Raw genomic sequence first — 72,089 nt, 5'->3', positions numbered from 1 at the left:
GGTCACCTGTTCAGAATACTCACGGAACGTCGAGGATGCTCCCACGAGCAAATTTTCCGAAAACTGCCTGAAAACTACGATTGCGCGCGCGGACGCGAAAACGCAAGTAGAGGCTCTGGAAATCACCTTGCTCTGATACCAATTGTTGAATATGATGAAAAAATAAACAAAAGGAAGACAACAACTCAGAGTAGGAAGAAGATGGAGAAGGAGAAGACACAGAGCTTGCGTACGAGATCTCTGTAGTCTATCTCTGTGTATTGGAATAATAGTGTTTGTACAAACTCAGAGCTACAAAGCTTATATGAAACCCTAAGAGATAAGGTGTTCTTTCACACCAGATGTCTAGGGGGAAAAACCCATTGGGAGAAAAGTGCCCCTGGTGAAGCGCGTATACACACTAACACTACTACATGTCTACACACACTAAGAAGAAGCGCAATGGAAACCGCAATTGCTGACACCAAAATGGGTTTGGAAACCTAAGCAAAAAATTGAAGTCAGGTCAGAGTTGAAGTCTAGTCATAGAAAGGTCTTCGAGCAAAGCCAGACACAACCCGATACAAATGGGTACCAAAGGTTCGACCATCTTCAACCACACAATCTAGAATCGTGCCCATCGACTCTGACATAATGGTTCTCACCAGTATGTACAACACCATCAAAGAACGCGCTCAACTGCTACATGATTTACTCTTCAAGAGAGTTAATACTAGATTGGTAACCAAACAAGACATAAAAATGTCCTTTCAGGGTTTTGAAAAAAACGTCCAAAACCATAGTAGATCCATGCATTTTGGAAAATCCTTTCATGAGATTATAGTTCAAGGACTACTACATCTAGAAAAAATGAGAAACTTGTAAAATTTTTCATCTCTTGGTCACAACAAGCTTCTAAAGTTGATGAACCAGTCCATTTTCCCCAAAACAGCCATTTCTTACGATTGATTGCATATAAATGAGACTAAGGATTTTTGTAGGTCATGAGATAAAATTCCCCGTTAACTTCAATGGGTTGGTGATCAAATCATCTAGTTTCTTTTACCTGATATTTTTCTTTTTGGTAAAAAAAAAGGGCACAAAAAAGTTGCGTTTTTGCCATTTTGCTGACCTATCCTCAAAGTTTCTATAGTCACGCTCATTACATATACTATATACATGTATTCTTAGTTTCCTTTTGGCCTGTAGATTCAAAAGGAGCCATGGAGCATGTCAAAAGAATAATAGACCTCTTACCAAGTGGAACCTTGCAGAGAATGATGAAGCGCTAAATACAACAAACATGAAAATACTGGGTTTAGCATTATGACCTATAGAATCCCATGAAAACTACTCAATATCTATCCAAAGTTGAAGTTTATGATTAGATATGGTTCCTACCCACAAAATGCACACAATTGGCCTAAGAAAATAGCAATATTTAGAACTCTATACTCGTTTCACTAGAATGTCTTGTATTCTTCTGCAATTGAAAAACTCAACCATTGTTGATACTATTCTATATAGCATATTAGGTGCCCCAAAACTCAAGGAAGTTTATTTTATGTTACACATGCCACTTACACAATCAAAATTGCATTTGGATATCAAGAAAGCCACCAAAAAAAATCATAAAGGTGCTAAATTTGGCCAAAAATAGGAAATTTAGGCAATTCTTGTAATTTGGTAATAACTTTCAACTTTAACAATTTAACATTCCTAGAAGCATCAAAAAATGTTCAAGACTACTAAGGCTAATCCTCTAGCAATCTAAACCTCACAAAAATGTATTTTAGAGTGGTATAGTTGTAAAACTTTGAAAAAAAAATTCCAAAAACAGGACCCGTGTTTTCACACAGTATAGGTTCAAAAACGTTGTGCAAGAGTAAGGTTAATGGTGAGATCAATATCCCAAAAAAATGTCAAGTTTTTTCCAGATCATAAGGCAACTTTGTGGATATATAGAACCTATAAATTCTGCCTCAAACTCTTCAAATAATTCAAGAAAAATGTTCATTTAATAGGACTAAAAATTGTGTTAGGACATAAAAGTGTCCCATAACCAACCTAGTGTTAAATTAACACACCGACTGGTTTTCCAATGACAACCCTTGAGTACACTACTCAAGATCCATTTCTTGCACTACATAATATTATACATGCATTGACATCAGTAGCATGATAGGGCCAATCTCGGCCATGCATAGGCACGATTTTATCACCCATGCACTGCACGACTAGGGCTGTACTCTATCATCTCGGAGGACTCAAGCAAGGATGGGGGGAGGAATTCTGAATGCGGACCCAAGCATATGAATTTGATAGAGAAAAGGGCAATGTTTGAAGTAATTGTGTGTTAAAGTGTGATTTTTTTTTTGGAAAATTTAGATGAGAATGCCCTAATGACTAAGTGAAAGGGGAGTAAGTGATATGATGACCCCTACGTGTGTGTATATATTGTAAATACATGTAAAAAAAGACAATAATATTACAGCTTTTACTCTTTTTGCATGTTTTATGGCCAAAAAGTGATAAAAAAAGGGAGCAATCCACAAAAAACATGGCCAAATAATAATGTTTGAATTGTTTTGTATTTTTGAGCGAGGAATGAAATTTTTCTAAGTGGTTTGAATAATTTCATTCAATTATTGTTAATAAAAGCTAATTAAAGTTCTAAATAAATAAATAAATAAGCAATAATGTCAAAAGTGGAATTCAAACTCAAATGATAAATCTTGAAGCTAAATGGAACAACCAAAAAAAAATTGGGACAACTCCGATCAAAATGTTTGACGGCCACTCCGACTCACTAACCACTTCTGACAACTTCTAGCAGAAAGGTCCTCAGGTGTTAGTTTTCAATTCTTTTTTATCTAAGGGTACAATGTAAGGGCTACTTGGTTCAATGGGTAGGTATAAGATGGGGCAATTACACAAGTCCAGGTATGTATAGTCCTGTAGGTCATTTTTACTCTCATTTGCATTCTAGTCCTTTGAGAGAGAGCTCCAGCTAGTGGTTTTCGGTGATCTTCTGTGAGTCTTTATGCACCATCTATTGCTCCTTACTCACTCAGCCACTATAAGAATACAAAGGTGGGCTCCAAAGTGCAAAAGTGACAAAAAAAGACATGTAGAGGTTTGGAGGTGCATCATAGTCCATCTCATTAAGTTAGTGACATTTTGCATTTCAATGCAAAATATTGATCAAATTGAGTTCAAAGTCAAGAAGGGAACTCTATACACTGAACCTAACTCCTAAAAACCTTCAAGGGGCCCACAACCACAAGCTAGTGGCCCCAAATCAAGCTCTACTCAGGAGGAGACAAGCAACTTCATTGGGGTCAACACCAAGTGCAAGATACAGAACCAGGGCCACAACCTAATAAATGACAAAAATATGCAAATTTTATCTTAGGCAAAAATTTTGTATCTTTTTTAACTCCTTATTGACAAAATTGACATTAAATTGTGGAATCACATACGATTTTAAGTGCTGGTGTGTAGGGAATCACAACTTGGTGACAAATCAAGAGCAAAAGCAAAAGTATTGTGGTTGAAATCAAGGCCACATTTCTAGGTTTGAAGCATCTGCTCAATTGAGTGAATAAGTCCATATATGAACCTAAGATCTGGTAGAGTTTTAAGAAACTCAATTGATTTAGGAGAGAATAGGAGCCGAGCGTCCATAGAAGAGAGTGTAAACAGAGGGAGACCATTAGAAACTATTGCGGAAGAAGTACCAGACACTTACTCCGATTCAAGCACAGACATGTCTTTCTTTTTGACTCAATCAAGAACAGGGATCTCACTCAAATTCAAGCATATCTTGACTTCCTTCAAGACCAAAAAATACAAAGCGCAGATTTACTTGGACCCAAATGAGGAGTTTGCAGTGAGGATAAACGACCATCCCATCAGTTTTGAAGAGGAGGTGAGAGCAAATAAAGAGGATGACCTATATGTAGATAAAAATGGAGTACATTATCACAAGATACAAGATCCTGATTCAATGGATAAATGGGGATTAGAGGTTGACACTCAACCAGATAAGACTGTAAAAGAGGGACCTCTAGTGTTAGAATTAGAAGGGTATGAGTTAATAGATGCTAAACCATTAAAACACATCCCCATTGATAACCCAAGACTTGGAGTTTATTGTTGGGAAGAAAAAAATACTAAGGATTTGGTATGGACTACCCATGCCAAATTACGGGAACTAACTCCCTTGAAAATTGTGAACATCTTCAAGATCGGGGTAAAAGGGTTAGCAAAACTTCCCACTCATCTCTTTAGAGATTGTTACAACAATAACTTTGTTATGATGGCCCCGAAAGAGATTGAACAAACCAAGTACCAGGGAAACTCAATCCGTGAAGTAATTATGAGGATTGCATAGGAAATTGATCGGGATTAGGATCCAAATGCTAGATCTTATTATATCATGGTCAAGCAACGAGGAATCACGGCAAGGGATAGTCACCTCAATGGTATCAATAGAGAAAGAAAGGATGAAACCACCTATGTGACAGGGGAGGAATGAGTGACACAAGGACAAGAAGGGATCCACATGAGTCACACTTACCAAACAATTGGTTTGAGGGATTAATGGGAGAGACACCGGTTAGAAGCGAAAGAGTGGGTGTAGAGCACAATCGTAGAGTCGGACCAGAAGATTTCCAAAAGTGGGTCAAAAAATACAATGGATTGGGGGATCCATATGACCATTTGTCCAACTTCAAATAGGTTTTGAGAGTTGAGCACATAACCCACTTCCATACGCAGTTTGAGGGGTTTGGGATGACCTTGGAAGGCAAAGCTTTGACTTGGTTTCAAAACATACCACATAGATCGATAATCGACTTGCCAACTTTGGCAATGAGATTTTTTTCTACTTGTTCCAAAATGGGGATAAAGCACAATACAATGTCACAAATCTATAGTTTCACGCACAAACAGGGAGAGACTATAAGGGATAGCGTAAGTTGAATGAGGCAATATATAGATAGATGTTCGGAGTTGGAAATTACAACCGAGGAAAGACTCATCTCATTATTTTTTGAAAGGACTGTTAAACAAGGAACTGCATGCTATCTTGTACAACAAAAAACATATGACTTGGGAAGTATGTAGTCTAGACGCGATCGACCTGTGTGATAATTGCGAGATTTATGAGGAAAGTAAAGCTAAAGACATACAAAGCGAACAAACAACAACCACTGTGCCAGCACAAGTTGGACCACTTGGCGGATTCTACCAGTTCTATAGAGGACATGCTGAAGCGCATGAACGATATGATGATCAACATGCAAAGGATGACGTTGAGAGTCCCAATGCAGGGACCAAATCAAGGACAACCACAAAGGCAATTATAATGGTGCACCATTGAAGGGAAATGGACAAATCACAAGACAAACAAGTGCTACTACAAGTCTAAATACGATGGGAATGTTCAGTACGCGCCAATGAGGAACCAGGACAACATATGTATCGCTACCTGCCAAATGTGGTACCCATGCAAAGATTGCCAATGAATATAGAGAGACCACAACTAGTATTAGGCCAACAACCACCACTCCCATGGAATAATGGTGTAATGATCAAGTATATGCTCCCTGAGGGACAGATGGATGAGCAAGCTCTAGTACTCGTTACTCCATACCTTGAAACAAGCTCCATAACAATGGGGATAGAAGAAGAGTGGTATGACCAACCTGCTCTAGTCCCTATAGAGCCGATGTTTCAAGCACCTACTGAAACAACACCTATTAACTTTATTGCAAATCAGGGGGTGAGACCATCAATGGTCAAGCCAATGCCCAAACCAAAAATTTAAAATTGTCATAATTGTGGAGCGGATGATCATTTGAAGAATGACTATCCCAAATCAAAAAAGAATGCACAACCTATAGAGTCTTATTGTGGGGCATGTGGACAAAAGGGAGGACACTTTTGTGAAGATTGTACTAGGAATCCAACCAACAAAGGAAGAACTGCTATAAACATAATTCAAATCATGTCAAGTAATCCATCAGAAGGGGAACTAGCAGTTCATGTTCAAGTGATGACTAGAGCCCAAGACAAGGAGAACAAGCAAAACAACGCAAGTGGATTTAACAAATCCAATAAATTCTCTAAAAATAACAGGAAAGAAAGACGTAAGAGGTACGAACTTGTTAGCGGGTCGCCACAACGGACGTCTACAGCATAGCTTTTTGGTACTAACATAATGTCTATACTCAGGGAAGTGACTCGGAAGGGGCGCGTAGACTCTATGACATCGTCAATCTCATGAAGTGAACCTTAACAAGCAAACACACCTGCTCTACAAGCAAATTAATCACTCAATGATCAGGGAAATTTCCTATGTCCTTTCTCACAGCCTTACGCCATCACACCATTTTGGCACTCGAACGGACTCGAAATGCAACGAAACTTTAGAAGGAGGTCTAGGAAACCTAGGGGCACTATCCTACCAACTCTGGTCACAATCCGACAAGGTACCAAAATCACGATCCATCATGAAAAAGGTCCTGAAAACTACAACAAATCAATCCAGAAAGGTCATCCTATGGTCTAGGAACACTCTCCTATGGTTAAAACGATTGTAAACAGTGATTTAAGCACTCAAATTTGTAATTACATCTCACAGACACGTAGTCACAAACCACAACAAAAGTGACAATGCCTACTCTTGAATTGGAGAGCAAAGAGAGAGGAACACAATGCAAGTTTTGGATTTGAAAACAGATTACCCAATCATTAGAAAAGTCGATTACAAGGTTGGAGCAGCTCGTAGCTTGAGCGTACGTTTCGTGATCTCTTTCAATAAGCCTCTTTTCACATTAAGGTTATTGACCTTCATACCTAGTGCATTCTAAATGGCCAGTGGTGGCTAGCTCCCATGGACTTTTACAAATGTCATGACAACATTACAACTCATGGAATTGACCTGCTACTCTACAATTAGGATTTACACAACGCATTCTAAATGGCCAGTGGTGGCTGGCTCCCATGGACTTTTACAAATGTCATGACAACATTACAACTCATGGAATTGACCTGCCACTCTACAATTAGGATTTACACAGAGTATCACTACACTAGCTTGGACAATAAATAGAGTAAAAGTGTGGTGTCCGGCTACATGTCCGGCTAGGTGGACGCTCGTTTGATCTGTCCTCAAACATTCCCCCCTTCCTAATTTGTATCATCCCTTGATACGACCCTGTGCAGTCTTATCATAGGGTTGTCTTGAGCTTTGTCTTCAAGGTTGGACTTCAACTTGGGGAGTGATTTGTCGTTGATGATGCTTCCCCCCTTCCTTGAGTGATTCACATCTGCCGTGTTGTTGATACGTGATTGGATCTTGATTGTTTAGGAAACTTATCTTCTTGTAGTGCCTTCTCCTCTTTGTTGCCAGTCTTCGCCGCCGTGAAGAGGTATTTTCATGTTTTTGAGTTTGTAGAACGGATTCCTTTGTGGCGTGGACTTTATGTTGGGTTTGTTTTCCATGTCCACTGCAATTTGACTTGTCTGCAATAGGTCACCAATGTTAAAGCACTGTGTGAGCTACTTTTGATTGTTGTGGATAGCTCGCTTGCTGAATTTTTCATTGCTTTTGTTGTAGGCCAGTCTTTGACTTGCCATTGTTTGATGGAGCATTGTTGTAGACCTTGGAGATAAAAGGTTTTCTTGATAAGCATATGGAGATATGCAACTTTTTCTCCAAGTCATTTTTGATTGATTTGGGTAGAAATTTCCTTATTGTTGATGTAGAATAAATATATACAAGAAGTCGATGTGATTCTAGATTAGGGTCTTAAAACCTGGATGACCAAAGGGAAAAACCCGGTGGGAAAAAAGTGCCTTTGGTATACTCTCTTATTGGAGTTGAGCATTTGGAATTGAAGTACCTATCATGCAAGGTGAGTGCTTGGGAGAAACAAAGGAAGAGTGCCTAATGCAAGTGCCAATTATGGGACACTCTATATGCATATGAAAGTTTGTCGAGCAAAAGCATGTAGCGTAAGAGATGGAAATGATGGGTGCTTCAAGGAACAAATGTAGCACATGTGACATCAAAGGACATCTCAATACCTTCCACGTTTCCAAGGAGGGTTTTTGATGTAGAAGCTTTTCCACTCATATCTCACTGTGCCGAGTTCATGAGTGTCTTTTGGACTTCCTCCTTCACTTACCACTATACTACAATGACTTTGACTCTTATGTTCACCTATACCAGCATGAACGACACAACGTAATTATACTCAACTCTTCTAGATTGAGCAGTATCTAGAATAACTAAGACACCTAGACCACAAAGAATATTACATGAAGATTTGGGACTAACGCCTCGCTCATTTAGTGGCTTAGCTGCCCAACTTTGACTTTTATGCCATGTATGTTTAATGGCGACTTAGACTTACCTGTTCAAGGCCAGAAACCCAATTCCATAAGTTTTGGAAACTTATACCTTTTCCATTGTGTTGGTCTTTGGATGCCACCATTTTGTCAAGTAGGTTGGCATATATTGGCTCCTCTTGACTTGCTTGTTGTATGTTCACACTGGTTTGTGAAACAAGTCCTTCAGCTCTTATAGGGATTGATGTAGTGTTTGCTTTATCTTGCATGAGAAGCAGTTGTCAAGATGTGTGTCTTCTTTGTGATTGAGTTTCCACAAGAAATTTCCAAACCCACCTTGTTTTTGGTCCTCGTGTGACCATCTTTGGCATTTTATTTTTTGCTTTGGCTTGATTGACTAGCCTTTGGTATCCAAATTTGATGATTTTCATTGTAGAAGCCTTGATTTGGGAGTTGATGATGAGGTATCCATCTAGAAATTGCAGTAGCCTTGGTTGCAATTGGCTTCTTTTGGATTTTGGTTGTCTTTGCTTGCTTTGTGGTAGAAGCTTGTGTCGCATGATTTTTCTTAGTTGTTCCAGACAAGGCTACAATTTTGATGATTTTCATTGTAGAAGCCTTGATTTTGGAGTTGATGATGAGGTATCCATCTAGAAATTGCAGTAGCCTTGGTTGCAATTGGCTTCTTTTGGATGTTGTTTGTCTTTGCTTGCTTTGTGGTAGAAGCTTGTGTCGCATGATTTTCTTTAGTTGTTCCAGACTGAGCTACAATTTTTGGTAACCATATTTGAGTGTTACCATTTTGAGGTGACACATGAATGGTCTACCCAATATCATGTCAAAGTTGTTGCTCTTGTCAAAATTCATTATGGCAAAGGTGTGCTCATACTCTATGCCACAGGAGGATACAATGATTTGTTCTAATAGTCCTATCGGTTTCTCCATGTATCCATCTGCTAATTGCAATTTCATTCGAGTTTTTGTAAGAGCAGGCCTTTCCCATTTTTTCCATATGTATTTGGTTGCAATGGCAATTCCTACCCCACTATCTAATATAGCAACCATTTTTACGCCTCTATACTCAAGTGGTAAGGTGGTGTTTCCTTCTTCTCCTTCACAACAGTCACCCACCTTATTTACTGGTACTAGCTTTGTCTGTCGCTTCTTTGGTGAGGTGTCATCCATGTTTTTGTCCACAAGTTGGTCATGTGAAGGGAGTTTCAACCCCATCTTTTCCAGCTTTTTCCCATTTGGCCCCATAGACGCGGTCTAATTTTTAGTAGCTCTGAGAGATAAAGTGTGCATTTTATAGGAGAAGACATCAATTTATGCAAGCTCTTGGTATCCATCTTTTTTGGCTTGGCTTTCCATTGAGAAGGTGCCATTTTAACCTCCGATTTTGTTTTGAGTTCTCCTATGAAAGATGGCAAAGTCTTTAGTGAGCGTGGTTTACGCTCTAAAACCAAAGCTTTCTTCCTAGCTATACCTGACTCAATTTGGAGTTGTTATCAAAAGTTAGAGAAATTTTGGTAAACTACACTTGAAACAACACTCAAACTAGTTTCAGGACCAGAACACAGGAACTTTGGCTTGTAACTTGGTCTCCAGAAGGTATTTTTAGCTCAAACTTGAGATTTGGGATGTTCTCAAGTATGTCTACAAGATCACCAAGTCAAATACCCCCACTATGCTTAGGTACATGGATCGCGATCCATGTTCAACCACATTTGGACTTGATCTCTTGGCAGCTTGTTCTTGACTATGTCCACAAGCTAAATCTCAAATCTTTTTGGATTTGGAGTTGGTTTGATAGGTCAAATAGCCAACATTAGGTCTGTACATTGGTTTTTAGTATGGCACATATTTTGCTCCCTTTTGACCCAAATTCACACTTTTTTTAAAAAACTAAACTTGGACATTTATTCCCTTATGTGTGCGCTATTGATCTGGAAAATTTCAGGTTAAGCTGTCGCTATGGGTACATGGATCGTGATCCATGTTTGGAGCCCAAATTGACTTCTCTTGGTACCATCAAAATCAACATGATCATGAGGTCCTATGATGGTATCAATTTTTTTGAAAATGGACCTCTGGATTGAAAATTAGGTCAATTCTGGCACTTGCTTAGAGTACTTGACAGTTCTAGGATTTTGTTATGGTTTTTGGTATCCAAATTCAGTTTTGAAAAGAGCACTAGAGTCCCTATGATGTGCTCCAGGTATGGTGCAAGTTTGGTATCAAAGGAACGTGGATCACGATCCATGTACCTATGTGTCAAATGATAATGAAACTTCGCACACAGCTTGCCCTTGGTCCACTAATCCCTGCTATATGGTTTTTATGTGATTTGGATCACTTTAGGTCAAGCAAAAGTCAATTCACAGGTCTATTTTACGTTTTTCACCTTGAACAGTTTTTGGTACTTTTGATGACTTTTTGAACTTTTTTGACAAAAATTATTTGGGGACTTTTGTTCACAATGGTGTCTGCTACAAGCTGGAAAAGCTATGTTCAAAAATTTCTCAAGGGTACATGGATCGCGATCCATATTCCACCACTTTTGGACTTGAATTTTTGGTGTGCTGATAGCTTATGATGTTTGTAGATTGCTCACAATTTTTTTTTTTGAGTTTGGATCAATTTTGCCCTATTAAATCCGACTTCTACAGTCTATTGTGGCAGTTAAGAAATGTTATGTTTTTGGCTCTTTTACCGACTTTTTACAACTTTTTTTACATATGGTTCTTTTGGAAAAGTTGTTTGGTTATGTCTCAACTACCTACTCCTCAAATCTCAACCAAAAAAATTCAATTTTAAAAAAGGAAATACATGGATCACGATCCATGTTTGACCTCATTTTGACATGAAACTTGGTCAAATTGTAGTCCATGTTATGGTGACACTATTCCCTAAATCTTCTTAAATTTGACCAACTTTTTCCTAGTCAAAAGTGAGTTTTTATGTCTGCCCTGCGATTTTTAACTAGTTTCTGTATTTGGCTAATTTGACCAACTTTTTTCAATTTTTTGACATGGTGCCTTTTGACAAAGTTGTTCCAAATTTTTTCACGGATGTACTTGTCAAATATTAGCCCCAAATGTCAATTAGATACATGGATCACTATCCATCTTTGGCAGCATTTTTTCATGAATTTTGTTCTACAAGTTCTCTATGCCCTGTAGAAGCCAAATCTCATCCCTTTTTGAATTTGGATTTGAGAAAGTTGAGAAATCTCAAATTTTGTGTCTGCAAATGCTTCTTTTGCTGTTTTTGCCCTAAAAGCCAATTTTCATGTGATTTTTGAGTTTTTCTTTCAAGCAAACTTGATCAGAGTAGTTTCCCAATGATGTACACTGTAATTGGTCTCTTTTCACCAAAAATGGTTTTTTGGGGTAGATGGATCGCGATCCATGTTCTTCCACAGAATCTGGCCAAACTTTCCAAATTGCTTCTAGAGAGTCTACTGATGCCCTTGATCCATAAATTTTTGAATTTAGATCACTTTTGAGGTCTCTACCATCAACTTTTCAGAATTTTAGCGTTATGGTCTTTTCGGCCAAAATATGGTTTTCACCCTTTTTTCCCTCAATCTTCTAGCCCAAATTTGATGGTGGTAGTTTTTACTTACTCTACTCCTAAAATGAAACATGAAACAAAAACAAACATAATGGTACAAAACAAAGTCAAACTGGAAAACGGTACAGCACGCTAAAAGCATAGAGTAAATCGAATAATGAAATGCTTTTGGCTATCTCACTCACAACTCTCTTTACCTCTTGAGAATAGATCTAGCAAGTCCTTGACTGCTAGATTCTATCAAGCACTAAACCTCATGTCTAGCTGCTTCACTGCGAAGGTGTAAATGGAATGAAAGACAAATATTCAGAAAAAGACGCTCTAAATACGCACTAGGTCACTTACCATCTAAGGATCATATCCCTGGTACATCGACGCCAATGTAAGTGGGTCGCCGCGGTGACAAACGTCTACAACATAGCTTTTTGGTACTAACATAATGTCAATACTCAGGGAAGTGACTCGGATAGGGCACAGAGACTATGAGATTGTCAATCTCATGAAGTGAACCTTAACAAGTAAACACACTAGCTCTACAAGCAAATCAATCACTCAATGATGATCAAGGAAATTGCCTATGTCCTTTCTCACAGCACTACATCATTACGCCATTTCGGCACTTGAACGAACTCGAAGTGCAACGAAACTTTAGGAGGAGGTCTAGAACACCTAGGGACACTATCCTACAAACTCTGGTCGCAATCTGACAAGGTACCAAAGTCAAAATCCATCATGAAAATGTGTACCCAACATTCAATAGCCTTGCTTCATTCTTACAATATGTAGGTAGAGGGGAGCAAGATCTTCTTGGATACTGCAAGCAATTGTCAACTATTAGAGTTTATAGTGCACAATGGTCTTTGCATCAGTGTCAACTTCTTTCCCATACCACTAGTGGATTGCACAAAAGGATCTTTCATGCGGAGGAGGAAGTGGAAACTCTTAAGCTACAGGTAGAAGAGAAGGATGCTAAGATTGCGAAGCTTGAAGATAAGATCCTGCATATTAAAAAGATGCCCTTAGGTGCAAGGGAACATAAGAGGAGCTTCAATGCCATAAAGACTTTAGCCCCCGAAGGTGGTGCTAGAAAAAGAAGGTTTACAACTACCAAGGTATATTTTGCTACGCTCCAATCTGTGTTTCTGTGGTAATGTTTTTGTCCATTCTTGTAGGAATTTTGTAATAATGTTTTTGTTCATTTCTTTAGGAATTTTATCCAAGAGCTGTGTGGTGGCCACGACCAAGAGAATCGCATCCATTTGTTAAGTTTGTGCCTCAAGAAATCGGATGTCGTAGCCCTTTTGCGAGCACCCAATGCAGAACATTTAAACAATGTTGTCACAAAGGAGGTGATGCAAAAATTTTCAAATCTTGTGAGCGATGTTGATGTACAAAAGGCTTGTGATAGAGTTGGAATTAGTACTAAGGGATACATTGCCTTATATGGTCTCCTTAAGGATGCTTTAAGGGAAAGAGGAATTACTGAGAATGTTTTTCCTATACCACTTAACACTAGAATGGTAAATAGGACACTTTTATGTCCTTGGACACTTTTGTGTCCTGTTAAGTGACCATTTTGCTTGAATTATTTGAAGAGTATGAAAAGGAATTTCTATGTGCTATATATCCACAAAGTTGCCTTATGAGCTGAAAAAAACTTAGCATTTTTATTTTAGTATCGATCTCACCATTAACCTTACTCTTGCACAACATTTTTGAACCGAAACTGTGTGAAAAAACGGGTCCTGTTTTTGGCTTTTTTTCAATTTTTGGCAACTATACCACTCTAAACTTCATGTTTGTAAGGTTTAGATGGCTAGAGGTTAGGCCTTCATAGTTCTCAACATGTTTTGATGTTTGTAGGGAGAGCTAAGTGTTAAAATTGAAAGTTATGACCAATTTACAAGAATTGCATAATCCTGTTTTTTGGCCAAAATTAGCACTTTTATGATTTTTTTGGTGGCTTTCTTGATATCCAAATTCAATTTTGATTGTGTAAGTGTAATGTATAACATAAAGCTAATCTTCCTTGAGTTTTGGGGGACCTGATATGCTATATAGCATAGTATATGATGATGGTTGAGTTTTTTTATTGCTGAAGAATACGATACATTTTAGAGTAGCAAGTATAACTTTCTCAATATTGCTAATTTCTTAGGCCAATTGTGTGTATTTTGTAGGTAGTGACCATATCTAATCATAGACTACAAACTTGGCCAGATATTGAGTAGATTCTATGGGTTTCTAGAGGCCATAATGCTTAAACCCAGTTTTTTCATGTTTGCTGTATTTAGCACTTTATCATTGCCCCCAAGGTTCCAATTGTAAGAGATCCATTATCCTTTTGACATGCTCCATGGCTCCTTTTGAATCTAGAGGCCCAAAGGGAACTAAGAAAACATGTATATAGTATGTGTATTGAGCATGACTATAGAATCTTTGATGATAGGTCCGCAGAATGGCAAAAATGCAACTTTTTTGTACCTATTTTTTTTGCCCAAAAACAAATTAGTGAAGTAAAAGCAACCATATGTTTTGGTCACCAACCCATTGAAGTTAACGGGGCATTTTATCTCATGTCCTACAAAAATCTCCACTCTTATTTATATACAATCAACCGTAAGAAATTGCTTTTTTGGGCAAAATGCACTGGTCCATCAACTTTGGAGGCTTGTAGTGACTAAGGGATGAGAAAAATTACAAGTTTCTCATTTTTTCCATATGTAGTAGTTATTGAACTATAAGCTCATGAAAGGATTTTTCAAATTGAGTGGGTCTACTATGGTTTTGGAATTTTTTCCCAAAACCCTAAAAGTACACTTTTATGTCCTGTTAGGTTACCATTCTAGTGTTAAGGTCAATCTTGCTAAGAAGGCCGCGAACAAAGACCTGTACTTTCGAATAGGAGGCTATTTGCACATAGAGGAGATAATGCCTTCATCCATCTTCACCAAAGCAGCCCAAAGGAGTTAAGAAACATATCAATGCAAGTGTAGGTGCAGACAAAATGGACAAGGGATTTCCTTACTCAATGTCAAATAATATTTTTGTTGATTTGAGAAGGCTCCAAATGGCAATGATACATTTTTATGGTGTATCACCTAATGGTGAGGCTACTACAGTAATGCAGTCTTTTTTTTTCAATTATGGTTTTCCTTATGTTATTTTGGACATTTTTCAGTGGTAGGCTCAAAGTTGGTGTTTGTGCTCAAGCTAGACGAGTGTTAGATTGTGAAGAAATGAAGATTAGAAAGGATAAGTATTACTCTCATGAGCGAGGCATTATTTCATGCAAAACATACAGCTATGAATGAGAATTGTGCACCATCTTTTAGTGTGCAGCCGAAGAAAGAAATTTGGTGCCTTGGTGCTATTGAGGTTCCCAAGGAGACCCATGGAGTGCTTGCTTGGATTTTTCAATGCATTCCGTGGATAATAGATGTCAGTAAGGCACAGCTAGCTAGGGAAAAACTCCAAGTAGATGGCATAGGGGAGTTTGAAGTTGAATGGCACTTGGGTGGCAATTTGAAAACAATCAAGTGCATTCTAGGGTGCAAACAAGGGACAGGAGCTCTGTATACTTTTCCATTTTGCATTAAGGGCTATGAGGGGAATGCACGCAAGATCACAATTGTCGACGAAATAGAGGAAGATGAAAATTCACAAATTACACATGTGTGGGAGTATTCGGTTCTATGATGTCCTATGCTGGAGGAGCCCAATTGTGCCTCAAAAGACAATGAATGGAACCCTATAATTAACTTTCCTCTAAAAAATGTGCATTTTTGCACACTTCGTGCTTTTATATGCATCTTTGATCGTTTATTAAAACTTCATATTGATTATGCCGTTATAATGAAGCCTCTGGAGAGGTTGTTTGACGCTATCTCAAAAGTGGAAGGGCTCTTAAATTCAATAGGTTGTCATGGGACCAACACCTCCATTGTTGCACAAAAGAAGAATGCAAGCGCTCAGGAAGTGGCCCAACCAGTGTCCATGAGTGGACTAAAGGTAGGGCATTTTGTGAAGAGGGTTCGGTCCAAGGAAAGGGGTGCTGCTACCAGAACATCAACACCTAAAGGTGGATGGGAGTTGTGGAAGGATCTTTGCAAGTATACAACGGACAATGATAACAATGCAAGTTTTGTGCTTAGTTGACAACATGTTTGGGCAGTATCCGACAAGATGATGAAGATACTACGACTTGCAAGCACAACCAGTGAGCAACGACAAGAATTCCAAAATTTGGTGGTGGAGTTCACAAAGGCAGTCGTCATTGCATGGGGTGAATCAAACATTACACACTATATGGTGAGTACTTGCTATTCCAACTTGGTCTGTACTATGATTTAGTTTTGATCATTGATGTGTTGTGGATTTTTGAGCAGCACGTAGAAGATGCTTAGTATTACCTCTTGTTGCTTATCCTCATCATCCATTGTTGGTGTGGCTTCAAGGTTGATATAGGATTTGCTCTCATCAACTTATGGGGGCTGTGCGCACCAGTTGAATCGGGGCGGATAGGAGTTTGTTTGGCAACAACTTTGGATTGTGTGGCAACGAACTCCTCGTCCGTGACTTTTCTCTGTTCTACAACAAGAATATCCTCTGTCACTAGTGCAATTGTGTCAGCACAGAGTCCCCCAATGGAAGCAGCTTGTCATCTAGAGCTTCTGGTGTAGGATCAAGGGGGAACTCCATCTTGGTGCATATGAGGCTAAGACACTCATTTAGTCGGACACCAAAAGCCTTATCAAGATCATGTAAGAATAAATACTCCTCATCTTCTATAATTATGTTGCTGAGACGATTAATCTCCACTTTGGGAATCGCAGCAGGGTCACGGCACTTGGGGTCGGGTACCTCGAAGGTGCCAACAATCTGCTCTCTCACTGCAACTGCTTCTTCCAAGCAATGGGGATATTTGGCAGCTTTCAGTCTTTGCTCACTTTGGACATCTATAGGTGTAGCCTTGGTATCTTTACGATCTGCCAACACCCAACCCACTGCTAAATGCAAGATCTCTATCTCCTCCAAGGAGGGCTCCTCATTGACGAGGAAGAAGAGAGTGGAAATATTGGACAAGAAAGATTGCCCAATTTTGTGCTTTGTGAAGGAGTCTGCAACTTTCTTTGTCACTTGATGGAAGTGGTTTTCCTCTTTTGCAATCGCTTCAAATCGAGCTAGTCTCTTTGAAAATGATGTTTCGCCCTTGTGGATGTAGCGAAGCAGATCACATGGAAATCACAACATGGCGTTGTCTTCAAAGTTCACAGCATACTTGATTATATGTGCATGCATATACTCTATGATGTCGTGAAAAGTGTCATTGTGGAGTTGCATGGTTTTTTGTAAGTCCACTGTGCGGGTAAAGAAGCCGTGAAGATCACTGTGTCCAACATATTCAGTGTCCTCTAAGAAAAGAAGAAACCGCAAAAGGGGGGTATGTGTCTCTTCCGACGTTGCTATTGCGTGGGAGGAGGGTGCACTAGCATGTGCTGCCATGGCTCTCTCTCTCTCTCTCTCTCTCTCTCTCTCTCTCTCTCTCTCTCTCTCTCTCTCTCTCTCTCTCTCTCTCTCTCTCTCTCTGTGTGTGTGTGTGTGTGTGTGTGTGTGTGTGTGTGTGTGTGTGTGTGTGTGTGTGTGTGTGTGTGTGTGTGTGTCTTCTTTCTATCTCTCTTAAGTGTTGACAGAAAACTAAGATGCCCCTCCCCTTTATATACACCCCTCCCCACCCCGCCGCAGAAAAAGACACCATCCCAAAGCTCTTTGATATACATACAAACACACATGGGTGCGCACACAAACACCCAAAAAAAATCTCAAAAACTTAATAGAAAAAGGTGATACTATAATGACAAAAAAGTTTTGAATTTCCATTAAATAGAAGGCTTTACAACGTGCATTCGAGACGGTTACATTGATATATGAGATCAACTTAAAGACAGTGTGCCGCCAACCCTCCACTCCTCTTGCACTTTCATGGTTGCCTCCATCCGCCTACCAATTTGAAACAACAATAATGATTTTAATAACACTAACAATTGGCACATGTAGACAACATATAAACCAAACTGATCTTTTGCTGATTGAGACAAAAGTAAGCATCTTTGATTTCTTAGTAGCCCAAGATAATCAAGTGTTCTTGTATGTTGGTGCGTGTGTAGTGTTACTGACGTGCACAATCTCAAAAACACCATTTGACAAAGTAACGGGCATGTCAAATGTCACAAAATTAGCAACACTAGATTGTAAGGGTATCCACTTTCCATTCATCCAACGCTCATAGTGAAAACGCAAGTACAAAGTAGTGTGCACTTTCAAATATCGTATCCCTATGCCTGAAGCGCCCACCTTACACTTGTAGTTATCTCCTTGGTGCACTCGCTCAACCATTCCCCAATTATCTCCCAATACCAGTTTTAGTGCTTCATACATCACATTCTTGCTACAAAACATAGTGAGGCGGTCCGGGGCGGGCACCAAGAAGAGCAACCTCTAGACACCCTTCAAGGCTCCCGTGCTGCTCAATGGGGCTGGGGCACAACACAACACAAACCAAAACAACAAACCCCCAGCCAAATCCCAACTACACAAGGGGCACCACCTAGTTTAGGAGCGAACTAGGACGCAAAAGAGGAGAATCGTTAGAGCAACCCACAAACAAGCAAGGAATTTACACTAACCCTAACACCAATGGAACACTCTCACACACTACAACACGAGAGAGAGAGAGAGAGAGAGAGAGAGAGAGAGATGAGAAAGAGATGGTGCTCGGGCTGCTTTGAAGTGTATCGTTAATGATCAAGCAAACATAAATATATATATGTAAGAAAGGGAGAGAGGGGGGAAGGGGGTGCTTGTTGCACTAATGCCTTCTTACAAATCTGTCATGACAAATCAAAGTGAGATTAGTATTTGTTCAACATAGCTTGCGTAAATTTCACCACAACACATCACAAGAAAAGCCACCCCAATCACTGTCTTAAGGCCAGGGGAGTCCTCTCCACCCTGTCGCCCTCTTACAGTATGTGGGATTTATGCCTAGATTGATGACAACACCAGAGACAAGCTATCAAGAACTTAACAAAAAACACCAAGATACTTACGCATCATTGTTGCCCATTACTTCACGTTGGAAGGGAGACAAAGTATCCAAGCTTAGTCCAAATCCACCCTCCTTGATTCAGCAAATGTTGGGCTTACACTAGTAGGAAAAATGATAGATTTCCTACTCTCAATTGAATGATCACTCTCTCTCTTACAATGGCATAGAGTTCCCTTGCTAATCCCCTATTACAACATATGCACATGCATAAGACAATGAGCTTCCACTCAAGAGCTCCTTCTAGAGAGGTTGAGCTTGGCTTCTCAAGCTATAGCATAGTGCTCTTGCTTATGGCTCCCCCTTTTGTGCTAGCTACACCCTCCTTTTATAGCAATTTTGAAGGCTAGGGTTACTCCTCTAACCATGGTTGGGTTAGATTTTCAGCAATTTATCTAATTTCTTTTGCTTGGAATTATCAAGCAGTTGGTGGGGAAAGAGAGAGGAGAGAAATGGAGGTGATAGGACTTTTCATAGTGGGTTAGTGTTAGTAGAGTTAGTATTAATTTACAAATGGAATTGGATATTTACAATGGGAGTATCCATGTAGGATACAAATAAGGAAGAAAAACTCTTAAGAGGTAAGAAAAGGTGGATTTCTTACAAGGTTGATGCTCCAAGTGTCTTGAGTAGGGCCAATTTTGACGCTTGTTGACGGTCCACTAGCTTTGACGGTACATTTTTTCTCCACTCTTGACCTTCCTTGAGAGACAAAGTAATTGAAGCTGAGTAATCAACCACCATGATGCTGTCTTTTAAGAGAAGAGGCTGAATTTTGTGGTTTTTATAATAGATATGGGTAATTTGGAGGAGGAAAAATGAGACTAGGTGGTCAATTTTGGAATGGAATTGTGTGTGGGAGGTATGAGTTCACCATGGTTTCTCTTATTCTTCAAGGTTGAGGAGAAGGTGAGTAGGGTGCAGAGAGGAGGGGTGAGAGAGGTGGGGATGATGAGTGGAGAAGTGTGTGTGAAAGAGGAAAATGATAAAGTGGAAGAGAGAGTGTGGCTGCATAACATGGGAAAATTGGGGTCTACTAATAAAATCATAGCTCACAGCTCGTAGCTCAAAAAAATATGAAAAAATTTGAGGCAAAAGTTCAGTCCACGAGCTACAACTTTTGTTTGTATCACCTTTTCAAATTCGGAGAGCAAGTGAACTTTAAAAATTCAGCAAAAACGATCGTTTTTTTCCTTTGCACAAGGTCCTTGTGGGGTCCTTCTTTGGATGATTCTTTTGAATACCTCCAAGAGTGAGCCCTCCATAGTGCATGTATGCATGCCACCTACCCTTGAACTTATTTGGTAGGTCTATAATTGAAGATATTGTTGAGATCATGATATAAGTGAATAGTACAACTAAGAAAATCAAATATTGAGGGGTCTAAAAAATATGTACATGTCAAATATAAATAATATAAGTGGAAAAAATATAAAGGGGTCAAAAACAATCTCTCTCATTATGAGACTACCATAAAAAGATAAATATTTTTGGTGTTCTAATTTTTTAGAAAAAAAACAAAATAGATGTAGGAAGGGAAAAATCACAATAGTGAAAAAATATACACATAAATAAAACTAGTTTTTTTGGATTTTTGTTGGGATGGAGTTACACCAAAAATAAGAGAAGCTTGCATGAAATTCTTTTTATATGGAATAAAGAGTATGCAAAATGATAAGAAAAAATATGGTAATGGTGAGTCAATGTACATAGCATAAATAACACACCATAGGTAGAAATATTTAAATAAATACCACAATAATTATAAAAAATCCTTTTATTTAGGCCCTATATACAATGAAATATTTACACACAAATGGTCCATAATATACTTATATTTTTTATTTTTTTTATTTTTTTTGGCTCAACTAGCCCAGTGACTAGCTAGCTGAGGGTTTTAAAGAAAATATGGGGAAAGTTCCCTAACTCACACATGCCTATATATAGTGAAATGGTAGGGATAGCCATAGTGTTTGAGTGATTTGATAGGGTGAGGTAGCTTACTATGGCCACTATGGAAAGCCAAAAAACGGCTATCATTAGCCCTCGCCCAGGATGATGGTATATTCATGTACCATCATAGAGCATCTTTTCCAAAGAGAGTGCTTCAGAGTCCTTGACGAGATTTTCATTGTTTGGCCGCTCAGAATTTTGGCTGGAGCTACACTCATGCTTCATGTAACAATACTTACATGAGACAGTGGCCTTTTGACAGATCTTTGGTAGATCCTTTGGTAGAAGGCGACTCAAATAAGGCTTCAAGCGATACCCGTTTACTTTCCTGGAGTGCTCTTTACCATTCAAGTCCATAAGCTGATAGTAACTTGAATTGAAAGCCTTCTTGACTATGTATGGCCCTTGCCATCTAGTTTCAAACTTGGCATCAAAACGATTGTCAAGTCGATTGTCATACCTTAGCACAAGCTCTCCTTCCTTGATGCCTTTGTCCTTCAGTTTCTTGTCGTGCGTTTCTTTCGCTTGTGTGGCTTTCCTCTTGTAGCACTCATATGCTGCTTCTCTTTTCCACTCAAGCTCCACTAACGTAAGAAGTCGATCCATCCATACCTCTTGATCATCTTGTGCTCCTTTGCCATGAAGTCGCATTGTTGGAATGTTGAGCTCGATAGGCTACAAAGCCTCTTGACCATAGACCAAGTGAAATGGTGTGAACTCCGTGGCTTCCCTATATGTGGTTCGATATGCCCACAAGGCACCATCCAAGAAGTCATCCCATAATTTTGTCTTATTTTGCACCATCTTTCTAATGATTCCTGCAATGACACCATTAGCCTTCTCCACCAAACCATTTGACTGTGGGTAGTATGGTGTGCTATGACGATGTAGAATGTGAAGCTCTTCACAAACTTCTGTGAGCAAGCCCTTCCTAAACCCTGGACCATTATCAGAAACAATCTCCAAAGGTGTGCCAAATCTGCAACAAATGTGATTGTACACAAACTTGCTAACTGTCCTCTCATTCACTCTTGCCACACTTTGAGCTTCCACCCACCTAGTCATATAGTCTACAGCCACTAGAATGTAGAGTTTACCATTTTTTGTCCTAGGCAGAGGACCCATAGCATCAATGCCCCACTTTTCAAAGGGTCCATTTGCAAGCACTATTTGCCTCGGGCCATGCACCAACCTTCCATTTCCATTTATCTGACAATTGTGACAGCTTTTACACCAATGTTGAACATCCACATGCAAGCTTGGCCAAACATACCCCACAAGCAAAATCTTCTTCACAGTTAATTCTTGGGCAAAATGACCACCACATGCTTCTTCGTGCAAACCTTTTAGAATGGTTGGAATTTCCTCAATAGTTGGTACTCTTCTGCACACTTGATCCCTCCCTCTTTGATAGAGGGAGCCTTCTAGGAAGAGATATGCGCTTGCCTTCTTCATGAGTCTCCTCTTCTGAGCCTTCGTGAAGTCTTGTGAAAACTCGCCCTCCAAAATGTAGCTAATAATGGGAGTCAATGACTCCAATCCCTGGTATCTCGGTTGCTTGACAGTTGCTGCCACCATGATGACCTGCACTTCTTTCTCAACACATGTAACTACTTGCTGTGCAAGTAAATCGACATCTTCATTCTGTTTCCTAGGAATATGATATAGTTTCACTTCTTCAAATTGATTAAACAATCTACGAATGGCATGAACTTTTGTCCGTAAGCTTTCATTCTTGCATGCCCAAATGCCTAAAATCTGTTTAACAATGAGAAGTGCATCTCCCTTTACCATGAGGCGTTGTATACCATAGCCAATGCATATTTTTAAACCATGAAGTAGTGTGTCATATTCTGCTTCATTTTTGCTAGCTGAACTTGGTAGATTGAACTTCTCTTTCATGACCACCTCTCCACTTGGGTTGAGCAACACTAGCCCTCCCCCTGCTTTTCCTGTGGCTCGACGAAAAGCTCCATCAAAGAACAAGGTAAAAGCATTAGGAATACTTTTTGGTGGTGGCAATGGTAGGGTCTTTACTTCAGGAACCTTAATCTCCTTTTCATGCACCCTATAAGTGAGAATCCCTGCCAATTGTGCACGCACACTATCTTCTACCTTGAAAGAGTATTGAAACTCTTGCAACTCCATAATCCACTTTGAGATCCTAGTACTAAGATTCATTTGAGATGACACCCAAGGGAACAAATTCTCTGCAGTGAGAATTACAAAAGGTTTTGGTAGCAGGTAGGATCTAAACTTTCTCACCGCAAACATGAGAGAAAGCATCATGAGTTCTGCTTCTGTGTAATCTCTCTCCAAAGCATTCATGACCCTACTAGCAAAGTAGATGGGTCGCATCCTTGTACTGTGGGGATCTTGTTGTAGCAACACAGCACCAATTGTTTCCCTTCCAACACTAGAGCTAACAAAGAATGTGTACTCCCAACAAGGAGGCATGAGTGTTGGTAGCTCTGACAAAATGACTTTAATGTTACAAAAATACTCTTCAAGATCATCAGACCATGCAAATTCTACTTGTTGTGTCAACTTTTGCAAAGGATGAAGCAACTCCGAGGCTAAGTGAATAAAGCGTGACATATACTTCACTTTTTGAATGAATGATATGACCTCTTTGAGATTCTTGGGTGAGGGGAGCTCAATAAGAGCCTTTGCCTTTGAAGGATCCACCTCAATGCCTTTATAGGAAACCTTGTGACCAAGCAAGATCACTTCATCCTCAGCTATGTGACACTTGTCGGGGTTGAGTTGACCTCCCATGTCATAGAGCTTCTTTAAACCTTCTTCTACCCTTTGTAGATGCAATGATTTTGAGCTATAAATGAAAAAATCATCAATAAAAACCCTAATGGACTTTCCAAAGAATGCTTGAAACACCATGTTCATGAAGCGTTGGAAAGTTGCAGGAGCATTTGTCAGGCCAAATGGCATGACTCTAAAAGCATAACAACCCCAAGGAGTGATAAAGGTTGTTTTCAATTGATCCTCCAATGCGATACCTATTTGAAAGTAACCCGAGTAGCCATCACACACAGTGTACTTCTCATGACCAGCTACTTCATTTAGTATCTCATCCTGAAATGGGAGGGGAAAGTGATCTCTTTTTGTTGCCCCATTGAGTGGACGGTAATCCACACACACCCTCCACTTTCCGTTTTTCTTAGGAGTGACAACAACGGGAGAGACCCACTCTGAATTCTCCACTGGATAAATGAAACCTGCTGCTAGAAGCTTTCTTACCTCCTTGAGTAAAGCCTGCTCCTTGATGACTCCTAGCCTTCGTAGCTTCTGAGCCTTAGGTGTGGCCTCTGGCTTCAACTCAATTTTGTGTTGAACAGCATCTACTCCACGCACATCGGTGTAGTCTTTAGCAAAAATCCTAGGAAATTTCCTTAGCACACATTTGAACTCCTTTCTTTCATCCTCTGTAAGTGTTGTTGATAGAATACCTTCCAGCATCCCTTCATCTTGAACACCTTCGTTCTCTTGAGGACCTACCTCCTCCAAGCCTTGACAAGAGGTCTCTTGGTTGCTTGGCTTAAACCTTACCCCCATGACTTCGATGGAAGACTCCTCTTCAGTAATGCTGCCGCTACTTTCTTCTTCTGAAGTGCTATCGGTCCAACCTTCTTCCGTCTCACTTTGAGATGATTCTTCATGGAGCTCCTCTTGGCGTTGCTCCTTCATGTCAAAGACAACCTTCTTATGATTGTCATTCCTGCAAATTAATTTCCCACTCTCCCAATCCTGCAAAGCTCGCATTTTCATTAGCCATGGTCTTCCTAGGATAAATGGATAACCACTTCCCTTGGTCGACATAACATAAAAATCCACCGCTTTCTTAATGCCAAAGGCCTCTACAAAGACATTTTTACAAATGCCTACACACCTAGCCTTGCTATTGTTTGCCATCTTGACTTTGATTTCAGGTGTCTCCTGGATGTGCATGCCTAGTCTTTGCATGAGTCCCTCTGTTATGATGCAAATTTGTGCACCCCCATCCACTAGACCTTTCCTAACCAATCTTCCTTTGATGTAACAGTCTAGCACCGGTGTAATGTCCTCATTCATTTCAGCTTGTGCAATTTTTACAACAGGAAAACTCTCTTTTACCTTTCTCCTAGTGCTAACTGCCTTTGTTAAATCCCTCCTAACTTGTGGGCATAATGCAAGAAACTGAGGCCATGAGATATCAGGACCCTTACCTCGCATGTCTTCCAACAGGTTGTATGGAGCCATACCATGTCCAAGAGGGAAGTCTTGGAGATTGATACGACGTCGAGTCCTCTTAGCTTCCTTGGTCTCCTTTGCCTTCTTGCCTTGTCCATGGTCACTCTGTGATGTGACTCCTTCTTTCTCTTTACCTTTTCCTCGGCCACGCTTAATGCCATTGGCTTCCATGTCAACCTCATTTGAATTTGTCACCTCTACCACATGCACATTTGGATCTCGCAAAGGTGGAACTCCTTCTACCCCTTGTGGAGGTGGTCCTGGTCCATTTGGCCTTTGTAGAAGCCTTGGTTGTTGATGTTAGGAAATAAGACGTAGCTAAATAGACAATTGAGTAGATTACTTAATGGAGAGAGACATATTTATATACACGAGATTATAGAGTAGAGAGAGAGAGAGAGAGAGTACACACGATATACGTGGTTCACCCAATGTGGGCTACGTCCACGGGAAAGCAACCACTCAATGGCTTTAGTACTTCAAAACAAGAAGTAGTTTACAAAGGGATTATACCCTTAATGGAGCTCCCGCCTTGCTTCACTCTCACCACCTCACACTCACCTTGTTGCATCAACTTCACACTATGCAATGTGTGTAGAAATGGCCTCCTTTTATAGGCCAAAAGGGCTGCCCTCTCTTATGAGAGACAGCCATGTGTAGCCGCCCTTGTGCGAATAAGTCCAAATCAGACCCTCCAATCCGCCCATGTGTGGCCGCCCTTGAGAAGACAAGTCCGCTTTTGAATTCGGCCACCGGCCATTGAATTCGGCCACCGGACACCGGCCATTGACTTCCGACCACCGGCCACCGGCCATTGACTTCCGACCACCGGCCATCGGCCATTGACTTCCGACCACCGGCCATCGGCCATTGACCACCGGACACCGGCCAACCGACCGGTTGTTTTCCGACCACTTTCCGGCCGCCGTCCGGCCATAATATTCCGGCAAAAAAGAATATTCCGACGGAAAAAAAGTTGCCCCTGATTCTTGTCCGTGAAAATTTTGGTTTCCGGTGAGTGATTTTCCTTCACGCACGATGGCTTCTCCTCATAATGGGGGCCTTACAAATGTGCGCTTTTACCACAGAAAATTACAAGGGTAAATCAGGCTCCATACTTAACAGTTGACCAGTTCCTTCACCTGCATTCATCACTGGGTAATTCAAGTTAGGTCTCCCTGGCTCTCCACGGGGCCAAGGACAGTTATACATCCCATGTCTAGACTCTCCGCAATTCCAACATTGCAAGACTCTCCTAATTCGTGGCTCTCTCTCTTCTGACTTCTTTGCTTGTCCCTTTGGACCTACAGCTTGTGCAAGGTGAATTGTCAGGCTGCTTAAAGATTCATTTAACTTCTCAATCACTTCAGTCGTTACCTCAGGAAGCTCCCTAGATGTTGATGCTTGTGACTTACCTTTGGGTCTAAGACCTTCTATTGGAACCTCTCCCCTTAAGCACTTGAGTTTCCTATACTTCTTAGCAGCCCTAGTTTCCGCTGCATCAAAAGTAGCAGGTGCACCCGCCTCAACTTTTACCTTAAGGTTAGGAAAGAGTCCGGCTATGAACCTCTCCTTCTTTAGAAATTCTGCACCATCACCAGGGTTAGCAGCATTTTGTATCCATAGAGCCCAAAGACGTAGAAACTCTTGCTTGTACAAGTAGTAGTCATCTAAGTCTTTTTGCTTATGAGAAACAATGTCTTGCCATAGTTTTTGAGTGTTTTGGGGATCAAAGAAGTATCTCTTAAAACGATTCAAAACTTCTGTGTAATTCCCCTTAACTTCCTCAGGCAAAGAGTCAAACCAAGTACTAGCATCTTTCCTAAGGACCACCTCAAACATTTCTACACGTTCTTGATCGGTTACTATCCTCTTGATATGGCAAGACATCTTGAAATTTGCTAAAAATAATTCTGCATCCTCTCCAGGCTCTCCAAAGAAAAGAGGATATCCAGACATTTGGCGTTGGCTCTCCCTTGAATTGATTTCAAAGTGACACGTTTTTGTTTTTTCTTTCTTTAAAAGATCTACACAATAATATTCTCTAAATTGCAATCTATTCTACAACAAAATAAAAATATTCACATCAAATGACCTATGATAATCAATGAGAGGTAGGATGACAGGGTTTGGTGACGCGAGAATTTCTCCTACTCTTTGGGCACCAAACATGAACACCATACGTTGTTGAAAATGGATTTTTCTACTAATTGCAATGTTTATTCTAATGTGTGGAGTGAAATAAAAGGGGAAAACCTCTATTCTTGGGCCATTATCCATTGTCTATGCATGACCTTATGCTTAAAACAAAACAAAAATATAGACGTCCAAACTAAGGTCGTACCTAATGAGAGGCAAAATAAAAGGATTTACTAATGCGTTTATCTCTGCCAACCTAAGAGGACCTAAAATTCTACGAATTACACGTTGAAATTGCAACTTAGTACTAACAATTATGTGTACCTTTTGCCTTGCAATGGGAATGAAGGGATCATACAAATTCTCGTGATTCATGCAAGCTACTTGATTTTGCTAAAGGTTGAGCCTACACAAAACATACACAAGCCTTCAGCCGTGGGGGCACCAATTTGCGGCGGTCCGGGGCAGGCAACAAGAAGAGCAACCTCTAGACACCCTTCAAGGCTCCCGTGATGCTCAATGGGGCTGGGGCACAACACAACACAAACCAAAACAACAAACCCCCAGCCAAATCCCAACTACACAAGGGGCACCACCTAGTTTAGGAGCGAACTAGGACGCAAAAGAGGAGAATCGTTAGAGCAACCCACAAACAAGCAAGGAATTTACACTAACCCTAACACCAATGGAACACTCTCACACACTACAACACGAGAGAAAGAGAGAAAGAGAGAGAGAGAGAGAGAGAGAGAGAGAGAGAGAGAGAGAGAGAGAGAGAGAGATGAAAAAGAGATGGTGCTCGGGCTGCTTTGAAGTGTATCGTTAATGATCAAGCAAACATAAATATATATATGTAAGAAAGGGAGATAGGGGGGAAGGGGGTGCTTGTTGCACTAATGCCTTCTTACAAATCTGTCATGACAAATCAAAGTGAGATTAGTATTTTTTCAACATAGCTTGCGTAAATTTCACCACAACACATCACAAGAAAAGCCACCCCAATCACTGTCTTAAGGCCAGGGGAGTCCTCTCCACCCTGTCGCCCTCTTACAGTATGTGGGATTTATGCCTAGATTGATGACAACACCAGAGACAAGCTATCAAGAACTTAACAAAAAACACCAATATACTTACGCATCATTGTTGCCCATTACTTCACGTTGGAAGGGAGACAAAGTATCCAAGCTTAGTCCAAATCCACCCTCCTTGATTCAGCAAATGTTGGGCTTACACTAGTAGGAGAAATGATAGATTTCCTACTCTCAATTGAATGATCACTCTCTCTCTTACAATGGAATAGAGTTCCCTTGCTAATCCCCTATTACAACATATGCACATGCATAAGACAATGAGCTTCCACTCAAGAGCTCCTTCTAGAGAGGTTGAGCTTGGCTTCTCAAGCTATAGCATAGTGCTCTTGCTTATGGCTCCCCCTTTTGTGCTAGCTACACCCTCCTTTTATAGAAATTTTGAAGGCTAGGGTTACTCCTCTAACCATGGTTGGGTTAGATTTTCAGCAATTTATCTAATTTCTTTTGCTTGGAATTATTAAGAAGTTGGTGGGGAAAGAGAGAGGAGAGAAATGGAGGTGATAGGACTTTTCATAATGGGTTAGTGTTAGTAGAGTTAGTATTAATTTACAAATGGAATTGGATATTTACAATGGGAGTATCCATGTAGGATACAAATAAGGAAGAAAAACTCTTAAGAGGTAAGAAAAGGTGGATTTCTTACAAGGATGATGCTCCAAGTGTCTTGAGTAGGGCCAATTTTGATGCTTGTTGACTGTCCACTAGCTTTGACGGTACATTTTTTCTCCACTCTTGACCTTCCTTGAGAGACAAAGTAATTGAAGCTGAGTAATCAACCACCATGATGCTGTCTTTTAAGAGAAGAGGCTGAATTTTGTGGTTTTTATAATAGATATGGGTAATTTGGAGGAGGAAAAATGAGACTAGGTGGTCAATTTTGGAATGGAATTGTGTGTGGGAGGTATGAGTTCACCATGGTTTCTCTTATTCTTCAAGGTTGAGGAGAAGGTGAGTAGGGTGCAGAGAGGAGGGGTGAGAGAGGTGGGGATGATGAGTGGAGAAGTGTGTGTGAAAGAGGAAAATGATAAAGTGGAAGAGAGAGTGTGGCTGCATAACATGGGAAAACTGGGGTCCACTAATAAAATCATAGCTCACAGCTCGTAGCTCAAAAAAATATGAAAAAATTTGACGCAAAAGTTCAGCCCACGAGCTACAACTTTTGTTTGTATCACCTTTTCAAATTCGGAGAGCAAGTGAACTTTAAAAATTCAGCAAAAACGACCGTTTTTTTCCACTGCACAAGGTCCTTGTGGGGTCCTTCTTTGGATGATTCTTTTGAATACCTCCAAGAGTGAGCCCTCCATAGTGCATGTATGCATGCCACCTACCCTTGACCTTATTTGGTAGGTCTATAATTGAAGATATTGTTGAGATCATGATATAAGTGAATAGTACAACTAAGAAAATCAAATATTGAGGGGTCTAAAAAATATGTACATGTCAAATATAAATAATATAAGTGGAAAAAATATAAAGGGGTCAAAAAAAATCTCTCTCATTATGAGACTACCATAAAAAGATAAATATTTTTGGTGTTCTAATTTTTTAGAAAAAAAACAAAATAGATGTAGGAAGGGAAAAATCACAATAGTGAAAAAATATACACATAAATAAAACTAGTTTTTTTGGATTTTTGTTGGGATGGAGTTACACCAAAAATAAGAGAAGCTTGCATGAAATTCTTTTTATATGGAATAAAGAGTATGCAAAATGATAAGAAAAAATATGGTAATGGTGAGTCAATGTACATAGCATAAATAACACACCATAGGTAGAAATATTTAAATAAATACCACAATAATTATGAAAAATCCTTTTATTTAGGCCCTATATACAATGAAATATTTACACACAAATGGGCCATAATATACTTATATTTTTTATTTTTTATTATTTTTTTTGGCTCAACTAGCCCAGTGACTAGCTAGCTGAGGGTTTTAAAGAAAATATGGGGAAAGTTCCCTAACTCACACACGCCTATATATAGTGAAATGGTAGGGATAGCCATAGTGTTTGAGTGATTTGATAGGGTGAGGTAGCTTACTATGGCCACTATGGAAAGCCAAAAAACGGCTATCAATAGTAGGTGTGACACAGAAGGGCAATGTCTTGAATAGGTGTACTAAAACATGCACGGGGCAGCATCAACTAAGCCCTACTCATATGGAAGCCTTCCCAAATTTTAATGAGGAGCAAATATCGGAAAGCATCTTCTCCTTCATTGAGAAAAGTGACAACGCATCGGGTTGTGGCCATTCCGGACTCAGTAAGGAAGGTTTGTCAATAGCAATGATCTTACCATATCCATCCTTCAAGGCCGACACTACATATGTGTGTGAGTAGAAGAAGATTCTGCGTTGCAGCAGAATCGAAGGTAGCGAGTTGAGAAGCATCATAACACCAATGTCTGCATGAAGAGCATTGAAGGTTCCTATGAGACTCTTGATTGGTTGTTCCTCAGCAAGATCGAATGGGAATATATCTATGACAATACCAAAAACTATTAAATAAAAAAAAAACAAGCATTTACAATCAGCAACAACCAACAATGTCTTACGAATTACAATGTATTGGAAAATCTCTTGAGCTTCCATTCCTCAAAGGCATGGAACGCAAAGAGTACATGTGTTGAACAATGGCCACTGTGTCATTGACTCTATGGTTTTTGGAACCAAGAAGTCTCCCCTTCCAATATTTGTCAAGCTTTCCACGGTTTCAAACTCAATGAGGCCCGATAGTAGCTGCAGGTTACATGAAGATCCAAGATCCTTTAGAAAACACCTGCGACACGCATTCCACAGCAGAATCCCTAGTGTTATCCAAGCAAATCGCATCTATCTCATCCTTTGGTTTCCTTGAAGTGGAGGGGGTTGACATGGTAGCACCAGAAGAAGAAGAGTTGTGGTGTTAGAGAGAGAGGCATGTTGTTTCAGGAATGAAATGAGAAGGAATGGTTGAATGGGAAACAAAGGGGAGAAGAAGTAGTTCAAATGGATGGTGTGCATGAAAGGGGGAGACAGGTCATGCAACTATGGAAAGCTTCCATTTGTGATGCAGCTATGGAAAGCTTGGCGGGAGGGGGAGAAGTGTCTAATGGGGAGCAAGGGGAGAAGAAAAGGGCTCCTTTTATAGGCCACAAGGGTTGCCATCTCTCATGAAAGGCAATTGTGTGTAGCCTCCCTTGTGTAGACAAGTCCCAGTTGGATTCTCCCATGGATCCATGTGCTGCCGCTTTTGAGAATACAAGTTCGATTTGAATTCGGCCATCATCCATTGACTTTTGGCCATCGGCCATCAACCATCGACCATTGACTACTGGTCATCAACCAATCGGCCAATCGACCAGCCATTTTCCAACCACTTTTCGATTGTCGTATAGCCATAATATTTTGATAAAAATGAATATTTTGGTGATTAAACATTTTGGTTTTTGGCAAGTGATTTTTCTTTACGCACAATGGCTTCTCCTCACACCAGGGGCCTTACAAATGTGCATTTTTAGTACAAAAATTTACAAGAGGTAAATCAGGCTCCATACTTAACAATCTCCCACTTGGAGATTGATCTCTACACCAAAGCTGTGACTTCTTTGCATCCTCGCTTCTTATCCTTGAATGCCACTTGTAGATGAGAAAAAGCTCAACTTCTCCTTGTTGACCACCTTTGTAAACATGTATGAAAGATTTTCGCTTGTATGCACCTTTCCTAGCTTTAATTGTCCCTCTTCCAAAAAAGTACATATGAAGTGATATCTCACCTCAATGTGCTTTGTCCCCTTGAATGAAAGGTTGAGTTCTTTGCAAGATGGATAACAGTTTTTGGCTATCATTGTATAAGACACAATTGTTTTGTTTGAATCCAAGCTCTTCTAAGAATCCGTGAAGCCAAAAAATCTCTTTGCTTGCCTCTGTCATTGCTACATATTCTGCTTCTATGGTAGAAAGTGAGACCACTTTTTGCAGCTTTGAAGACCAACTTATTGTTGTGCCTCCAATTGTGAAAACGTAGCCAATAGTGCTCCTTTGAGTGTCTTTGTCACCTGCCATATCTGCATCAGCATACCCTTGCAAGAAAATGTCAATGCCTCCAAAATACAAAGCATTTGTTGTTGTCCCTGTTAGATACCTACGTATCCACTTCACAACTTGCTATTGCTCTTTACTTGGATTGTCCATGAATCTACTTACAACTCCCACTGTATGTGCAATGTCTGGCATTGTCCAAACCATAGCATACATTAGAGAACCTACTGCTGCAGCATATGGAACTTTAGACATATAGGATATCCCCTCTTGTGTCTTTGGACACATATCCTTGGTTAGTTTAAAGTGACTAGCCAAAGGCGTAGAAACAGATTTTGCATCTTGAGATAGCTTTAGTGTCTTCTTTGTCCTGTCCCTTGATAGCTTCATACCAAGTATCCTCTTTGCAGCACCTAAATCTTTCATTGAAAAATATTTAGACAACTTCTCTTTTAAGTCTTTGATGTCCTACATGTTAGCACTTGCAATTAGCATGTCATTAATGTACAACATTAGGATCATGAACTTCCCATCTCCCAAATTCTTAATGTAGATGCAGTGATCTAAGTTGCATCTTCTAAATCCATGATCCAACATCCATTGATCAAACTTCAAGTACCACTGTCTTGATGCTTGCTTTAAACCATACAAGCTCTTTTTTTATCTGCAAACCATTTTTCCCTTACCTTTTACTCCATACCCCTTTGGTTGAAGCATGAAAATTTCCTCCTCTAAGTCACTGTGAGGGAATTCCATATTTACATCCATTTTCTCAAGATTTAAATCATGAGCAACCTCAAGGCTTAAGATAAGCCTAATTAAGTTCATTTTTACAACATGAGAAAATATTTCATTGAAGTCTTTTGAGAAAACCCTTTTACCACAAGCCTGGTGTTAGTAGCAATCTAACCCATGTAACATTTTTCGAGAGCTTCATTGTAAAAGCACTTATTATTTTGATAAATCAAGAATATTGTAACTCATATTTGACAAGTGAATATTGTAATCTATGAGCCGGAGCTATAAGCTTCAAATTGTATCAGCTAATCCTTGATTAGAGCTCCCAAATGATTAGTTTTTGACCTAAGAAACCTTGGCTAAGGTATAAAATCCAACTTTGTTACGTTTTTATTAAGCTTTTGGATAATGAAATACACAATGGCTTACAACACTCTCCTCTCTCCTCCTCCTGCTTCTATCTCCCTTGTCGGCGGTTGTCACATTGTAGTGCAGCTTGTTGTGTTGCAACCACAGGTAAGAGCTCTACGTATTGACATAAGCATATGCGATAAATTGTAGCATTTGACGTCGTCGACCTGCAGCCTAAATTTCATCCATAAGTAGGAATTTTAAGCTAGGAAATCACAAACTAAGTATAGGCTGGGTATCGGGGCATCATTGCTAAGCATTTAGATGCATTCGAGGTTAGAAATGACTATGTCAAAATCTCACTGTTGTTAATAATTGTATTTTTTTCCACTCATTGAAAGTGAATTTGAGACCATAAGCATGTGTGCTTAGGTCTTATATACTTGTCCTAGAAGTTTTATAGCATTTGGATGTCATTTGAGGTTGTAATGATCATGGTTTGCTTGCCGATTAGCGACTAGCGTTTGATGACTTAGGTCATTTGAGTGTAGCTTGAGTTGTAGCTTGAGTTAGACGTGAGTTGTCTATTGTTTACCAAAAGATTGACACCCTCTTGTAGCATCCATACACTAGTGGAGTCAGCTTCATCCCATGGATTGACAATTATGTTTGTGGTTCTTGCTATGTCTACAATAGCTACAATTTTTGGTTTGATTGCCCACACCGCACGCTCCAGCAGAGCACCGAGGGCCTCCAACGCCTCCACTTTTTCATATGCTAATTGGTGTTTCATAGCCAGGTCCCAAAAATTTCCATCAGCCACGTCGTTTTCTTGGCCTTCGTTCATCCGATCTGATAGTGATGTCGGTTTTTCCCCAAGCTCTTCTTGAGCTCACCTACAGTCGGTACCACGGCGGTCACCTCTAAGGATTTTGGGTCATGTGCCTCAACCCGAACTTCACTCTTGTCTAGTCTCATACCTGGGCCTCTCTCCTTGGAAAAGGAAATGCTCTCCAAAACAGTTGGGGGACTTGAATTTTTGGAAGCGATGTCCGAAACAATAGCATAGCATAAAAGCGGCACCTTGCAAGGCACCTCCAACACCCCTTTCAGACTTTGATCATGATAAGCTGATTCAAGCGGGTTATCCACTACCTCATGCATTTCCTGGGCATACCCCATTTATTTCAACATCGGACATAAGCCATTCATTGGTGTTTGAGCTATGCGTTCCTGCGCATACTTACACTTCCCCATCATCTAAGGGATAGGAGTTAGCAGGGTCCATCTGGTGCTCCTTCTCACTATCCTTGCTCTAGCCACACTCAATGATTGTGTAAGATTCATGAGCCTCTGATACCCCATCATAAGGGGCACAAAAATCACCGCATTCGTCTACATCCGCCAACTTGTCCTCATTATAGGCATCACCATTGCTAGGAAACATGGCCTCGAGTCTCTTTGTCACAACTGATCCTCAACCATCTCCGCCATATGAGACGCATCAGTACTCTCCTTGTCCTTCGTCCATGCTACATCCTTGGCCACCTTATCATGCATCTGAGACACCTTATCAAGCATCCAAGCTATCTCTTGGTCTTACCGACGGAATTCATCCTCCAAGATTGCTTTCTTCCTTTTTTTCACTCCTTCCTTCTCTTTTTATTTTTCTGCCACATTGCATTTACATCCTTATTGAAGACCTCCATAGTCCTTTGAAGCCAATGAGTCAATGTGTGCATAACTTCTTGAACCATATTGCAATCGCATTCTTGGTCTTCGTTGCTCCATCCGTCATAACGCACAATCAGTTGATGCATATCTCTAAGAACCGTAACCTCGACATTAAAACATGCCTTCAATGAAGCCATTTCCAATTTGGGCAATCAAGCTGAGTAGAATCTCGCAAAAGGAGCATGTAGCTCAAAGAGGATGAATTTGATGCACTCACGATCTATGAAGCACATGTGAAGTGGGAGCATTGACAAAGACACTGAGAACAAATGCAAGTTCAGGTATCTATCTTAGCTTGTCTTTAACCTGAATACTATTTTCTCCTTACCCTTTTCTTTATACCCCTTTGGTTGAAGCATGTAAATCTGCTCCTCCAAGTCACCATGAGGGACGTCATATTTTTATCCATTTGCTCAAGATTCAAATCATGAGCTGCCACAAGGCTTAAGACAAGCCTAATGGAATTCATTTTTACAATAGGAGAAAATGTTTCATTGAAGTCAATACCTTTCTTTTGAGAAAACTCCTTTACCAAAAGCCTTGATTTGTACCTCTTCTTCCCACCTTCTTTCTTTAGCTTGCCCACCCATTTGTTTTGCAATGCCCATTTACCTTTGGGAAAATCGACCAACTCCCATGTTTGGCTGCGATGCAATGAGTCCATCTCTGCTTGCATGCTCTTCGTCCATTCTTCATTGGATTCGTGTTGCATGGATTCTTCATGTGTCTCTGGCTCTCCAGAATTTGAGACCAAGAGATGGTTGAAGGAAGAAATGAACCTCTCTGGAGGTCTACTTACTCTTGTAGATCTTTGGATATAGGTTGAGGTTCCTCATCTGGTTGATGTTGTTGCAAGTTGTCACCACTTGTACCCCTTGGCTCTTCACTATTCTCAAGCTCCATGTATTCATCATCTGTGCTTTTTGCTTTTTCTTTCCATTTAATTTTTGTACATATTTTTCTCATTGAAAATTATATCTCCACTCTTAAAGATTTTACCATCTTCAGGATCCCATAGGTGACACCCAATGTCCAATTCTCTATACACAATGAAGAAACACTTCTTGGACTTTGCATCTAGCTTTGACCATAGATTTCTATCTAAGCATATAAAAGGCTCGCATCCAAACACTTCAGGGATGCATAATTTACCGGTTTACTTGTCCATGTCTCTTTTGGAATCTCTCCATCCAGTGTCATTGAGGGGGGTGACCGGTTGATTAAGTACATAGATGTACTTACTGATTCCATCCAAAGCTCAAGCGCTAGGCTTGCACGTAGCCTCATGCCCCTTGCTCGCTCCATGATTTTCCGGTTCATCTTTTTGAAACTCCATTTTGTTGAGGTGTCCTTGGGGTTGTCCTTTGCCTCTGAATGCCATTGCTAGCATAGAAGCTTTCACAATCTTGACTGTAGTATTTGCCTCCATTGTTAGATTTTAGACATTTAATCTTGATACCCGCTTCTTTTTTCATGAAGGCTTTCCACCTTTGAAATATGGAAAACACATTGGACATATTTTTCATTGCGTAAACCCATGTTTTCATAGTTGCATCGTCTATGAATGTTACATAGTACATTGAGCCACCAAGGGATGTACTTGTCGCAGGACCCCAAACATCATTATGAACTAATTCAAGATTTTTTGTTTTTCTTTTATTTTCTACTTGTAGAAATTTTACCCTCTTTTGTTTATTGTAAACACAGTCCTCACAACAATCCATCCACTTTTTTTAAACCTTGTAGAAGCTGCTTTGACTAAAGGATTTGCATCTCTTTGGCACTCATATGCCCAAGCCGATAGTGCCACACCGCACCGTCAACTTCTATAGTTGTTGTACAAATTAAAGATTGCACGCGCTGACCATACACATGTATAGCGTACCCACCTTATCTCCTTTTGCACAACCACAAAAGATCCTTTTGATATCTTCTAATATTTGTTTCCAAATACAATGTTGTGACCTTCATCATCCAATGGACTAGAAATCCTTCTTGACATGACCCTTCTTGCCGCAATTCCAGCACTCAAGAATCGACTTTGTGCATGACTTGCTTCCCCTTAAGTGATCATGACCCTTTTGATTTTTTAGCATCTCCTTCAGCCTTCCTCTTGTTTCCACTGACAGTGGTAGTACTTGATGATTCACATGTGCTTCTCCTTCACATTTTCTCACTTAAGATAACACTCACAACATCATTAGTACTTGAACCAGAGATTGAGTTACTTACAACCATCACAAGGCTGTCCCAACTATCCAGCAAAGATGATAGTATTAGGAGAGCTCGCACTTCATTATTGTAGTTAATCTTCATAAATTGAAGCTGACTTATGCTAGTGTTGAATTCATTTATGTGTTCTCCAATCGAACCACTCTCTTTCACTTTTAGATTGAATAATCACTTCATGAGAACTATGTTATTGGATGCTGATGGTTTCTTGTAGAGACCGTCAAGAGACTTCATCAAGTCCTTGGTGGTCTTCATCTCTGAAATGTTGAAGGCCACCATTGATGCCTAGCATAACTAGATTGTTCCCAATGCCTTTCAGTCAAGGACGATTCAAGATTTATCTGCCATCTGTAGGCTTCTTTGCAAGACTATCGAGTGGCAAATAAAGATCCTTTTGGTAGAGATAGTCTTCAATATGCATCTTTTAGTGTTGGTATTTTTTATCATTGAACTTCTTGACCTTGAGCTTACCTTCCTCTGCCATCATTCCCACTCAATTCAAGGAATCCTTTCCTTTAGATATTTTAGCTACGAACAAACCCACTCTAATACTAGTTGCTAGGAATAAAGCATAGCTAAAAAGAGATTGATGTGGTTTACTTAATGAAGAGAGATTATTCACACACACAAGAGAGATATTAGAGAGAGAGAGAGAGAGAGCACACAATATATGTGGTTCACCCAATGTGGGCTACGTGCATTGGAAAAGTAGTCATTAAATGGCTTTGCACTTCAAACTAGAAGTAGGTTACAAAGGGATTAGAAACTCTTAATGGAACTCCCACCTTGGTTCACTCTCTTGCACCACCTTACACCTTCACAATGCATTTTTTGTGTAGAAGAGGCCTCTTTTTATAGGACAAAAGGGCTACCCTCTCTCATGAGAGACAATTGTGTGTAGCCACCCTTGTGTAGAGAAATCCAAGTAGAATTCTCCCATGCATCCATGTGTAGTCATACTTAGGTAGACAAGTCCACCTAAATTTGTCCATGTGCCCATGTCTAGCCATAGACAAGTCCACCTAAAACTCATCCACCAGCCATTGAACTCCACCATTGGCCAAAGACTTCCGACCACCGACCAACCAGCCATTGACCATCGACCACCACCGACACTCGATCAATGGCTTTTTTATCACTTTCTAGTCACCATCCGGCCACAGTATTTTGGCAAAAAGAAATTATAGCAAAATTTTCCCAAAATTTTGTATCCAAGCTCCTCCAAGAATCTATGAAGCCACAATATCTCTTTGATGGCTTCCGTAAGAACTACCCTCAAGGCCCCAAAGTTGGGCTCCTGAATTTGATCACTATTGGCTTCTCCTCATATGGGGGCCTTATAAATGTGTGTTTTTAAGAATAAAAATTACAGGGGATGAATCAGGCTCCATACTCAACAACCAAGAGTTGAATCAATTACCGATGTCCCAACTTCTATAGCATTAGGTAGTGCATTCAGTTTTGCATCTAATTCAGTTGCATTGACTTGCATATCAAATAGTAATACAAATGCCTTGACATCATTTTCAACCTTGCTCTAGGATATTGCACTAACATCTACTATAACATGAGGAACCCCCTTCTTTATTTTCTCACTCACACCTTCATTCATTTCTGCTTTTGTGTCTGCCGCATTGGCTTGGTTATTCTCAAGCACTAAATCACAAATACCAAAACCTCATCAAGTTTTTTCCTTGATCTAGAGCTAGAACGAGTCATAGGTCAATGATTTATTTTTTCTTTGGTTTCTGCACATGTACAAAAATACTTTATATTTTGAATGTAACTTGCTCAACAACACTGACATGAAAACAAGACACATTAGTGCATTGGCTATGCAATTAAAGTAATCATTGTATTACTTTAAATAAGGCAGTCGGTCCACATGAATAGATGGGCAATTCAACCATTGGTACATGGAGGTAAAAATGAAAACCAATGGAAGTTCAAAGCATCAAGCTATTGCTAACCTATCTTGGGATTATCACTAGATCACAGATGCTTTACGTTGCCCTTCTTCTTAAAAAACAAAGAGAGGGGGGCATTGTCTTCATTAGTATTTTGGGTTCTCTTCCTAGAGGCTGTAGTTGACTGCATCTACCTTGGAAAAGGCTTTGGCTTCATCGGTAATGTGGTCTCATTTTTGTACACAATGCATGGCTGCTCCTTATGGTTGGTTTTCACAAGCATGACCTTTGTTTTAGATTCATTCACAATCAGCCCACTATGCAAGCAAAAGTTCTCAAGGACAACCATAGGCTTTTGTGCACCCTCTGTGTGTGTGTGTGTGTGTGTGTGTGTGTGTGTGTGTGTGTGTGTGTGTGTGTGTGTGTGTGTGTGTGTGTGTGTGTGTGTGTGTGTGTGTGTGTGTGTGAGAGAGAGAGAGAGAGAGAGAGAGAGAGAGGAAGAGAGAGGGTGAGAGAGAGAGAGGGACAGGTAGATATAGATGCTACAACAAGGTATTTGTTGAGAGAGAGAGAGAGAGGGACAAGTAGATATAGATGCTACAACAAGGTATTTGTTGAGAGAGAGAGAGAGAGGGACAAGTAGATATAGATGCTACAACAAGGTATTTACCTCTCTCTCTCTCTCTCTCTCTCTCTCTCTCTCTCTCTCTCTCTCTCTCTCTCTCTCTCAATCCCCTTCTCTCCCTCTCCCACCATTTTTGACCTAGGAGACAATAGTTCACTCTTTTGATCAAACTTCTTCATCCAAACTCCAATTTGGGTGATATATAGCCTCAATCAAAGAGCATGATGCCCTCTAAATACTGATGGTAAAACAAAAAAGAGTTATGGAAGGACTTTCTGCATCAACAGTTTTGAAGTCAACAGGTTCAAGGATGTTCATCTTTGATTTTACATACAGTGCCTTTCGGCACTTGAAAAGGTTCTTCTTCTTCAACAAGGTCCACAATCATTGTAGAATATGATCCAAAATCTTTGAAGCGTGGAGATAGCAACACAACCTCCATGGTTGCTAGCTTTTTTTCTCTGCCATCCACGTCCATCTTCATGCATTTTACCTCACTTGCTCTGCACCACATAGGTGTTGAGGCAACCCCTTTTTTTGAAGAAGCACTTGTATGAGTACAAATGGTGGTTGTAGCCTAGGACAATTTATCTATGGATGTACAAGGAAAAGAAAAATAAGCATCAAATACATGAGGTATGAAGAAATCCATAGTAGCATATGTAGTTGTACTTTATCATCTGCATTAGGTTTGCATGTGGGGGACTGTGTTTCTGGGATTTTGGGTGTGCTGATATTGGATAGCTAGATATTCAATCTCTATCTCTCTCACTGTGGCCATTGTTTTGAGCATTGATGAGTCTACCACACTAGACCATTTACGTGCAAGTATTTCTGCTTCATCTACACTGATCACCTCACAAGATTGATACCTACCAGCCTCAGAGAATTCTTTTGAAAGCCAAGGTTAAGAAAAACATTATAGGAAATATATGTTCAAAATGAAATGCTCATCATCATCCAATGATACTTACCAATGATAGGCGTGTTGTACAATCCTCCATCATTTGTGGTTCTCTTGTCACAAAAACTTTAGAGGGTATTTCAGATGACTTGGTCCCTTGCTCGTTAAATCTGTAGCTAGTATCCCTATGTGAAGCAAAAGCCATAAATAAGGTAAACAAACGAGTTGGTGGGTGTTATATTAAGGCCACATGAAAGTCATTGAGAGGGAAAAGAGGCACTTATCATCAATGGGTTCCACTTTGGTGATTGTGTCTGTAAAACCAAGCATCAACTTGTCCCTCTCATGCACAAGCTATTGGCAACCTTTCACCACACAGGCATTAAATCTCTTTCACATGTGTGTAAAACACAACATGTGGTATACATGTTGCCATGATAGAGAAAATTAGTCCGAGGAATCTACATCAAAGTTGAGGCCACAAGTAGCACAACAGTTGTACAACCTCATTGAGATTTGGAAATCTTTGTTTCTAGGAATAACTTGAGGAAGAGGTAGCATTTGTGGAAATTTTGATTTGATCTCATCTGATCCTTGTAGGCCGTTGTAGAACTTGGTGTCCGTTGTGGTCACATCCGTCGGTGCACATAATCTCCATAAGTTGCATGCCATCGACCTACAAAATAGTGGCTAAAAACAGTAAGGACACAAAATAGTGTGGTAGAAAACACTACATAGTTTCCATCAGTTGCATGTTGACCTAGAAAAGAGTGGCAGAGAACATTAAGGATATACAACAATGTGGAAAAAAATATGTGCTATTTAGCACAAACCTTGCCGAGCACTTCATTCATGTGCTACATAGCACATATCTTTAAACCTCTTGTTGATCACCTTATAGGTATATGTTATATGGCACAACCCCTTTTTATCAAGCATGAGTATTTGCAACAACATAGCACATACCCTCATATCAGGTCTGCTATGTGCCATAAAGGAAACACGCTATATATCACAAACCCAACTTGCTATTTATCAAGCTTTCCATGTGTAGAATATCACACACTTGTAAGCTACATAGTACATGCATGATAGCACACAGGTACATGCTATATAGCACAACCCTTTTTTTATCGATTCAGATATGTGCTATATAGCACATACCTGCAAACCTCCTACTGCTAGTCACAAAACTTATATATAGCACAAAACTTATTTCTCAAACCAAATAGTATTTGTTGCATATCAAAAACCCTTTTAGAAGGTATGCTATGTGCCATATAGGACACACACATCTACCTTGATGCAATATTTTGATACTATAGATACCCAAGATATTATACATTGGGTTCACATGAAGAGTATAGCACACACTATGTGAGCTATGCTAGAGGTGTGTGTTCTATATAGAAGATACAAAATAGCATAGATCAAAGATATGTGGACATATACAAAAGACTAGGCCGGCTGATTATTTACCAATTCCTTGTGTAATGGAAATGGCCTATGAACTTTGAGAATAGCGAAATTAGAAGAAGTAGAGAGATCATTTTTATGAGACTACTTTGAGAGCATAGAGGGTGAACTTATTTAGCGGTAGCAACTTAACCACAATACTTAATTAACTTGGCATGAACAATACTTTTGCAAGACAGAGAGTTTAGAGAACTTGTCAACAGTTGAGGACCGGATTTATGTGGATCCGGTCCCCCCTCCAATTGGCTTTTGTATTATAGATTCTCCCATCAAGAGAGACTTGGTATGATACAATCTTTGTGTCCCTTGTGACCTAAGTGATGCAATAAAGATGGAAAGCCTGAGGCATCACGAGCATAACATAGAATTTGTAAAAAGTATTAACCATCCCCAGCCTCAGTCTCCCAAGGCCTCAAACACCTTCAAATGTGAAGAGAGCTAGTGGGGAATGAGGGTAGGGAAGAGGAAGAAGAAACATTCATAGGAGAAAGAAATAGTTCCTCACTTATCATCACTCTGCTTGCTTAGCATACATATTAGCATAGTAATGAAGATGGAGAAGATGGAAAACTTAAGCATCGGAGCATGGCTCTTGGTTGGATTTTTATTCCATAGACAAGGGTGTTGGTGTAGGCTCTCGACTTCTCTACAAGCTTGGAGAAGGAGATGGAGCTCTTGCACTTTGCAACTCACACAATGAGAGTGTGTGAGAGAGTATACCCCCAAGCTAGCTCCCTCCTTGCTTTGGTCGACCCCCTCTTTTAGCACTAGCCTGCACCTGATTGGAACTCCTCAAGCCTGACCAATCACGTTTCCATAAAGATTCCATTAAGATTACTCAAAGATTCTGTAAAGATTCCACATGAAATGGTGATGAAGTAATGATGTAATGAAATTGATATTTTGATGATATATTTGTGGAATATTTGATATTTTGATGAAGCATGCAATGTTGATTTGAATTGTGGAATATGATCACTTGTTGGGTGTTGTGTGAGCAGATCAGTGATTGGCACGTGCTGGACAATAAAGCGATAGCAGTTATTCGGAATAAAACTGCCACCATTGGATTTTCTTTATGGTTTAATTATAAGTCAAGATGTAGACAGCTATTAATTGCTACATTGAGCTCTTTATGAGCCAGGACTATTTTATGCCCAAGTGTGAATTGGATGTAACTCATTTTTGAGCATGAAGTTTTCTATAAATTAAATACGTGCAAGAGGGACATGCTCACTCTTGCACGGGGGGAGATTGCACCCAGTGTCTGTGTATTCTTCTCTCCTCTCTTCTCTCTCGCCGTGCCAGCGTAGCACTCCACTCTAGGAGGTGCACCTGCACGCACTCACGAGCTCTCTCATTTATCCATCTCCTTCTATGTCTATGTCATGCCAGATTTGGCTATGGATTCTTTGCGTACACGATTGTGCAGGGACGTGGATTTGCTAGATTTATCATCGATTAAGTGCTAGCTGTATGTTTTGCAGGGCCGCTACGTTCCCGTTTGTAGCAGTGGTATCAGAGCATAGCTTATGCTGCTACAAACGGGAGCGTAGCGGCCCTGCAAAACATACAGCTAGCACATAATCGATGATAAATCTAACAAATCCACGTCCCTGCACAATCGTGTATGCAAAGAATCCATAGCCAAATCTGGCATGACATAGACATAGAAGGACATGGATAAATGAGAGAGCTCGTGAGTGCATGCAGGTGCACCTCCTAGAGTGGAGTGCTACGCTGGCACGGCGAGAGAGAAGAGAGGAGAGAAGAATACACAGACACTGGGTGCAATCTCCCCCCGTGCAAGAGTGAGCATGTCCCTCTTGCACGTATTTAATTTATAGAAAACTTCATGCTCAAAAATGAGTTACATCCAATTCACACTTGGGCATAAAATAGTCCTGGCTCATAAAGAGCTCAATGTAACAATTAATAGCTGTCTACATCTCGACTTATAATTAAACCATAAAGAAAATCCAATGGTGGCAGTTTTATTCCGAATAACTGCTATCGCTTTATTGTCCAGCACGTGCCAATCACTGATCTGCTCACACAACACCCAACAAGTGATCATATTCCACAATTCAAATCAACATTGCATGCTTCATCAAAATATCAAATATTCCACAAATATATCATCAAAATATCAATTTCATTACATACCCCGGGGTTGAAAAGCAATTGTCCTCAATTGTTACCAAAACCAAACTAGCGACAGTGGTGGCCAGCCACTGGTAGAGTGGTCTAGTAATTTGGTGTTGCCTGGATCGGCGGATCTACACCGATGGTTGTGCTGCCTAAATCGGCGGATCTGCATGAATGCTGCCTAAATCGGCGGATCTGCATTTTGAATTCGTGTTGCCTAAATCGGCGAATCTACACTAGTGCTGCCTAAATCGGCGGATCTGCACTTTTAAAATTACTGTTGCCTAAATCGGCGAATCTACACTAGAAGAGAGGCACTGCCTAAATCGGCAAATCTGTGTCTCTAGGTGTGTGGTATGCAAGTATCAAGTGATGGTAGTGCGGACTTAGCGATTGTTCAGAAATCCATTGACACTCTTCCAAAGAATGGTTTTTGTATTTTACCAAATATCTTCTGTACTGGTTTCCTCTGCGGGTAGTGGTCATGTCATGATCTAAAATTATTTCTGGAGTCAGAATTTCTTCATCGTCCTCAATGAAGGGGGGGTCAGCTGTGGGAGGGGTGTCGGGAATAGGTCCCTTGTGTGGTCTCAACAAACTGACATGGAAGGAGTTGTGTATTTTCCAATGTGAGGGAATGCCCAAGCGGAACGCATTGTCATTTATTTTATGAAGAATTTTGAATGGGCCATAAAATCTAGGGGCCAATTTCACTTTAGGATGTTTTTCTATACTTTTTAAGCGTCGTTTTTCTATTCTAAGCCAAACAAGGTCGTTTTCTTTAAAAGGTGCAGGTCTTCGTTTCTTATTGGCTTGTGCAGTGTATCGTTCTTGTGCTCGTTTAATGCAAGCTGTGGCTTCTTGTAAAATGTTTGTGTGATCTCTGGTTAAAGTGTCAGCCGCAGGGACATCAGTGCTAATAGTGGATACAGGGACAGGGAGTTTCTTGCCATAGACAATTTCAAAGGGTGCACGGTTTGTGGAGGAGTGAGGGGTGTTATTGTAAGCAAATTGAAGCATAGGGAGGTGTTGGTCCCAGTTTGCAGTATTTTCAGTGGTATAAGATCGAAGAAGGTCCATAATAGTATTGTTTGTGGCTTCTGTTTGACCATTACTTTCAAGGTGAAATGCAGATGTGAAATCCATTTTAGAGCCTAAGTTTTTGGCTAGGGCGACCCAAAAATGATTGCAAAAGCGTCCATCACGATCGGAGAGGATGACCTTGGGGAAGCCGTGATAAGGGAAGATGGTTTGGAGGAAAAGCTTTGCAGCCTGTGGTGCAGACAATGTCTTTTTGCAGGGTACAACGTATGCTTGTTTGCTAAAACGGTCAACTATGGTCCATATCATGTCATTGTGTGAGGATGTGGTAGGGAGTCCTGTGATGAAATCCATGGAGATTTGTTCCCAAGGGCCAGCAGGGATGGGGAGAGGCATTAATAGACCATAAGACTTACCATTATGACGTTTAACTCTTTGACATATCAAACATTCTGAAACAAATTTTGTGATATCGTGCTTCATTCCAGGCCAAAAAAAATGATCTTGACATGCAGCGACTGTGGATTGAATTCCTCGGTGACCCATATATGGTGGTGCATGCATTTCAGTCATTGCTAGTTCCTTGAAGGGTGTTGTGATGCATAGCTTTTGCTGAAAATAGAGATAACCATTTGCCACTGTGTAATGTTCATAGGGAAGACCATTGTTGTGAGTTATTTCAAACCAAGCATGTGCAAAATGTGGATCGTGAGCATATGTGTTAGGCATAGAATGAAAAGATTGCACATCACTCACAGAAATGTGATTCAAATAAACATGCTTGATTTTATCAAAGACACATGAGCGAGTAACAGAGAGTACATTTACTTCAGGTTTTCAACTTAATGCGTCTGCTACTACATTCGCTTTGCCTGGTTGGTATTGTATCATAGGATGGAAATTTTGAATGAAACCGGCCCATTGGATATGACGGTCAGAAATGGTGGATTGAGTCAGAAGATGTTTAATGGCTTGTTGGTCAGTTTTGATTAGAACTTCGGAGCCCATAAGATAGTGTTTCCACATGTCTAGAGCGTGGACTACTGCTAGCAATTCTTTATCGTATGTGCTGTATTTGGTTTCTGATGGTTTGAGTTTTCGACTTTCGTAGGCAAGTGGGTGATCATTTTACATTAAGACTGCGCCTATGCCTAAGCCACTGGCATCTGTAATGACTACAAAGAAGGGTTGTGTGAAGTCGGGTAACTGTAGGATGGGGGCATGTGTAAGGAGATATTTGAGAGTGTCAAATGATTTTTGTTGTGTGGGACCCCAATTGAATGGTACTTTTTGACGAAGTAAAGTGGTCATCGGTGACGCAATGTGTGAGAAGTTTTTGACAAATTTTTGATAAAAGCCTGCTAAACCTAAAAAGGATTTTATGTCATGCACGGATTTGGGGGTAGGCCATGTGTTAATAGTGTCAATCTTTTGAGGGTCAACAGATATTCCTTTTTCTGAGACTATGTGGCCTAAATAGTCAATGTGTGTTTGAAAGAATATACTTTTGTCGGGATTTGCAAACAACTGGTGGTCATGCAATAACTCAAAAACAATATGTAGGTGATTTTTGTGTTCATGCTCATCACGACTCAAAATCAAAATGTCATCAAAGAACACAATAACAAAGTCTTGATAATCAAGAAATATTTTGTTCATCATCCTAGCAAATGTGGCAGGTGCATTTGTGAGACCAAACGGTAAAACAATAAACTCATAATGACCAGATTGGGTACGAAAGGCAGTTTTAAAAATATCATTAGGGTGCATACGGATCTGATGGTATCCTGATTTCAAGTCAATTTTGCTAAACAATTTGGCTCCTCGTAAGCGATCTAGGAGATCGTCTATACGTGGGATGGGATAGCGGTTTTTGACAGTAACCTTGTTTAATGCACGGTAGTCTATGCACATGCGAAAAGTTTTGTTTTTCTTTTGGACTAGGAGAACTGGTGCACCAAAAGGGGATGCACTAGGACGGATGAGGCCCTTATCTAGGAGTTCGGTGATTTGTTTTTGGATTTCTTGTTGGTGCAAGGGACTGTGTCTATATGGTGCTCTGTGTGGAGGTTGTGAGCCTGGAAAAATTTCAATTTTATGATCTAATTCACCACGAGAGGGTGGGAGGTGAGGAGGGTAATCATCCACAAAGCAATCATTATACTGTGAGAGGAAATCATGATGTGTGTGAGAGAGAGATGATTGTGTGTGCTCCACTTCAGTAACAAATATCATGTATGCTTTGTCATCCTTTCGTAGTGCACGTTTTGCTTGTGTGTGTGATATCAAGGGAAACATAGCAAGGGATGCATCAGCAGAAAGTGAAATAGATTTGCCATTAAAGGTGAAATTCATGGTGTGTGTGCGATAGTCAATGTGTGGGTTATGTTGGTGTCGAAAAGGCATGCCTAATATGATATCAGTGGATTGCAATGGTGCAATTAAAAAATCACGCTGTTCTGTGTAATCACCAATGGTAATTGTGAGAGATTTAATTTCACGTGTGCCATTATACCTAGTTCCTTGAAAAGCACATTTAACTTTGTATGCAGACGGTGTGGTGGTTAAATTCAATTTTCGTACCAATTTTTCAGAAATAAAATCGTGTGAACTACCATCATCGTGTAAAATAGACACGCTTGAATCTTGAATTTTTCCTATTTGACGGAGCAAGGCATGAATTGAAATTGGCTTACCTGGTAGGTGAGGTGGTGTTCCCGCTGTCCAATCAGCCATGTCATCGTCTCGGCGTGTTGATTCATCTTCGATGTTGTGTATGCGAGCTGTGGGTTGGCGAGGTCCGGGTGGACGATTGTTGGTGCAGTTGGCTTCAACATGGCCATATTGGCGGCATTTGAAGCACCGAACACCATTATGACGTGCAGGGGGATTGGGATGTGTGTTTGAAATTTGAGGTGCAGTGTGTGTGGGTGGAGTGGCGGAGTTGTGTTGTGGGCGATGAGTGTTTTGGTGACTACGGGGAAAGGGGGGTGGACGGTTTTGTGTGTAATTATTTGTGCGAGGGTTTGAAGTATACCTGTTGAAATTATTACCATTGCGATTGCTGTTGCGATTGTTGTTACCCCACTGATTGGGAGGTTGAAAATTAGGACGATTGGGGTTACGCGTGTTGTGCACTTCATGGACGATAGAGTTGATTTCTTTCTCAGCATCCTAGGCCAAGGATATAGCTTCATAAAGAGACGCTGGTTTAAGGGAATTGAGTTTTGATTGTATACCATTGGGAAGACCGTCTTCATATTTGCGTTGGAGAGACTCTGCAGGCACTTCTTCTACCATACGGAGGAGTAGAAGACGTTCCCAAAAGCGGTCAGTGTAACGAGAAATGGTGTCTTCTTGCATCCAAGAGAATTTGGCCCAAGCACGACGAGCATCAAGACCAAACTGAGGGGGTAGGAAGGAATCTTTGACCCGTTGTTGAAAACTATCCCAAGTTGATGGTCGTTCTGCCGTTTTGCGAAGCACGCTCCACCAAAGTGAAGCTTGACCAGAAAGGTGATTAGTAGCACATTTAATTTTATCTTTTTCAGTGAAAGATTCGCCAGCAAAATAATCGTCGAATTGAGTTAACCAAGATAGCACTGTTTTACCAATTTTGCGACCATCAAACTTGAAAAACGTGAAAGATTTTTGACTTATCTTTGCCTCTTTGCTGGATTTTTGAGCTTCGAACGCAGCCTTCAAAATTTTGATCATACGTTCATCTTCGTTGTCGTCTTTGCGTGTGCGTTTCTGATCATTTTCAGCGAGGCGTTGATTCGCAATGTCTAATTCCTGTTGCAGTAAGAATACTTGTTGCTCCAAGGTCGGTGCGGGTAGAGGTGAATCACTGGTCCATTCGGAGGGGACACTGGCACCGTTTGTCTCCATCACGAGGGAGAGAATTAAGACGTAGAGTGATCAGCTGAAAATCGCGATTCAAAGGTGAGGATGGCACGCACGAGATGAATGTCGTCTTCTTGGGGTGTGTGTATGTGCGTGTACGTGGCTCTTGCTTAGAGATGGTGAAGAGAGAAAAAACAAATTTCTCTCTGTGTGATGGTCTGCTTATTGTTTCCCAAAAAAAATGAATGGGTGCGTGTGTTCCCTTTGAGCACGTCTCCTGAAATTCTGTTGTTTTCTAAGTATATGCATGCTACGATTTATATCAGAAGAGGAGAGATTATTGCTGTTGTTATTGTAGTTACTAACTTCTTTTATCATATCAAGATACTAAACTAATGAGACTAAGGAATTAAATACAAATTTTAACCTTACAAAACCTCCCCAATGCTGTACGCACGGCTCTTTACAGTTCTGTTTCTATAAATATAAACATAATTATATTTATAAGACCTGGTTGTCGACAGTAGCAACGCAGTAATATGGTGTGAGAAAGAGGGAAAAGAACAAAGGTATTTCCTTTTTTCGGGGGATGCCAAGTTCAGTTGGAGCAAAAGGAGCGGCACCACTCTCCAAAGGGCCGTTCAACACTATCGAGCAGTGCCGAGAGGCTACCAACAGAACGAAGCAGACAAAGGAAACGAGAGATAGTGCATGACCTCCAACAACAACATGAGAGTGCTTGTGGCATCACCAACGACCACCACCATGCATACGACAACCACCCCACCCTACTTGCCCCACCTTTCTTCGCATGCCAATCGGCACCACATGTTGTGTAGTGATTCTCCCTCTCTAATTTTGTACAGTATTACTTTATTGTTTTTTTTTCACACCCCACCTTTACGATTCTCTAATCGCTTCACATCTCAACAATAAGATATACACACCCTCTTACCTATGTAAAAGCTCACGTTTTTTTTCCATGGCCCTCTGCTTTTTCCTTCGCCTAGTCTCCACCCATACTTTTTCCAAAAAGAAAAAAACTGCCTCATATCATTGGCAAGAGTAAACTTTTCTTTGGAGACGTGCTCAAAGGGAACACACACACCCATTCATTTTTTTTGGGAAACAATAAGCAGACCATCACACAGAGAGAAATTTGTTTTTTCTCTCTTCACCATCTCTAAGCAAGAGCCACGTACACGCACATACACACACCCCAAGAAGACGACATTCATCTCGTGCGTGCCATCCTCACCTTTGAATCGCGATTTTCAGCTGATCACTCTACGTCTTAATTCTCTCCCTCGTGATGGAGACAAACGGTGCCAGTGTCCCCTCCGAATGGACCAGTGATTCACCTCTACCCGCACCGACCTTGGAGCAACAAGTATTCTTACTGCAACAGGAATTAGACATTGCGAATCAACGCCTCGCTGAAAATGATCAGAAACGCGCACGCGAAGACGACAACGAAGATGAACGTATGATCAAAATTTTGAAGGCTGCGTTCGAAGCTCAAAAATCCAGCAAAGAGGCAAAGATAAGTCAAAAATCTTTCACGTTTTTCAAGTTTGATGGTCGCAAAATTGGTAAAACAGTGCTATCTTGGTTAACTCAATTCGACGATTATTTTGCTGGCGAATCTTTCACTGAAAAAGATAAAATTAAATGTGCTACTAATCACCTTTCTGGTCAAGCTTCACTTTGGTGGAGCGTGCTTCGCAAAACGCCAGAACGACCATCAACTTGGGATAGTTTTCAACAACGGGTCAAAGATTCCTTCCTACCCCCTCAGTTTGGTCTTGACGCTCGTCGTGCTTGGGCCAAATTCTCTTGGATGCAAGAAGATACCATTTCTCGTTACACTGACCGCTTTTGGGAACGTCTTCTACTCCTCCGTATGGTAGAAGAAGTGCCTGCAGAGTCTCTCCAACGCAAATATGAAGACGGTCTTCCCAATGGTATACAATCAAAACTCAATTCCCTTAAACCAGCGTCTCTTTATGAAGCTATATCCTTGGCCTAGGATGCTGAGAAAGAAATCAACTCTATCGTCCATGAAGTGCGCAACACACGTAACCCCAATCGTCCTAATTTTCAACCTCCCAATCAGTGGGGTAACAACAATCGCAACCGCAATCGCAACGGTAATAATTTCAACAGGTATACTTCAAACCCTCGCACAAATAATTACACACAAAACCGTCCACCCCCCTTTCCCCGTAGTCACCAAAACACTCATCGCCCACAACAAAACTCTGCCACTCCACCCACACACACTGCACCTCAAATTTCAAACACACATCCCAATCCCCCTGCACGTCATAATGGTGTTCGGTGCTTCAAATGCCGCCAATATGGCCATGTTGAAGCCAACTGCACCAACAATCGTCCACCCGGACCTCGCCAACCCACAGCTCGCATACACAACATCGAAGATGAATCAACACGCCGAGTCGATGACATGGCTGATTGGACAGCGGGAACACCACCTCACCTACCAGATAAGCCAATTTCAATTCATGCCTTGCTCCGTCAAACAGGAAAAATTCAAGATTCAAGCGTGTCTATTGTACACGATGATGGTAGTTCACACGATTTTATTTCTGAAAAATTGGTACGAAAATTGAATTTAACCACCACACCGTCTGCATACAAAGTTAAATGTGCTTTTCAAGGAACTAGGTATAATGGCACACGTGAAATTAAATCTCTCACAATTACCATTGGTGATTACACAGAACAGCGTGATTTTTTAATTGCACCATTGCAATCCACTGATATCATATTAGGCATGCCTTTTCGACACCAACATAACCCACACATTGACTATCGCACACACACCATGAATTTCACCTTTAATGGCAAATCTATTTCACTTTCTGCTGATGCATCCCTTGCTATGTTTCCCTTGATATCACACACACAAGCAAAACGTGCACTACGAAAGGATGACAAAGCATACATGATATTTGTTACTGAAGTGGAGCACACACAATCATCTCTCTCTCACACACATCATGATTTCCTCTCACAGTATAATGATTGCTTTGTGGATGATTACCCTCCTCACCTCCCACCCTCTCGTGGTGAATTAGATCATAAAATTGAAATTTTTCCAGGCTCACAACCTCCACACAGAGCACCATATAGACACAGTCCCTTGCACCAACAAGAAATCCAAAAACAAATCACCGAACTCCTAGATAAGGGCCTTATCCGTCCTAGTGCATCCCCTTTTGGTGCACCAGTTCTCCTAGTCCAAAAGAAAAACAAAACTTTTCGCATGTGCATAGACTACCGTGCATTAAACAAGGTTACTGTCAAAAACCGCTATCCCATCCCACGTATAGACGATCTCCTAGATCGCTTACGAGGAGCCAAATTGTTTAGCAAAATTGACTTGAAATCAGGATACCATCAGATCCGTATGCACCCTAATGATATTTTTAAAACTGCCTTTCGTACCCAATCTGGTCATTATGAGTTTATTGTTTTACCGTTTGGTCTCACAAATGCACCTGCCACATTTGCTAGGATGATGAACAAAATATTTCTTGATTATCAAGACTTTGTTATTGTGTTCTTTGATGACATTTTGATTTTGAGTCGTGATGAGCATGAACACAAAAATCACCTACATATTGTTTTTGAGTTATTGCATGACCACCAGTTGTTTGCAAATCCCGACAAAAGTATATTCTTTCAAACACACATTGACTATTTAGGCCACATAGTCTCAGAAAAAGGAATATCTGTTGACCCTCAAAAGATTGACACTATTAACACATGGCCTACCCCCAAATCCGTGCATGACATAAAATCCTTTTTAGGTTTAGCAGGCTTTTATCGAAAATTTGTCAAAAACTTCTCACACATTGCGTCACCGATGACCACTTTACTTCGTCAAAAAGTACCATTCAATTGGGGTCCCACACAACAAAAATCATTTGACACTCTCAAATATCTCCTTACACATGCCCCCATCCTACAGTTACCCGACTTCACACAACCCTTCTTTGTAGTCATTACAGATGCCAGTGGCTCAGGCATAGGCGCAATCTTAATGCAAAATGATCACCCACTTGCCTACGAAAGTCGAAAACTCAAACCATCAGAAACCAAATACAGCACATACGATAAAGAATTGCTAGCAGTAGTCCACGCTCTAGACATGTGGAAACACTATCTTATGGGCTCCGAAGTTCTAATCAAAACTGACCAACAAGCCATTAAACATCTTCTGACTCAATCCACCATTTCTGACCGTCATATCCAATGGGCCGGTTTCATTCAAAATTTCCATCCTATGATACAATACCAACCAGGCAAAGCGAATGTAGTAGCAGACGCATTAAGTAGAAAACCTGAAGTAAATGTACTCTCTGTTACTCGCTCATGTGTCTTTGATAAAATCAAGCATGTTTATTTGAATCACATTTCTGTGAGTGATGTGCAATCTTTTCATTCTATGCCTAACACATATGCTCACGATCCACATTTTGCACATGCTTGGTTTGAAATAACTCACAACAATGGTCTTCCCTATGAACATTACACAGTGGCAAATGGTTATCTCTATTTTCAGCAAAAGCTATGCATCACAACACCCTTCAAGGAACTAGCAATGACTGAAATGCATGCACCACCATATATGGGTCACCGAGGAATTCAATCCACAGTCGCTGCATGTCAAGATCATTTTTTTTGGCCTGGAATGAAGCACGATATCACAAAATTTGTTTCAGAATGTTTGATATGTCAAAGAGTTAAACGTCATAATGGTAAGTCTTATGGTCTATTAATGCCTCTCCCCATCCCTGCTGGCCCTTGGGAACAAATCTCCATGGATTTCATCACAGAACTCCCTACCACATCCTCACACAATGACATGATATGGACCATAGTTGACCGTTTTAGCAAACAAGCATACTTTGTACCCTGCAAAAAGACATTGTCTGCACCACAGGCTGCAAAGCTTTTCCTCCAAACCATCTTCCCTTATCACGGCTTCCCCAAGGTCATCCTCTCCGATCGTGATGGACGCTTTTGTAATCATTTTTGGGTCGCCCTAGCCAAAAACTTAGGCTCTAAAATGGATTTCACATCTGCATTTCACCCTGAAAGTAATGGTCAAACAGAAGCCACAAACAGTACTATTATGGACCTTCTTCGATCTTATACCACTGAAAATATTGCAAACAGGGACCAACACCTCCCTATGCTTCAATTTGCTTACAATAACACCCCTCACTCCTCCACAAACCGTGCACCCTTTGAAATTGTCTATGGCAAGAAACTCCCTGTCCCTGTATCCACTATTAGCACTGATGTCCCTGCGGCTGACACTTTAACCAGAGATCACACAAACATTTTACAAGAAGCCACAGCTTGCATTAAACGAGCACAAGAACGATACACTGCACAAGACAATAAGAAACGAAAACCTGCACCTTTTAAAGAAAACGACCTTGTTTGGCTTAGAATAGAAAAACGACGCTTAAAAAGTATAGAAAAACATCCTAAAGTGAAATTGGCCCCTAGATTTTATGGCCCATTCAAAATTCTTCATAAAATAAATGACAATGCGTTCCGCTTGGGCATTCCCTCACATTGGAAAATACACAACTCCTTCCATGTCAGTTTGTTGAGACCACACAAGGGGCCTATTCCCGACACCCCTCCCACAGCTGACCCCCCCTTCAGTGAGGACGATGAAGAAATTCTGACTCCAGAAATAATTTTAGATCATGACATGACCACTACCCGCAGAGGAAACCAGTACAGAAGATATTTGGTAAAATACAAAAACCATTCTTTGGAAGAGTGTCAATGGATTTCTGAACAATCGCTAAGTCCGCACTACCATCACTTGATACTTGCATACCACACACCTAGAGACACAAATTTGCCGATTTAGGCAGTGCCTCTCTTCTAGTGTAGATTCGTCGATTTAGGCAACACTAATTTTAAAAGTGCAGATCCGCCGATTTAGGCAGCACTAGTGTACATTCGCCGATTTAGGCAACACGAATTCAAAATGCAGATCCGCCGATTTAGGCAGCATTCGTGCAGATCCGCCGATTTAGGCAGCACAACCATCGGTGTAGATCCGCCGATCTAGGCAACACCAAATTACTAGACCACTCTACCAGTGGCTGGCCACCACTGTCGCTAGTTTGGTTTTGGTAACAATTGAGGACAATTGCTTTTCAACCCCGGGGTATGTAATGAAATTGATATTTTGATGATATATTTGTGGAATATTTGATATTTTGATGAAGCATGCAATGTTGATTTGAATTGTGGAATATGATCACTTGTTGGGTGTTGTGTGAGCAGATCAGTGATTGGCACGTGCTGGACAATAAAGCGATAGCAGTTATTCGGAATAAAACTGCCACCATTGGATTTTCTTTATGGTTTAATTATAAGTCGAGATGTAGACAGCTATTAATTGTTACATTGAGCTCTTTATGAGCCAGGACTATTTTATGCCCAAGTGTGAATTGGATGTAACTCATTTTTGAGCATGAAGTTTTCTATAAATTAAATACGTGCAAGAGGGACATGCTCACTCTTGCACGGGGGGAGATTGCACCCAGTGTCTGTGTATTCTTCTCTCCTCTCTTCTCTCTCGCCGTGCCAGCGTAGCACTCCACTCTAGGAGGTGCACCTGCACGCACTCACGAGCTCTCTCATTTATCCATCTCCTTCTATGTCTATGTCATGCCAGATTTGGCTATGGATTCTTTGCGTACACGATTGTGCAGGGACGTGGATTTGCTAGATTTATCATCGATTATGTGCTAGCTGTATGTTTTGCAGGGCCGCTACGCTCCCGTTTGTAGCAAATGAAGATGAAGATGGATGCTGCAACATGAATATACGAGTTCGAGGACGTCATCGAATATCCGGTTATTATTATTTTGAGCCATTACGGCCACTTTTGTAATGTTTACAGGAACCTCATATTTTAAATCGGCACTTGTATTTTGGCCGCAGATGCTTGTATCATGAGTAAAGCCAACTCAGTATCTTGTAATTAAGCTCTGTAGAAGCCTAGGGACAATTCAGGTCATTTGGCAGGACATTAGGTTTGAAGGCTTTGTATATAAGCTAAAACCTAAGGCTTTGTAAAAACACATTACCTTATCTCAATTAATATACAGTCATGAGTTCTGCAGCACACAGTAGTGAGCTTCACGCACACACACCGTCGCGCACACTAATCACATTGCAGATATGAGAGTGGGAGCGTGTTAGCATCGAGGAGCTCTCTGCGTCGACGCAAGCAATGCAAGCCGAGGACCACATCGCGAGCCCGCTTGCTACGAGCTATATTTAGTCGTAAGTACCTCAAACGACATCTGTTCTGAATGATCGAGTAGTCGTTAGAATCAGGGCGAGAAGCTCTTCGTGTTGATGTCTTTGTAGATCAGTTCCGGACACTTTGGAAATTGCTGTTTTGAGTCTATCGCGACAGCCATTAGAGGTCTTACAGTTATGGTTTTCAGGGTTTAGGTGTTTGGCCACGTAGGATATGTCCTTGTGAGTCTTACCCTTCGATTTCAAGTCATTCCGATATGATTTGAGACTGTTTCGAGCTTGTAGTGTTTCGTAGGATGCGCTGTCTGTTTCTTTGCTTTATGGTAGTGTTGTGGTAGGAATAGTGACTATAGAGTGTTGTTCGTGTCTAGCTCAGGATTGACAACCCAAAGATTGCCTCCATGCCTAGTCGGGTCAGCTACGTCCTCAGATTGACAGTTTGTTGGTCTATGTTCTCGTTGTGCTCCATCGTCCGTCGCGGCGTACCCGCTAACATTGGCGCCGCTGCCAGGGACGAAGCGCCTAACCTAGCGTAGACCGCATCACTCGTGTTAGATAGTATAGCGTTTCTCTAGAGTTTTCTAGAGTGTTGTCACCATTTGCCTTCTTAGTGGGAAGTCAGAGAGCGGATCTCTTGACTGAGGGATAGCCAGGGAGCCTGCGTCTCGCTGAGGTGGTCCACCATGAGGTTGAGATATGGTTATATTATTTTCTTGTGTGTTTAGATTAGGTTTTATGGTTTGTGTGTTTGGTTGTGACTTATGGTTGTGAAGAACTTGAAAGTGGAAAAACGCAAAGAAAAACGCAAAAGGTAAGCAGAAGGCTGTTTGCTTGCCAGAAAGCAAAAACAACCATCCAAAGTAGGACTTTAGGTAGTGTAGAACATCTGATGTTGATCTAGAGCAATTTTGACATGAAAATGTTTTTGAAAACACAAAAGACGGAATTGTGCTGATTATGGTAAAAGTGCTCTAAAATGGTCGTTTGAAAGCCGATATCAGTGCTTGTTTTTGCATTGGAGACCTTAAGGTAGGGGGAAAACACAGATTTAGTCCAATCCAAAAAAAAAAAACCCAAAAAAAAATCTGAAACCAAATCTGCAATTTTCAAAAAACAAAAAGTTTGACCTCAAGACCTTGTTTTGCATATGTTGTAGAGCTTGTATGTGAAATTTCAAAGCATTTGCATCAGATCTTGTGCATCTAAGTGGGAATTTGCTTTTTCTGAGTGTAAGGAAGTGAACTGTGAAATGCTTGAATCCAAAGGAAAAGAAGTCCAAATTGAATGAAACTTTGGGGATAGGCTTCTAAGGGCATTGGGAACCAAACTGTTCAAAAACAGAGAAAAAAATCACTTCCCAGTGGCTCTCTGCTCAGTCTATCGCGATAGACTGGTGAATTGGAGATAGACTCACAATCAGGCGAAATCCCTCACACCACAGGTAAAACACATCAATACAAGGCTGCTCCCAAAAATTGAGTGTACTTGGACACCTGCTTGACCACTAAACCTCAAGTCTAGTGTTTAGAGTCTAAGTTCAGAGACAAATTGGTTAAAGGGACTTGACCAAATTTCCAAACCTTATGAAACTTGGTATACATGATCTACAAAGGGTAGGGAACACATCTGTGAAGAGAAAATTTGAAATAAATGTCATTTTGGCATACTTGGTGAGTCTATCACGATAGACTAAGAACCCAGTGATAGAAACTGATTTTTTTCAAAAACCTCTGTGGCATAGCTTGGAAAGGTGCTATCAAGGACACATAAAAATTTTGAAGTCATTTGGACATCAGAATGTGGGTCTAAGACCATTTGAGAGGATTCAGCTTGTAGAAAACACCAGATCTGGTCTAACTGACAAAGTAAAAGTCCAAAACAAGTGAAAATTGGTAGGAGGACTAAGGAGAGGTGTTGGAACACAATGGTATAGTCAAAGTTCAAGTTTGACCTATAAAAGGGATACTTGCTGAGTCTATCGAGATAGACTCAAAACAAGGCCAAAGAAATTGAAATTTTCAAAACCCTCTGGAGCATAGCTTGTTTAGCCTCTCAGGAGGTTACACACAAAATTTGGTGGATTTTGGACATTGGGAAGTCATCCTAAGTCTATTTTCTAGTGATTAGATAGACTCAGAATTCTAGAGTTGGAGTTAGAGACCTAAGAAAAAGTCCAAAACAAGTGGAAATTGGTGAGCAAGGTGTACAGAGCATAGGGAACACAATGGTGAAGAGAAATCTGGAAAATTTTCAAAACTGAAGAACTTGGTGAGTCTATCGCGATAGACTGGGGTTTTTGCACAAAAAATTGAAAATTTTGAAAACTGACCTCAGGGCCTTGTTCTACATGTTTTTGTGAGCCTATGGTTAAAATTTGAGTAAATTTGGAGTATTGTAAGTGCATCTAAGAGGATTACTTCACAAGATCAGAAAAGAAACTGTTGTTTGATGCAAGTTACAAAGGAAAAGTATTCCAAATTGGTTGAAACTTGGTGAGTAGTATCTCAAGAGAAGGGGGAACTCAAATCTGTAAAAACTGTTGAAAAATTGTATCCCAGTAACACTCTGGTGAGTCTATCGCGATAGACTCAAGAATTCACTGTAGAAAAATCAAAATTCAAATCTGACTTCATATTTGGGTTCAAAAGGCCCATTATACCATGTACACAAAGTTTGAGTGCATTTGGACATCTGCAAGGGGTACTTGGTGAGTCCATCATCGCGATAGACAACTGAGGAAAACAATTTGAGAAAATTTTTGAAACCAAGTATACCACTGGGTTTATCATTGCCTAAGGAGTGCACACACCAATTTTGGGCTCAAACTAACCACTTGCAAAAACATCAGATAGAGCAACTTTCCAAATTACATCTCACTGTTTTGGTCATAACTTTCACATACGGACTCCGATTCCAAAACTTTTTTTTATCAAAACATAGCTTGAGAGCAGCACTACAAATCTTAGAGTAACATTGTTTAAGGCCTCAAAATGCATCCGGAAGTCAGGGGTGACTAAAACCAACAATTTGAGAGAATTGTGAGAAAAAACTCACGGTTTTGGACATAGTTTTGGATTTTCCCTGACCAAAACACTTGAACTCACTGAGAGAGGTATTACTACAGCAAGCTAGATCTATTAAGCCTAGAAGTCATGTCTACATCAGACTCAACTTATACAAGCACATGGATTGCAGGGATAGATGAGCACCCACCCAGAATAGATCTTCCAAACCTACAGTACATAAAGACCAATTTTGTGGAGAGAGTTTGGACGTATAACCATGAAAGTGAAGGACTATATAGGTATATTAATGGAGATCAATTCAACCTTTACAGTTGCTTAGAGCCTTACCCAGATGAGCTGACAGAGTACAAGCTCTTCTATGTCTATACATACAAGGTCGACCGACAATGGAAATCTTTATTTGTTGACAAGTATGGACGAGAATATAGAGCTATAGAAAGCAAAAATCTGCGAACCAAATTAGAAATGAGTGGATATTTGGTCAATGAAGGACCTCATATACATCCACCAAACACAGGAACCTCTAAGAGAATTCCAAAGAGGGGACCACCACCTGGATTTCCTCCTAGAGTGATGACGAGAGATGAAACGATACCAGAGAGGAGTATGGTTCCATACTTTGCACCCCAAAGTATAAGACCATCTTAGCTAAGAAAATGGGTAAATAGAAAGTACAATGGCATAGGAGACCCATACGCCCATGTCTCGTCTTTCAAGCAAGTCCTACGAGCAGAACGAGTAGAGGACTTCCACACTCAGTATGAGGGTTTTGGACTTACATTGGAGGACAATGCACAAGCATGGTTTGAACTATTGAACCGGAGAGAGTTCACAACCATTGAGAAAATGTTGGATGAATTTGTTCAAGAATTCACCAAGAGGGGCATAAAACATAACACCCTTCCTAAGATTCAGGAATTTAAACAAGGCGAAACAGAAACATTGCGACATGCAATACTGCGTTTCAAGCAATATGTTGCTAGATGTCCTACCCAAGAGTTACCCACGCCAGAACGTCAGATCCTATGCTTCATCATAGGGCTTAGTAATGAGAATCTCCAAAAGGACCTATACATGAAAAGATACCAAACCTTGGAGGAGGTGACCAAAGCGGCAGTTCACCTAGTTGACAATTGCAAATTCTATGACGATGGTCAGAAGAACATGAATGATGCGAGTGAGAAAAAGAAAACCGCTGATCTTGAGGATCAAAGAGGGAATCTAGGACAAAACCAAGTAAATGTTGAGGAGAAAATCATAGAGAATGTGATGCAACGCATCAACCACTCTGACAGAGTACCAGCCTATAGAGTTCCTCAACGACGTAGGTGCATGACATGTGGAGGGGACCATCCGACACAACATTGTCTTGGCTATAGACCTAAGACTCCACCAGGGTTTGAGCATGTTATGTCTGAACCTCCTAGATATCATCCTGTAGAGGAACAAGTGTTCTTAAGTGAAAGACCCATATCTGCTAGAAATGCATATGAGAGTCATGAGCTTCAAACATAAAGATATGTGGTAGATCAAAGGCCACTTCAAGGTCAATATCAATTATTTCCACAACAACCAATATGTCCATGTGACAGATGTGGTAGTAGTGATCACTTGATTAAGGATTGTCCACACCATGATATCATGATAAATGTATATTGTAATGAGTGTGCAATCACACATATGATTTTGGATTGTCGTAAGAATCCAAGAAAGAAAGGTAAAATGCAACCACATGTTACCTTTCCTTCTACAAGCAAATCAGAGAAAGAACAAGCCGCAACAAAAGGAGAGGGGACAACAACAACAGAGCAAGAAACCATTGCAAAAGAACAGGTGCTTAAACAACAAGAAGATGAAAGTAAGCAAGTTGCTCCAGTAAACGTTGTCACAAGAGCACAAGCAAAAGTGCAAGAGCAGAAGCCTACAGATGGAGAGACTAGTAAGAGTTCCAAAAGTCGTAGAAACTCTAGATGAGCAAGAAGGACTAGAATGAAAGCGAGACTAGAAAGGGAGAAAGGAGAAGAAAAGGCTGTTACAGTTGAGTTGGAAACAAATCAAGAGCAACAGACACAGCAAAGGGAAGTTGAAACCCTTAAACCAGCTGAAGCACCCAAGAGTGCTAGTTCAGGAGGATATGTCCTAGTGGACAAAGTGAATGAGCCTTTAGACGCGATTTTACAGGCTTATGAGGCTAGATTGGCAAATCGACAGACCTTAGAACAAAGATGGATGACTTATCCTTATCCTGAACTAGAGAAGCAGAGGCCATCAATGTGTAAGCAGCTCATTGAAACTGCTCAAGCATTGCTAGAACCACCTCCACCAGAAGTGAAGGATAGGATAGTCACCCCAGTGCACAAAGATGAGAGCATTAAAGAAGACGAATTGCCTAGAGAAGAAGTAGATCATAGGGAAGAACCACTGCCAAGGTCGCAAGACTCGAGGGTAGTCCAAAATACAACAGATGAATCAATGAGGGATTTCCCACCCTATGTTCCTATAGTTGAGGAGCAGTGGCCAGAGGAGTTATGGAAGGCTGTCCGAGATGCCCAAAAAAGAGAAAGAGGATGATGGACCAGCACCATTTCCTGAAATCACATTAGATAGACCACAAATGAGTGTTGATGCGAGGTCATATCATGGTGACGTAGGATTGATAGCCTCCGAAGACAGTAGACCTGCATCGTTAAGAACTTTGCCACAGTACATGGGAGATTTTGAGGCAAAGTCTGAGATTGTGAGAGTTCCATCACAGAGGCTAGGGGGAACAAAAGAATTGGACACAAAAAATTTTACTAACTTGCTATCCATGCCAGTGAAGTGCACAATTACGTTGGCAGAACTTCTGAAAATCAGGCCAAGTATGTGGACGGATATAGGAAAATGCTTGGAAAAAATTGGGATCAAAAGCCCGTTAAGGTTCCTGGAAAAAGAGCTAGATGAGATCGAGAAGCCTAGATCAAATGTAAGACCGGTACCTCTGAACAAACTAGGAGAGTACTGTGAAGGAGAAGATGGTAATGCCACTTTACCTGTCGACTACAATGGGATTGAAATGAAATCTATACTTGACAGTGGAGCAGGAATTGCCATAGCAACAAAACAAATATGGGAGAAATGGGGTAGGCCCGCCTTTAGAACAACCAGAATAAAATTAAAATTAGCGGATGGGCATGTGGAAAGACCCATGGGATTGCTAGAAGCGATAGTGGTGTCTTCTTGTGGTATAGAGTATGCGCATACTTTTGCCATAGTTGACTTTGGCAAGAAAAATAACTATGAAATCATCCTTGGAAGACCATTCATGAGGCAACTCAAGATGGTACAAGATTGGGGTTATGATTATCTATACTTGAGACATGCTGAAACCACAACACGTGTAAATATGAGAAATCATAGTTACCAAGATGTAACTAGAACGCCCGTGGAAGATTTTGATTCTGCAACACAAAGTGGATCAACGAACCATCCGTGGATGGGCAAAAAGAAAGAAATATGGATGTGCGGAGCATCGGAGTGTAGTGACTTTGGGAGAAATGAGAACTCCTTAGAGAAGGTCTTAGAAGATGATGCTTACATAAGAGAACATTTTCCGGAAGAGGCGTTGGAACCGCTAGAGTGGACTCAGATATTGGCTACTTTGGATGTCTGTGTTAATGAGACCACACCAACAAAATTTTGCGATGAGAACGGGTATGACATAGTCCCCTACTACAGGCTAAGGGTTATGGGTGAGATAGATGACGAATCTGAGTATGAGTTCGAAACACGGTTATCAGCTATGGGGATAACACAAAACCAGATACCTAGCCCGAATACTAGTCATATAGAAATAGGTGCTCTTTGTGATCAGTGTGCGATAACACACTTGATTACAAACTGTCCAACTTGAATGCATAGTACAAAGAAGGAGCCGCAAGTCAACGAAGCAAAGTTGCGGGAAGAAGGGCTAAGATCCAAAGAAGATGCTTCAGGTCCAGCGCCTACAAACGAGCAATATGAAGACTTGGAATCAATCAAAGAAGAGGTGCAACAAGTGACAGGAAGTTTAGACACTATTGGTGACATTTCAACAGCTGAAGTCGAGGAAGAAGAGCCTATGACTCTACAGGAACCAAATGCTGATTTTGTCTCTCCAAAAGACATATCAGAGGAAATGGTGGTCAAGCAGGATCTAGAACACACAGATGAACTCAGAAGTGTGAGCAATGAAGAAGAAGACGACAAGGAGTCCAGGCCAAAGATTTCTCAAGTCACTCAAGAGAACACAGGCAATCTAGTACCAAAGAAGATCAACTTTTTGCTAAGTGCACAAGATGGAGTCAAGATGAATTTTATGGCAGAAATTGATACAAATTCCACGACTAATGTCATGTCATATGGCATGTGGTTACTTCTAGGTAAGCCAAAGCTTTATGATATTCAGATAAAGGTAAATCTCGCACTTGAAGTGGATGTTATAAGTATGGGGATTGCAGAAGCTACTATCCAACTACACTCACAGAATGTCAAAGAAAAATTCTTGGTGGTAGATTCTCGACAAATGGGAACACATTTGATTTTGTCCAAGCCATGGGCACAAGTCTTTGAAAAAGAGCCTGAATCTTCAACAATGGTCATCACGACAAGCTATCAAGTGGCAACAGAGGTCAAGCCTACAACAGCTCAAAGATTCTTGGATATTGAAAAAGGCAAAGCTAAAGTAAGCCCACAGTCTCTAGCCCAGCCAATGCAAGTGCAAGACAAAGCCTCTACATCAAAAGCCAAACCATCAACAAAACAATGGAAACCCAAGCAAAAAGTCTATCAACCGAAGTTTCCATCACCTGAAAGTCTCCAAAGGAAGTCAAAACAGGTCAACCAAGTGCTAGTATCCAAGGCACAGATTAAAGTTAATGATCCAATTTGGATACAATCACAGGAACAACCTCAACAAGCAAAGGTAACAGGATGGATCACATCAAGCGAGTCAATTATTGCACAAGGCTACAAGAAAGGAAATTCAGATGTTTGGGTCAACAAGCCCAAGATAACAGCCTGGCGATTTCCATCCCATAACAACCACTCAGTCAAGAATCAACAAAGCCGTCAACGTCAATCACATAACTCAACCAAGAGAAAGGACAGGTACAAAAAGCAAAAGAGAAGGTTTTCCACTGGACAAACCATATGACAAGTCTAGGTAATGAAATCAAAATTCTACCAGACTACCCAACAAAGTCAAGTGAAGGTTGCCTCCAAGCAAGTCCAAAGATTCATTCCAGTCGAGTTACTCGAAGCACAAGGATTCTATGAGGGTAACTTTCAAATCTTGCTACCTAAGGTAGTAGCTTATCAAGGAATCACCAAGGAAAAGCAAGAAACATCAAGAAATCAAGAGCAGCCATCCGCTCCACCCAAGAGTACTACAACATATAGATGGATCCCTCGTCAATTACTACAAGAGCACGGCTTTTACAAAAGTAACAGCCATATTTGGAAATTATAGACAAGGTACCATCAAGTCAAAGAAGAAACAAGGCAAGTGGCAAAGGACATCACACCAGGCCCAAGAACAATGTGGGTTCCAAAATCCACGATTGAGGCTCAACAACAAGAAAGATACACAACTCCTTTACAGCCTCTTAACAACAAAAAGAAAGCAACGGTAAATGCGGAGGTCACAGTTTTGAAGAACACTATCTGGAAGAAGAAGACTTCATCAACCATTGCTTCAACATCAATACCTGTCTCATCAAGCGACCACAATTTTCTACCAAGGAATGAAGAGCAGATATATGCCAATGTATTGGACAACATGGCATCTCAAACAGAAACTAACGAGAAAGGCCTAAGCATCAAAAGCATATGGAATTGGATTTCAGGCCGCGATCAGGTAAGTCCAAGTTGCCATTAAACTTACATGGCATAAGAGTCTAGAGTCGGGCAACTAAGCCACTAAATGAGCGAAGTGTCAGACCCAAGCTTCAAGTTAATATTTTTATGTGGTCTATGAGTCTAGCTAATAGGTATAAGCTCAAGCTGGAGAGTTGAGCATACATAAAGTCATGTCGCTCATGCTGGAAGAGGTGAGCATAAGAGTCAAAGTCCTATAATATATAAGGTGGAGAAGGCGGAGTAGTCAAAACAAAACACTCACGCACTTGACACAGTGAGGAAGAGTGAAAAACCTCGACAACGAAAACCCTTCTTGTGAGTAGTGAAAGCTTTTGAAGCACTCATCCTATATGTTTTGCTTGCTACACTAACTCCATGAAGAACCCATCAATACTCTTCTCTCGCACCGCATGTTGTTTAACATGCATAACTATGTGCAAGCATATAGATGTTCCATCATTGGACATATGCATTAGGCACTCTTTTTTATTTCACCCATGCACTTACACAAACAAATGACGATGACCAAGCGGAAACAGGTTTTATAAGCCTTTGCTCAACAACAATGACTCTGACTTCAAGCTACTAACACTTATCCATGTATATCAAGCCCATACTAGTAGCCATATAGCCATATGTACTTTAACTCAGCATAACTCTATAACATCAGAAACTAAGTACATATAGCCTCGCATTTAATTATGACTAAAGACATTTTTTCCCACTGGGTTTTTTCCTTTAGTCTTATCCAGGTATCCAAGACCTTCATTTTGTATATACGCTATATTTTACTTTTAGTCTTTTATTTTTTATCACAACAAAAACAAGAAGAACCACGATATCCCCACACTACTAATTTCAAATCTACTGACAAGTCAAAAGGGAGAGACCAAAAAACAGTTTGACAGAGCTTCAAGTCAACTTACAGGTACGACTTCCAGATAACAACCACAGGAAAAGAAAACTAGAGCTACAATGACAACGACCTGTTGCACCAACAAGTCGATACAACCTCATGCAATTCAAGATACAACAACCAATCGGAGGGGGAGAGTTCCAGGCTTCAGATACACTACAGGTACAACTTCAAGGAAGCTTTAACATCATGCAAAGCAACCAACTATAGAAGAGGCTGCCACAACAACTTCAACCAACACCAAGACATCAAGAATTCGTCAAGGCCAGCAAAGACATAGGGTCTTGTCGGGGACGACAAGAATTCGGAGGGGGAGAGTGTTGAAAGGATGCCCTTTCAACAACGTTTCCATAAAGATTCCATTAAGATTACTCAAAGATTTTGTAAAGATTCCACATGAAGATGGTGATGAAGTAATGAAGATGAAGATGGATGCTGCAACATGAAGATACGAGTTCAAGGACGTCATCGAATATCCCGTTATTATTATTTTGAGCCATTACGGCCACTTTTGTAATGTTTACGGGAACCTCATATTTTAAATCGGCACTTGTATTTTGGCCGCAGATGCTTGTATCATGAGTAAAGCCAACTCAGTTTCTTGTAATTAAGCTCTGTAGAAGCCTAGGGACAATTTAGGTCATTTGGCCGGACATTAGGTTTGAAGGCTTTGTATATAAGCTAAAACCTAAGGCTTTGTAAAAACACATTACGTTATCTCAATTAATATACAATCGTGGGTTCTGCAGCACACAGTAGTGAGCTTCACGCACACACACCGTCGCGCACACTAATCACATTGCAGATATGAGAGTGGGAGCCTGTTAGCATCGAGGAGCTCTCTGCGTCGACGCAAGCAATGCAAGCCGAGGACCACATCGCGAGCCCGCCTGCTACGAGCTATATTTGGTCGTAAGTACCTCAAACGACATCCGTTCTGAATGATCGAGTAGTCGTTAGAATCAGGGCGAGAAGCTCTTCCTGTTGATGTCTTTGTAGATCACTTCCGAACACTTTGGAAATTTCTGTTTTGAGTCTATCGCGACAGCGATTAGAGGTCTTACAGTTATGGTTTTCAGGGTTTAGGTGTTTGGCCACATAGGATATGTCCTTGTGAGTCTTACCCTTCGATTTCGAGTCATTCCAATATGATTTGAGACTCTTTGGAGCTTGTAGTGTTTCGTAGGATGCGCTGTCTGTTTCTTTGCTTTATGGTAGTGTTGTGGTAGGATTAGTGACTGTAGAGTGTTGTTCGTGTCTAGCTCAGGGTTGACAACCGAGAGATTGCCTCCATGCCCTAGTCGGGTGAGCTACGTCCTCGGATTGACAGTTTGTTGGTCTGTGTTCTCGTTGTGCTCCATCGTCCGTCGCGGCGTACCCGCTAACACAAGGGTAGCCTTGGGACAAGTGTCCCCCTTTCCCCTTTGAGAGAGAGGACTTGATAAATGCATACTGTTGGGCGGTTACCCCGCTAGCAGTGGCTATGATAGCGAGAACTCAACCGACAAACAAGAATGTCAGACGAGGATGGAGCTTGACCTACAGGCGCATGGAAACAAATAGATGGGTGTCAAATCACCTACTCGACGTTCTTACGACAATCACTACCAAGGAAATCAAACCTAAGTTCTCAAATACGCAAATGGTTGAAATCCGTACTACGAACAAATGCTATCCGAAATATGATCTAAAGTCATCAAATCAGCCTCAAACTCAAAGGGGAGTCTCTACACTAGGTAAGGACGATACCCTATGAATCTACAATACAATCTCAACCTGTAACCACTCCGTGCGGTAAACGCGTATAAAGACAGGCCGAAGAATTTAGGTGACCGAATTTCGACTTCGATGGTACCAATGTGTAGATCTACTTGCTGCGGTTCTATAGATATATGGCACGCTCAATTCCAACACACAGGTAGGGAGAAAACTCACATAGAAGCTCGTGGGAGCTCACCTCGCGTAGAAACCGAATGCGCACACACTTGGTATCGGTGCGTAGCTCTCACCGTTGCTAACACAATGGTAGTGTCTCTTCTCTAATGGCGGATCCGTAGCTCGCATAGCAAGAGGATAGTCTCTCTCTCTCTCTCTCTCTCTCTCTCTCTCTCTCTCTCTCTCTCTCTCTCTCTCTCTCTCTCTCTCTCTCTCTCTCTCTCTCTCTCTCTCTCTCTCTCTCTCAGACACAGTCACGGTGCTTCAAAACTTATCTTGATTAAATTGTCCTTAGGTTTACAATAATTGGCTCTTATACCTCAGCCTTGGAGGTGTGAACACATCTCTAATCTAATTACATAAGCAGGTGAAACTACTTGGGGAATACAAGCTGGAAACTCAATTGAGTCCCGCTAATTACAATGAATCGGCTCCATGGAAAAATGAAATGTCGGAAAGACATTTATTACAATAAGTGTTTACAAAAATATGAGTGTGAGGAAAAATGTATAGGTGTAGTCCTCTGCTCAACACTCCCCCCCTCTGTGTTCATGTCGTCCCTGACATGACATCCTTGCTTTGTCTTTAGTGGAGTCATGTCGATTTCAGCATCTGAAGATGTGACGCGTATCTCAAGTTTCCAATGGTCAGTGTAGGGCCGAATATCTTACTTTCATGAGTAAAGAAACCAGTATAGAATTCCTCCTCAAAGGCTTGCATGTGGAAACTCGGCATAAACATGATTCTATGATAAAAGAGGTGTAATACTTTTGGAGATGGCTGCAAGGCTAGATCATACATCATATCTGTAACTGTGTCGGCTGTTGACAACAATGTTGAGCTGGTAGCTTTATCCGGCGCGAACACTTCAATGCAAGCCAATAATGTTCTGCAAATCTTTTTGAGCATTTGACACAAAAGGTCAGGAGAGCCAGTAAAGAGCTTAATGGTGCCCATTAGGGTTTTCACCATGTAGGCCTTACTTATTCTCTCTCCCACCTTCGGTCCTGGCATCCTGGGGTAATCAAGCCAATTCAGCTTCTTTGCTGTGATTTTGTCATGTTCTTGCCAACTCCTGACTCGTGGCATTGGACAGAATGTTGCATCTTCTCTAACTTCCTTGGGTGCCTCCACCAAATAGATTAGGTAGGTTGGATACTTTGTCAACCACCCTTTCCTCCATCTCGGCTGGGAGTCTACTATCTTCTTTGATTCCTCTTCTTTTGTGATGTCGCCTTTGTATAGCGCGACATACTGCTCTTCTTCTATCCTTTTCTTTGTTTTCAGTACTTCAAACTTTTGTAGAGGGAGGGGCAATGTAGGTTGCATCCACTGTTCTTGCAACACCTTAGTATCCACCCCTTGAAGTCCAATGGAGAACAGGAGTCTTCTTTCCCACTCCATGGCCGCCTTTGCACTCTCCTCTGTTGCCTTCTCTATCTGCTCGTGCAATCTTTTTTCCTCATCCTCGGTAAGTCTTGATGTTGCGGCCTCGTCTTGTGCAGGGGTTGGATCTTCACTTGCCGTTGCTTCCCCAGTCTCTGGTAGCTCCACGACTGCCCCGCATGTTTCTTCTTGCTGATCCTCTGTATATTTTATCATTTTGTCTTGCAGATCTTGGAGTAGATTTTGGAGGGCCTCATTCTCCGCTCTCAGTGCTTGGGTATCTGATGTCAGTCATTCTTCTGTAGCCAATGAGCCCTCCGCAATGTGCAATGTCTGCACTTGCTCTAGCCGCAATTCTCTTTGCAAATTCCGGATTTGATCTTCCAGACCGGGGATTATTGCTCCCTCTGGTTCTAGTACTCCTGCTCTGCTAGCTCTTGGTGTGGATCTAAGCCTTAGGATTGTTCTCTCCTGTAGCTCCATCCTTTCTCGTAGCTCAATGAGCTTGTCCTTTGTAGCTTCCAATTCATTATTAATTGTTTCTTTGGCTTCTTGTGCACTGGCCACCTCTCTTGAAGCATCAGCAAGTTGGAGGATTAGTCCATCTCTTTCATTTTCTGCTTCCAAAAGAGATGCCTTGAGGTACTCTGATTCTTTTAGTGCACTCTCATATTTTGTTGCCAGCTCATCTTCTCTCTTTTCCACTTCTTCTTTGTTGTCCCTCATTGTCTTTGATTGGGCTTTGATCTACTACAATAGTTGATGCACTTTCTGGATATCTCTTTCATCCTCATCTTCAAGCTCATCCTCCTCTTCAAGCTCATCCTCCGCCTTCTCAGGTACCAACCTCCACTCTCTGTCAAATCGATTCTTGGTCCTCCTCTCCTTTCCTCTCTGTTCTTCCTGTAACATTTAATGGCCTAATAACTTATGTGTAGCGGAAATTAGCATGAACATAGTGGGCATTTCATTAGAATAGATTCCTAATGAGAATTACAAGAGTGCTTGGGTGGAGAGAGCAACAAAAAGCATAACACCTAGTTAGATAGCATCAACAATACTTTCAAAAGAGAGAGAAATTAAGCTATTGACAACAGTGAGGACCGGATTTGCATGGAGCCGGTCCCCCCTCCAAAAGGCTTTGTATTATGGTTTCTCCCATCAAGAGAGACATTGTACAATACAATTCTTTGTGTTCCTTCAAGACTAGCTAGTGCAGTGAAGATGGAAGCTTCATGCACTAAGAAAAAAACTTAATCAAACACAACTTGAATTATCCCCGTTCTCAGACCCAAGACCTCACACACCTTCGGAGATGGTGAGAGCTAGCAGGGTATGAGAGTAGATTGAGAGGAAGAAGGAGTATCTTACGATAAAGATGTACATCTCCTCACATAATCACTCATATTAGCATAGCGTAGCTTAGTAATTAGCTTGGTAGAGAAGATGAGCATGCATTGAAGCTTGGCTCTTGGTTGGATTTGCATCCACATGCCAAGAGAGTGTTGATGTAGGCTTCTATCTCACAAGCTTGGAGTAGGTGATGAGCTCTCCATTAAATCTTGGGAGGAGATAGAGTATTCTTTCTTCACACATGGTCAAGTGTGAGTGTGTGTGTGTGTGTGTGTCAATGCCAAGAAAAAATCAGCCCCCTCTCTCTCTTGGGCGAGCCCTTCCTGCTAAATTGGTCTGGATTTTGCCTCATTGGACCTCCCCAAGTCCAAGCCAATGGGTGTTAATCAGCATAAGTGATAGCCTTCTGACATGTGTCCCCCTTTTCCCTTTTGTGAGAGCTTTAGCTAATTAAATAATTAAACTAAAATCTCATTGGACCCCTTTGCCTCCTGGCCAATAGGAATCAGGCAAGCCATTGGGCTCCTAAATGCTCATTGGACCCCTTGGGAGACTGCCCAATAGTCTTCTAGGAGACTTAATTCTCATTGGTTTCTTTTATTAAATGTTTTTAAATTAATTAAAATCGATTTAATCTAGCTTAATTCTCATTGGTCCACTTCAAGGGTCTTCCAATAAGAACTGGGCACACCTTGTGGGCATCTGGCCTAGGGAGCTGACATGTGTCCCTAATTCCCTTTGTGTAGAGGGAGCCTGTGTGTGTGTGTGTGTGTGTGTGTGTGTGTGTG

The 72,089-nt window shown here is 40.8% G+C and overlaps 1 protein-coding gene across 1 annotated transcript; it reads right to left on the bottom strand.

Moving 5' to 3' along the window:
* Positions 1–40,311: 40,311 nt before the first annotated feature.
* LOC147432925 (uncharacterized) lies at positions 40,312–49,758 on the bottom strand. Its single transcript, XM_086491677.1, has 2 exons — positions 48,327–49,758; positions 40,312–41,641 (listed from the first exon to the last, which is right to left on the bottom strand). The coding sequence occupies exon 1, from the start codon at positions 49,519–49,521 to the stop codon at positions 48,805–48,807; it is 717 nt and encodes a 238-aa protein (XP_086347803.1). The 5' UTR covers positions 49,522–49,758; the 3' UTR covers positions 40,312–41,641; positions 48,327–48,804.
* Between the last annotated feature and the right edge of the window lie 22,331 nt (positions 49,759–72,089).

The sequence above is a fragment of the Adiantum capillus-veneris genome, chromosome 20, assembly GCF_014529385.1.
Source record: "Adiantum capillus-veneris isolate H3 chromosome 20, ASM1452938v2, whole genome shotgun sequence".
In the NCBI taxonomy this organism is placed as follows: Eukaryota; Viridiplantae; Streptophyta; class Polypodiopsida; order Polypodiales; family Pteridaceae; genus Adiantum; species Adiantum capillus-veneris.
The sequence above is the reverse complement of the archived record's forward strand: the minus strand, read 5'-3'. Positions and strand labels throughout refer to the sequence as shown.

What these genes read in the sequence shown, in the direction of transcription:
- LOC147432925 (XM_086491677.1), bottom strand. Translation starts at nt 49,521, where the DNA reads ATGGAGACAAACGGTGCCAGTGTCCCCTCCGAATGGACCAGTGATTCA.